This window comes from Nymphaea colorata, chromosome 1 (assembly GCF_008831285.2).
Source record: "Nymphaea colorata isolate Beijing-Zhang1983 chromosome 1, ASM883128v2, whole genome shotgun sequence".
NCBI classification, from domain to species: domain Eukaryota; kingdom Viridiplantae; phylum Streptophyta; class Magnoliopsida; order Nymphaeales; family Nymphaeaceae; genus Nymphaea; species Nymphaea colorata.
Window position 1 is genome coordinate 21,326,773 of NC_045138.2, and position 72,089 is coordinate 21,398,861.

Sequence of the window (72,089 nt, forward strand, 5' to 3'; positions counted from 1 at the left end):
CCAGAGTATAGCTCTTATCCCATCTTTCCACCCATTGTGAGTGTATACGACAGAAAAAATCCGAATTATGAAGTGTAATGTTTTTTTCCCATCATGTTTTAAAACTAAGAAATGAATTTGTTCAATTATCCCACATTTCATAAATTTTATGAAAAATGAGCTTATCTTTATTAACTGTTTCAGCATGCTCCAAATTGGCTTTGCAAAATCCAAAATATATAATAGTCAATCCCATAAGAAATCATCCATAATATAGTTTTCTTCATTGCTTGAGCTTTTATTTCAACTTCAACACATGAAAAATTCAATCTTTAACAATCACCATAAGACCTAATATATTCTTTATTTATTCATTCTTTTCATCATGAAAATGATATAAGCAAACCATATTTCAGCAATTTTTAACAACTTGAAACAAAAAAAAAAACTATAAAGCATATTCACAAAAAAAAACGTTTTTTTTCAAAAAAATGTGAAAAAATGAAATAAATAAAATTTCCGTTTAAACCTTTAAAAAACGTTAAAATTGCATTTCCTTCGCGTTTTTCTCCTTTTTTTCCTTTTATTCATTTTTTATTTTTTTAATGTCAAACAGTTTTTTTTTTTCATTTTCTAATTTTTGTTTGTTGCAAATCTACTTATTTTTTGATGTTTGTGTTATTAGTTTCTTACTTATTTAATTTTCCCCTCATTTTTAGTTTTGTTTAATTTTTACAAAATTATCGTATTTTTCCGTTTTTTTCAAGCTTGCGGTATTATACCTGAGAAAAACCTTGCAATTTAAAACTCGAGAACGTTTTTTTGTGATATATAAAGACAATACATGTTGGTGATTCACAAAAAAAAATTGGTATGTTCTTCACATCTTTTCCTAAATCTTCAATGCATAAGAAAACTCATGCACAACGATCTTCTTTCTACTATAAATCCCATAAGATCTCGAGCGCTAGCTTTAACATATGTGCTATGCATTGAGTCTAAAGAATATAAGGAAAATCACCTCACAAGTTTAATGCAACACTCTTGCATATACGAGCATTGACAGTGATAATATGTACTACTTTATCAAGGCCAACTTCTTTAATAATTTGTTCAAATAGCTGCCTCAAACATTCAACATCCTAATATCCTCCAGAGTCTGGACGCATCAACTATACTCAGAAACACTAGCTCATCACATACAATGATAATAACATTAATCAGCAAACACTTTTGAATGTCGGTCCCACTATCAGAGACAACTGATATACCAATTTGATCTCATGCAAACTTCTTCAAGGGTAAACATTTTTTCAACATCATCATTCTGTTCTTTAAGATATGATTTTCACAGTGTTTCTAAACTTGAAGGCTCATATCTACATAGTTTATGTGAAGTTACTAAAACTGGGAATGCACATTTCCATCACTAGGTGCATCTTATGATGCTACACTTATTATGTATTAGGCTACACTTATTATCTTCCACAATGGTTGTTCTTCAATTGCATAAGCAACACTAGATAGAGAGGCAAGCTTTGAAGCAGTAATATTCAGTTATTCACGCTACAAGTTTACAAGAAGATCCTGCAATAGAGTTTGAAGAGAATGGTTGTGCAATTTCTAAGTTAGCTTGAATCTATTTGTCTATCTCAGATTCTTGCTTAAACCATTTACAAGGTGCTACTATAACATTTTGTTTCATTTCATGGTACCAAAACTGTAGGCGTGATCCTGCTTTCAACTTGTTACTACTTATGTCACATAGGTACGAGTACGGGTGCCAGTGCGGGTACCAATACAGACCATTTTAAAAAAACTTAGGTGCGGGGGTACAGCCACACACACACACACACATATATATATATATATAACTTGATGTAGCTCTCCTAGTCTGTGGCTGCCACATGAAAACAGTGCAACAGTTGGAGCTACATCACATAAATGCACACTCACTTATGTGATGTAACTCCAATGATGCATTTTGCCTTTCATTAATATCAATAGGCACAGCCATACAATTCAACTAAATCAGGCGACTGAAAGCTTGCGGTGACTGACAAACACACAAATTAGGCGAATGAAAGCTTACGGTGAACTTGCAAAATGCACAAATCAAACGACTGAAAAACACAGAAATCAGGCGACCAGAAAAACACAAAAGTTAAATTATCTCTCAGCAAACCAGCAAAAAGCACTAACGTTGGACAGAAGGAAGAGGGTGAAAAAAGTCGACGAAGGATGAAACTACCTGCCGCTGGTTGATGGGAGGTTGTCGGACGAGGGGTGAGGCTGCCGGAGAAATAAGATGCTTAAACGTTGGTCAGAGAAAAAAAGGTGTTGCCCTTCGCCGAAGAAGTCGCCGTTCACTGGAGAAGTCGTCGTTTGCCAGAGTTGCCTTGCTAAAAGCACCGTTGGTCGATCGAAATGCAAAGCCCTCGATGGGCTCTACTGCGTTTTCTCTTTAACGTTAAAAAAAATGTAAACCCTAACCTGTGGACGGTTTTGAACTTGGTCAACTTTGGCCGAGTCCAAAAATAAACGAATATACTCGGGTACGTTGACCATACCCAATATGGTCAACACAGTACCCAAGGCATACCCGAGTGCATACTGGTACCCATACAGGAAAGTCTTTGTTTCAAGGGTTGCTTTGTTGAACTAGCATCATTCTTCATTTTCTTCTTCAAGAAAGGTCTTTGGATAAAAATTCAAAAGCTTTGACCAAAGTTGAGTGCAAGTTCTGTCATAAATATTCTTCTAAGGTTTTTATTGGTTTTCCTCAGACATTAGTTGAAAAGATAGTTTTTCTTAAGAAAATTTCACGAATTCAAAAACATTTTAAAAAATATATAAAAAATACGAAATTCTTGGGTTTTTTAGTAATTTTTGAAAACATTGATAAATATTCGAAATAGCTGTTCAAATGTTAAAAGAAATCTCAAAAAAATAAAATGAAAAAGAAAATTCTCAAAAACCTGGAAAACAAAGAAAAGGATATTTATTATTTAATGTTTGTTTGCAAAATATTGTGATTTTCATTTTTTTCCTCATTTTTCATTACTTAATGCAAGACTTTGAAAAGAAAAAACAGTGACATCTATGAGATGGTAGAAGTCAATTCTTCTCTTTGTATCATGGAAGATGAAGAATTACGTATCATCTAATTTCCTAAGCTTACACAACCACTAATTATGTAGCATGAGCCTCTACTGTAAAAGTTCAAACACCATTTTGGCAAAAAGTCTTTGGGGGTTTAAATATGAAAGCCAAAACAGAACCTACGCTTGTGTTATCTAAAGAAGCTGACTGGTGGAAAGCTACCAAACTAACTGGCAATTTATGAAGAAAGTCATTGCCAGATATGAAATGAAAGGCTTTGAAAATTAGTCATCAAATACAAAGACATGCCATGCTTTGAGCAAAGTAGATAATAAGTACTATTATTGTGAAACTTAAATCAACATATAAAGCATGGCCTTTATCATAAAAAAATCCACTATATGAAAAATGTCACTGACAAGTGTAATCTGCAAAATAGAATTATGAATATGCAACAAGGAACATAGAACTGTTCAAGAATATTGTGTATCCTGTAGCTCTTAATCCACCTCAGGATGGAGCCAAAATGGCATGGCCGACAAGATATAGCTCTTTGTTATCCACAATTAGAAGAAGATATAATTTCAATTTGCTGTTGTCCTTGGACCCATGTATGGGGTTATAATGTCTCTACTTCATAAAGAGCATGGTCCTTCAATTCGACAGGCCACTGCCAGACAAAACATGAAAGAGGACAGCCTACGGATGTATGTGGACTGCACCTTCCATTTTGTGTGCCGACATGCCTACCCCTTTAAATCTTCTTTGGGGCCCCAACGCCACCTACACCCCCCCCCCCCCACCGACCAAAAAAATAAACGTTAAAGAGAAGGGTAGGCATGGTAGGTACAAAAATTGGAAAGCACAATTCACTGTTCTCATATATATATAGACTCTGAAATATTAGAAATTGAGGACCGCTTGACCTTAAGGAATTTAATTGGTTTAGCAGCCAGCAGGAAAAAGTGAACTTGTATATGACTTAAGGGAACATATAAGACTAATTGGTGCACATATCACCAATGATAAAAATTGTGAAAAATAAGAGGAATCAGCAACAACCATGAGGACTTTACATAGTGGCATTAGGCAAACAAACAGAAGCCAGTTAAAATTGGGAAAACATTGAATGAAGTACAGTTGTTACTAAAGGATATAAGCATAACTATATGCAATGCTTGATATTCAGAACAGGAACAGCCTGAACTTGAACTAAGTTATCTTAAGAAAGGAATGTCAAACTATCGGCAATAATATACTGTAAGTCTGTAACATCAAAATTAGCAGATAATAAGAAAAAGTGAAGAGATAATGATGCTAAAAGAACCTTGTATTGACTGATTCTACGCTTCAGTTTCTGTTGGTTGACATCTTTATCTTTGATATCAGTGACATCCTCTTGCACGAGTTCAAAATCGTCAATGATTTCTGGGCCATCAACTTGGTCCACAAAAATCTCATCTTCCACAGTACTGGAAAACCAATGTTAGGGCTCTGCGAGCTGGAAAATGACATGCAAGCTCAATGGAACACTAACAGTGATCATGCAGCCCAAAAAGAAAGAATTCTGTTACGGTAGGTCTTTGACCATAAAAATAGATCTCCTATATGTGTAATAGCTATCTACGTAACTCCCTACTATGTAATAGCTTTCTCTCTCTCTCTCTCTCTCTCTCTCTCTCTCTCTTTCTCTCTCGCCTTCAGAAGGAATCCTCCTGGCACACCGCCTTGCTCTCTAACATTGTTAGTATCAAAGAGACGAAGATGACCAATTGCAATTGCCCTCTCACAATCTCCCCACACTGATGACCTGCAGGCCAACTGCCTGAGCATATTTATCTAGTACAGGTGAAGTGAATGAGAAAAGCATGAGCCATTAGCAAGGGCTTTATATATGTATATATGGTCAGAAACATTGTTTGTGTTCTCCAAATTTTACCTTGCCCTGTACGCAAGGCTAGATGCACTGACCTTGCATAAGAGACTCAGCACGATTTTCTTATTAAAAGAAAAACCATGCTTTCAATTATCTTCTTGAGAAATAAAATCAAGATTCCCAAAACCATCAAGTCTTTAATATCATCAGCTGTTGACCTTCTATGCCTTTGGGTTTCCTTCTTACAAATTGAAATGATGTGATTCAAAACTTTTTATCGGTTACATAAACTATATAGATCACAACAATCTCTGATCATCCAATCATTAATCTGATGGTATTAAGAAAGGGAACATAGGCACAGATGATACCTAGGCACACACAATACAATCTGTTGTCTGTGCGTATACAAAAAGTAAGCCTTATTCATATGTAAGATTCAGAAATCTGACGTTAATTAGAACCTGACTCCTTTTGCATTCCTTTGGAATCGTCTCAGTTATCATAACAATTAATCAGTCTGACCATCCACCTAGTTGTGCTAGTTGCCAGTCCCTTCACTAGTCCCTACCTCCAAGTCCTGGGGCCATTTGAGGGTCTAGTTGGCCAACTTGGTCAACTAGACAAAGACTAGCAGTGCCAAGTCATTGACAAGGGCCCTTCTAGAAAAGAAAGATGTCACTTATATATATATATATATATATATATATATATATATATATATATATATATATATATATATATATATATAGATAGAGAGAGAGAGAGAGAGAGAGAGAATTGTGGATTTCTCCATCCAGGTTTGGATGGAGAAATCCTCCGGCTTCTCACAGCACGCATTGGACAGTGTAATCTTATCTGTATCGTATAATACTCACGTGTATCGTGCGATACATACCGTATAGGTTTAGAAACTTATATGGTATGCTTACGATACACGATACGCTCGTGTATTGTAACAATATCCCCCGTATCATATGATATGGTAAAGGCGATATTCCTCCATATTGTACAATATGAGGCAAAAATGCAAAAAAGGGGCCTGAGGCCCTCTTTTGCATGTATTTTTAAATGTTCCTCTCCCTCCCTCCCTCCCTCTTTCTAATCACTCTAAGGAGTTGTGGAAGGGAGAGGTTTTGCCAGTTTTCACAAAAAAAAAACACCAAGAAATCATCAATTTGAGAGAACTCGTGGTAGAGAAGGTTTTCTCATGATGGAAATGGTGGGAGGCTTGGAGAAAGAGGGTTTTTGGGTTCTAACACCAAAGAGGTAAAAAATTGCTCATTTTCACTGTTGAATTGTTGAGTTCTTTTATTTCTGACAGTTAATTGGAGGTTTTTACTTGTTTTGTGAAGATAGAATGAAAGGTTCCGCATAACAATGGTGTACAAGGGTGGATCCCAAAGTTCGGTTAAAAGTTGAGTGTAATTTTTGTAAGCAAACAATATCAAGAAGGATCTTTCGCTTTAAACACCATATAGCTGGTATACACCACAATGTGGCTCAGTGCACTGGTACCCTAGAGAACCCAGTGCCACCCTATGTCAAACATTAATGTATGGAACTCATTAATGTTGTGAAAGCAAAGAGGAATGAGAAGGAAATGAATGAGGCTGAGGCAGTATATGAGGAGCCTTATGAACAGGAAGGAAGCGAAGGTGAAGATGTTGAGCTCGAAGAAAAGGATGTTGGTGCCAGTTTGGGAACAAATACAAAGAAAGACATCATGTATAGAGATACTTCTTCAACTTTAGTTGGAAAGAGAAGACGTGCAGGTGCAAGTACAAGTACAGCTTCACGAGGACGTGGCAAGAACTGTGGCCGTACTAGCGGAACTGATGGTAGAGTACCTACTAGGAGGTCGAGTATTGGATCTGGCTCGATCAAGAATTTTTTTTCCCACTTATACTGCTATAAGTGCTCAGCCTAAGATTCAAGCAACCATGTGTTCAAAGGACATTGTCGACACAACAGACAATACCATAGGAAGGTGGTTCTATGATGCATGCATTCCTTTTAATGCAGCAAACTCTTTTCATTTTCAACTTATAGTAGATGTAATCGCTTTTGTAGGCCAGTGGCATAAAATGCCACTTGTATCATAAATTGCAAGGTAAAATTTTTAATAATGTAGTCAAAGATGTCAATGCATATTGTGATGAACTAAAAAGGAACTGAAAAGATACAGGATGCAGTGCGATGGTAGATGGGTGGACAGACATAAAGAACAGAACATAAAATTCCTCGTGTATTGTCCCTTAGGGATAATGTTCTTAAAATCTATTGATTTGTCTAATACTCACAAGACTCCTGATGTTTTGTGTGATAGTTTGATAAACTTGTACAGAAAGTTGAGCCAGAGAATGTCGTGCAATTTATTACAGATAATGCAGGAAATTATAAAGTTGCATATGCAATGTTAGCAGCATAATATAGGACATTCTATTGGAGCTCATGTGTTGCTCACTATGTAAATCTAATGCTTTAAGATCGTGGTGAAAGAGATGATATGAAGTGGACAGTTTAAAGATGCCAAGAAATAACAAAGTCTATCTATAATCATGCTTACATTTTGAACTTGAGAAAATTTATAAATGAGGTCGAATTAAATTAACCTACACAAACTCGGTTTGCAACAAATGTTTTGACTATGCAAAAGTATAGTCAAGTAGAGAAATCCTCTCAAGCAGATGTTTTCTAGTGACAATTGGGTTGCATTCCACATGCCTATGAAAGAAAGGCCATGGCAGTTGTAAATACTATATTCAGCACTGAATTTTGGGAATCATGTGTAAACTTATTCAATATTTGTATACCTCTAGTGAACCTTATAATTATGAGAACCTAATAATTATGGGATAAGTTGCAGTTTTTTCTTTTCTAATCATGTTAATATATAATGAGCACCACCTCATATAGTTTGTCCTACAAACTAATATGCAGGGTATCCTGATAAGCAACCACATGAAAAGTAGGCCAATCAAGTGATCAGATAGCTAAACAAATTTTATGAATGTAAACTACATAATGTGTTAAGTTTGAATTAGAACATCTCAGTGTATGAGAAGCAAAACTGATAGCATTTAAAACCAATGACTCAAAATGCATCAAAACTTCGACGATAAAATATTATTAAATGTTATATCCAAAAGAAGATCCAGAGCAAGACTTTAAACAAAAAATAGTTTTGAGTTTGTCTATAATATCATATCAAGTCCATTAACTACATTTCTGCCTAAAGAACATGAAGCCATACCGAAACTTATAAAACACCACTACATTGTACGTCGCATGGGCGTAGACACAGGTGCGCCACAATTTAAAAAACCGGGGTGCAGCATCTTTACCAACAGCTCGTACTATATCGAAACTTGATTGGTTAGAAATCATGATTTTATGTTTGAAAATATAAAGTAAATCATGAATTCTAGCAAAAGACGTGTTGAATCTATTTAATTAACCATCATATTATGTAATGAATATTATTTTAGGTTGAGCCAAACCAAGGTATACCGAAACGTAGAGAACAATGGTGAAGCCACATATAAGCTAGTGTGGGCAGTTGCCCACACCAGCCCTCAGTTTTCCTTTATTTTCACATGAAGGTCTTCAAACATTTACTTTGTTACATATGTGAGTGCCCCTTCAGGTATGCACATTTATGAATCAATGCCCCTCCAAAAAAAAAATTTTGGCTTCGCCACTGGTAAAGAATGCTGTTATATATATATATATACACACACACACACATGCGCGCGATGCTTCTAACGCACCTGCTCCTCTTTTAAGGTAATAAATCAAAATTAATGGGCACGCAAAATTAAATGAGCCATTGATTTAATCAACAGATGGCATTTATGGATGAGTATCACAAAGTAAATGAGCATGGGAACTAGATTTAAGTCTCCGACTCTCCAAGAAAGAGATTAGTGAGATAAAGTACCAACTAAGCAAAATGTGTGGTCTTTATCTTGTTTTTTTAAGTGAAAAAAAATTGAAACTGTGCCTGAGGCATTTGCCTCATGCACAATGCACTTTCCGCAATGAGGCAGGCCATGCACTTCACCGGCGTGAAGCATAAGGCTTGGGATAAGATGTACCTCAAGCACACAATAAGGTGTATTTATGGTCTAAAGAAGAACCTGTCGCCATATTTGATGAAGATTTTAAGTGGTACAATATTGGAGAAGAAGAGGATGCTGATGAAGGAGAGTTTGAATATAGTGGCGAGGATATTCAATATGAAGAAGATGATACAAATGACAATGAGAATGAAGATGGAAATGATGATGATAAATAATAACATTCTCATTTGTTATTTGCACTAAACAAATAAGACTTTAAACTTATTTTTTAAGGTATTTCATTTATGACTTATTAATTATGAACATATTATGTTAAATTGATCAACGTTCATCCTTATAAGCATATATTTATACATGACAGGTTTTCATAAAGAACATATTTTACTTGAGTTTTTTTTTACAGGAAATTTCCCTTTACTACATAATGTGGAAATGGCATATCGTGGATATCCATGATTCTGTCTGAAAAGGGGTCCCTTTTTGGTACCAACGGAAAAGGCTGACGAGTTCCAAAATCCAAATCAAAAGAGGAATAACCTCATCCTATACTTGTAGGAATTATGAGAACAGATGAGTACTTTCACCTTTTATCAAAGCCATGAACGACCACAAGCAACTAGAATAGCAGACTAAGGGTTACAGTGTTGTAAATGATAGAAAAAGAGATAATGGCCGAAATTGAATGATTTTGTGCAAAGAGATCTCAGAGGAAAAGAGAAATATGAACAAGGGGAGAGATAGCATACCCGATCATGGTCATCTTCAAGGTGGGCTTAAGTTGGAGAGTAGAGAGGATGGTGGCGTCGTCGGAGAGCTGCTTAGGGCCGACTTTCGGGTAGAGCAGCTTCTGGCGCTTGGGGAGGACGGTGGTGGCCTCGCAGATGCGTCGCTTCAGCTCTCCCACGGTGTCATCGGCGCACACTCTCACCGTGTATTCCTTGCCGTTCCACTTTACGCACAGCGTCATCTCTTCCCAGCCTTCTCCTCCTGAGGACGACGCCGACGCCGACGCCATGGACGTCGATTATCGTCGTCTGCCTGCTTCCCTCTCAGTTTTTGCTTTTGCCGCTCGCCGCAGTGGCTCACTCCTCTCAGTTTCACCTCGCAGTCTCTCCCTGTTCGTCCCCAGTCCCCCCGCAAAGATACTTTGTTTTCGAGGTCAGCCACCCCTACACTTTTTCATATTCGCAGTGCTCGTCCTTCCTTAATTGGGGAAACCACAGTTATGTTATCTATTTTGTTAAAAGGTGCCCCATTTTCATTTTAGTCACCTCCAAATTCCAACCAACTTCTTGTTAGATTTTTGTTTCCCAACACCGTTGGAGATTTTTTCTTTTTTTCCTTTTGCAGTGTTCTTTTTTTCCTTTTGCAGTGTTCTTTTTTTCTTGGTCTTTTTTATATGCGGAACAAGGGATTCAAAACAAGTTTTCATGCCACGCTCAACAATTTAATCTGTTTCGTAGTCAGTGTTGCTAGGCGAGAACCTTGGCCAACTCTCTCTGTACATAAGTAACCGCAAAGGGGCAATTAGAAGAGTGCCGTTAAGTCTGGCCGCCGGCCCGCCGGCTGTTTTTTCCCCGGTGGTCCGCCGCATGATTTTTCTTATCTGGGTATCTTCCAAATGAAAAGATTATTCTATGTTGGGGTCATTTTTCTGGTTGACGTAGAAAAGAAGAGTATGATTTTTTTCTTTTGGACCAAACAACCTATACGCGTGCCTTTCTTTTTTCTCTCCCTCTCATCGTTTTCTTTTTCCCCTTTCCATGCGATTCTCTTTATCTATTTTTTCAATATCATACCTGATCGTATGATTTCAGCCTGCATTATTAATGAACTAGTTTCTGTTCGAGCATGTGATTGCTTTATGTTTGTAAGGTGAGGGATGGTGTTAAAAATCCACAGAGAAGGGAAGGGAATAGGGATTGTATTAAGTTGAAGTACTCTGCTGAACCCTCGGTAATTTGATGGTACGTTTTATTAGTAAATAATGTTTTTTTCTCTCTGTTCTTAAAATTAAGGTATTTAATGCACAAAGGTTTGTACTGAGGTTCTTTTCAATTTCGCACAAGAGTATTTAATTCTGTTTGAAGATTTCTGGTACTGATTTTTTTTTATTGGGGTGTAAAAATACTTCATGGCACCCACTTTTTAGATGCCCAGATATGGATGAAGCAGAAAATCCGAGCACCAATTACTTCCAAGTCGCTTCAGAGTATGACTGTATTCAAGTATTCATCCTGATCACAGGACAAAATTATCTGAAACCTACATCCCAAGCCAACTAAGAGAATATTCAACCTGATTACAAACGTAAATCGAACACAGGGCCTACATACTACAACCATAACATATTCAGTAAACTTGTCCATCTGTGCTGACTGGAAATTCTATTATGTTACCTGACAACTACAGTTAACGATCTTTGCTATTTCTCCCTGTCCGCTTCACTCCAACCGTGTGAAATTGTTCAGGCTGCTCACAGTTTACTCATATTCTCAAAGGTAACATAACATTTCCGTGTAATAAAAGCAATAATGTTCAAAAAACCAATTTGTTCATGATGGTTCACAGCAAGTGCATGGACCATAACGCTGAGCCAACTAATCTTGGCTGACAAGTATGTTGTACAAGCAAAGAACCAACGTGATAACGATGCAGACAGCATCAAATGCTCCTGATTCAGACAGACTACCTTAAGCTGGTACCCAGTTGCCAGGAGCAAGGAGAAAAGCTAGGCGTTTTTCTTCAAATGAGTATTCTATCTCCGGCTCTGTTTCTGGTGCCGCTCTCTGGGTTTCTTGGCTTGCAAGTGAAGCAGCAGTAGCAGTAGGGGCAGGCGTTGCAGCAGTCTGCATTGGGACTGTTACCGATTGTGGGGTACAAGGGATAGGGATCGGCATGGCTTTCGGGGTCCTGTTCTCCTCATCAGTGAAAGAACTGCTTTTATTTGGTGTAGTGTACAGATTGCTTTTAACTGAAGCATTCTGCAGCTTATTATGATTGAGTTCATCCAAAGGATTTGCGGAATTGGACCTTGAAGAGAATGAAGATACAGGAGAGAATGGCATTCTCTGTGCGGGCACTGGAACTTCATTTTCATCAGTATTTGAAGAGATGGAATATTTCCTTACTGGAAGGCCAGCAACATCCAATCCTCGCCGTCCTGCTCGAAGGGAAAAATGCATGGTACCCAAATTCAGTTTCTCATTAGAACCCGTGTTTCACATTATTATCAGAAAATAATGCAAAAGCGAAACATGAAAAACGAAGAAGTATGATTAAGTAGACAATGTGTATATGCTTAAATATCATTTCCTGTATTCTGATATCTTTACTTAAATGATAACAACAGAACAGTTTCAGATGTTGTGACTTCATCCATTTCAGAAGAGCAACCAAAATATCATGTGTATATCAAAATTACCTGCTGATAGTGCGGCTTGACCATCTCCAGTTTTCTGATTATGAAAGGAGTCAATTTTCCGTGTTTGCCTTGATAAACTAGTATTTCCGTGGAGTCCTGACTTCGACTCTACTAAGGGTGACTGCATCTGCATCATAGCACCTCCAAGTGAAAGCCTTCTGTTGGCGGCTCCCATTGAAGTCCTGGGCATTTTCCTGGCACTTTGCTGTTTTGAAGGGCTTGGTTTTGAGCCAAAGAGTGCTTCTTGTTCTGCTATGAGCTGCCCCTGCAGTCTTTTTTGGTCCTGTTTTCAGGAATATGTTAGTTTATCTGTTACCTAATAATTTAGCTATGTAATTTGATGGTAGTAACTTTTCCTACCCGTTGCCTCCGACGTTCTTGCTCTTTCTCCTGTCTTAGTATAGTATACTCTTCCAATAAAGAGAGAAGACGCACCTGTGGATCACATAAATAATGAATCAAACCATTAAAACTGAAATAACGGAATTAGTGTTAGCACCAACTTAAGGAACTTAGCCAAGCTGAACTATGATGCTAGTACTTACACCGTCAAAGGTAAATTCTATGCCCCTTTCTCTCTCCCAAGATGTAGTCTTAGCTGCCAAATTTTCCACCATTGCTGGAAGAGCCATGACACGAGAAACAAGACAACCATGAGCTTTGGGTTAGACTCAGAAGAATGACATGATGCAGAAAAGCCAGCTGACTGAAAAACCAAGGATATCATTTTTTTCATTCTATCATCCACTACCGAAAACATCTATTGTTTCTGGTTCATATTAATATAAAAAAGCTGCATTTGTAAGATTTACCTGGTAGCTTGTTGACTGCTGCACGAGCTTTTTCAGCCCTCTTTAGTGTCAAGTGTGCACCTCTGCCAGCATTGTACCTGTTCTCATCCTGCAAAAAGAACAAGTATAAATTTTGGGACGATTAAAGCATTCTTAGTTAGTCAGCTTTCCCAGTATATTGAAAATAAATGACCTCACCCTGTTGTATTCCTCAAGCCAATTTTCTTCCTCACATGCAGCCAACCACTTATCGACTTTCTCCAGAATTTCTTTCCTGCTAAATGCTTCCTCTTTAGCTTTAGCTATCTGGGCCTCCAGTTGCTCCAGTACAAACCCAAGATCAATCACCCCTACAAATAGGTTTTTGCTTATAGTTAGCAGATTATCAAGACTGGAAGTTCCACAACTCATGAGTGAAATGTGCAGAGTAGAGTTAACAATACAATCACACCTGATTCAATTGCAGTCACTGTATACTCAATAGAAGCTTCAGGTTCTGCTACCATGTGTGCCTTCCTACATACATCTTCAAGCTCCGTTCTCTTCTTCAGAACAAGATCCTTCATCTTGCTTTCCTTCATCTCTTCCAGTCTTAGAACCTCCGCTTCAACCTATACCAAAGCTTAAAATCAACATCTACAGCAATTTTCATTTGAAAACGAAGGTAAAAACAAAACGGAGCTTCTACGTGACTGTCGGATGGTTCTTACATAATTGATGAAATCTTCAGAGAGAATATTAGGCTCATTTATTTCATCTTCTGAGGCAGCAATATTGCAGGTAACATTCTGAAACATTTGCTGCTCGTCGACTGGTGTATCCATGAGGTTCCATAGCTCCAACATCGTAGTAGCAAGATCTTGAAGCTGTCACAGCTTAAAAGAAGTTAGACATAAAGAAGCACAACAAACCGCATCAGGGTGGGGATGTGAAGTTCCCACCTTTTGCATTCTCTGCTTCTTAATCTCTCTTAATTTATCCACCGCATTGGAAAGTCTCTGAATTGCACCATCATCAATGGCTTTTGGCACTTCGCAATCATCCACACTAGGTTGAACATCTTTCAGCACATGCTGGAAGTCTAAACCAAGCACTGAACAGAAGGAATTCAGAGCTTCGGTGTATTCCATAACCTGATTGAGCCTATCATTCTGGAGAAGGCGAAGAAATTCACTGATACACTCCAGAAAAAATCTTAAAGTATACAACAAATCCAGAACCATATAAAAGAGTATGTGTAGCGCATCTCTGCTGAATAATTGGTGGATCAAATAGCAGCGAAAATTTTCGGCAATCATAGCAATGTTGCTAGGACATGACTCTAAGATGAGATCTTATGTCATTACTTTAGAACCTCGAGTTTGGTGTGTCTTAAAAATATTACTTACCTTTTCTTTTTGAAGCATCTGAAGATGCTTATGGAATTCTTCAAGCTTTCTGAGGGACAAATCAGTTTCATCCAAACCGCCACTAGAAACATCATTTGGTCTTGCGATCTCGTTGGAAATTTTCTCTAACTTTTCTAAAACGTCAAGAAATTGGCTAACTCTCTCATCTTTTCTCCTCTGCATCTCTTCGAGTTGAGGCTGAATGGCTCTAAGCTCTTCCTTCAAGCTCCTAATGTTCTGATCTTGCTGGAAAGTTCAGACAAACACCAGACATGCATATTAACGACAATAACCATACTCTGTTCAAACTAGTAAATGTTCCTTGTTCTTCAATCTCAAGCATCAACTAGCATCAGAAATCTATGAGGTCACCTGTCTCAGAAGCACAGGTCGCTCTGCCATGGAAGCACATATTGAAGCTAGCTTGGCCTCAGAATCTGCAATAGCCTGACGCAATTGAGCTCGAGAACGGTTTGCTTGATCAACCTTTCTTCTGTACACCTCCAAGCACTCCTTTTCAAGCTCAAGTAACAATTTATCCCTCTCATCGTCTGGTTCTCCCACTTCATCCCATATTGTCTACACTCGAAAAGCAATAAACATGTCAAGTAATGTTGCTAGCAGGACACAAATCCTGAGCACCGGCAAACGTGTAATACCTGGAGTTCATATAGAAGTGACCCACAAGTTGTTTCAACTTGCAGAAGCTGATCGTTTTGAAAGTTCGTCATATTGCAATTTCTCAAACAAAGTTGAGGTGAAAACTCCCTGTAAAGATCAACTGCTGCTTGTCATAAAAAAAATAATGCACCGTAAGCCTCACCGTGGTACATTTCGCATTGTTGCAAGAATTTATTTGTGAACCAACATTTTAACGCAAATTTTGAAGAAAAGAAAACTAAGGATCTGATATTTTACTTCACCATTTTCTTATTCAAGAACATTTGTATCTTAATTTAGATCCCCCCTTATTTTGTTAATTAAACAAGATATTAAAGCATAAAAAAAATTATTGGAGACTTGCGCTTAATTTTATTCTTTTAGCACACAATTCAGAACTTTCAAACTTGTGCATATACATGTTTTACTTATAACTCTAAATTTTTATTTTAACTTGGATAACTTTTGACAAACAAAGGATTATGCATGTGTCTAAAACATCAAAACCTACATCAATTCTCCAGAAATAAGGCATCATACTATACTACCATAGGATTCACAGAAAAAGAAAAGGTAGAGGGCTGAGGGGGGAGGGGGCGAGGAACGGATGTTACTATTTTTCTAGAGTTTCCATTCTTGAATTGAAAATAAAGGATAGAAACAAAAGGAATAGACCTTACCAACAAAAATGGCCGAGTCGGAAAATGAATACAAAGGGAACAACCGTATATCTGTTAATTAAAAAAAATCCCAATTGATCGCCAGTTCTTGGATAGAAAGGGGAAGGCATGAAAACCCATCTTTATTTTTTTCATAAATGCAAAGAAAAATTAAAAAGTGCAACACCCTGTTTTAACATATGCAGCTTATTGTATGGAGGAAAAAGGTTAAGAGAAATCTCCCAAATATAAGAGAAACATCAAAGAGATAGAAAGACGTCGCGAGAGAGAGATAGAGAGAGAGTTTGTAAAACAGAAGTCCTACCTGTTACTCTGGAGTGAGGATTAGTTTGTGCGCTATTCCGATTTGTTCAGATGAATCGTTCTCTTTCCTGGAAGAGCAAAACAGCGTGAGGACCATATCGCAGAAAGAGAGAGGGAGAGAGCAGTGAATCGTCCTACCTTCTTCCGCTTTCTCGCCGGAGTAGAGAAAACTCGTCTCTGTGGTTGTAATTCAAATCTTCAAGACGAAGAAGACGAGCGAATGAATCTCTGGAATGAGCGGACACAACTTTCAAATTTTTTTGACGTGGTCGGGGAAGGGGGCCCACTAACGGTCATCTCCGCTCTCCGCTCGGAAATCAATATCCGTCGTTACCGTTGATGACCTTTTTTTTTTCGAAAAATCTTGTAGTCATTGGCGGAAATACCCCGACGCCTGCCACTGACCGGACGAGTAGAGCGTCCGATCTGACCACCGAAATCCCAAGTTCGAAAACGGAGACAAAGTCAACTCAGCCAAGTAAACGGTTCGGATCAGGGATTTACGGTTTCCGATCCATAGGCTCCGGTTCATAATCAGAGGCCAATAAATTTGAATCCGGATCCTGTTAAGGCCTTAAGCCCCAACGCTTTTTCAGTGCGTTCCTTGTAGAAAATGTAAGAATTTGGATCATATCAGCTGGCTAAGAACCAAATTGAATTCCATTCAAGACTGTCAGTTTCACTAATCCAATCTGATGTATTGCAATCCGCTTCTTAACAGCTTTGATTACTTCTTCAAAAAGATGAGAACCCCAAAAAACCAAGACTTAACAATCTATTTTATAAGTTTTTCAAGATTATTCATAATTTTACATAGGAAACTAAACTTTTCGAAGTGGAGTGTTATAGAATTAACAGTAATGGAACAAAGTACTTGGATATGAATAAGTTAATGTTTGAATTATTTAAATGTGAATCCAAATTAGTTTAGATAAGATATATATGTTCTTTTAGCGTTTGGGTTCTGGTGTACAGTAATATCTTATTCCGTGTAAAGCTTACAAGAACCGAATCTGATAGCTTTTATTATAAAATATTCGGCCGTTCACTTTCTCGGATCAATTACAATTTATAACAAGTTGGTCTTTAAAAAAAGGCGCGTACCAAGTTGATTTTCAAATAGTTTCCTCCTTGGTTTCTTTTAAAAAATTGAATAAGAATGTAAGTTACATCAACGGGCTTCTATGATCCAGCCCTCTAATAAAAAAGCCGAAAAAAGCGCATGAGTATGCCTTGAAAAAACAAACGGTTCTAAGTAGACTTTCAAAAATCATGTCATAACAAGCTTTTATTCAACACCTAAGTTTTTTTAGACAAATGAACTATATAAATCCCCAAAGGGTTAGCGCATCAGGATGGGGTGGCAGGCGACCAATTTCTGTCCCGAATGCTCGGGACACCAATTGTCTTTGCTGCAAATGGAGGGTTACCGTCGCACAAGTTGAAGCACAACAAGGGCAACATCTCAAGATACCAAAAATAGACCTTGTATTATAGAAAGATAAAGAATTGAATAGAAGCTTCAGCCTTCTTTGAACAAGAGGTAACATGCTCACATGAGCCACAAGCATCCGGAGATTTGGTATACCTATAGCTACCAGTTTAGTGCATTAAATTGAATAATTTCAAATTAAGTTGAATGATTTCAACAGTACTAGAAGTACGCTGTACATCTACATTATTCTATCCACCATTGAACACTCAATTATGGGGTTTTTAATATTCACCCGCTATGGTAGATATTGTTTTTTTCTCAGTCCATAAACACAGTATATCCCGTTTACCGTGAATGAGCGAAAAATTACCTTTAGACTTATGATCTTTGAAATTATAGTTAATTTTGTTCAGTAAACTTTTCACTAGTACAAAACCATAAACACATATGTACATGCAGTTTATAGCATCACGCTGCGAGGGGCATAACATAACTGGTTGACATGAATGTTACGCTGACAAATTGTCCTGAGTGCTACTCATCTAAACAGCAAATAATAACACATACACTAGGGGCAAAGAAAACATGAACTTATTCAAGTAGGACCAAACTAAACCTGAATCCAAAAAATATATTACACAACTAAAAATTTTCAAATAGAAACAACCTTGTATCTAAGGAGACCCTTGAGGGAAGAAGGATGACTTCACCTCTTCACAAAAGCGTTGGCTTTCCCCTATACTAAACCTCATGTTAGATTTTATGTTGCATACTTGGTCATCTCTTCACCTTTCTTTATGTGGACACAGTCGACCTTGAACAGCTGATTCAAGTTGGTGGCAAATCGATTTGATTGATCAAATGACACAAAGGGTTGGATGTATTATAGGTAATCCATTTTTATTTTTAAAAATTTTAAAAACTTTTATTATTATACTTTTTACATTTTCAAAATGTGTATAATAATAATAATTTAGTTTATTCATTAGCGATTGAGTTGACTGCTCAATCAACCACGCGATTCACTCGATCAACAACCTGGCTGGTCCGATTCAAGTTTCAAATTTACAACACTGCATGGAGGATCAACTCAACGCCAACCGTTCTTGCACCATTGCTAGTGCATTCAATGGCGATACTGTCATTGGTAGATCCCAAAGCTTAGCATCATTATAAGATTGGGAACTTAGAAATGAGCCTATTGCACCGAAGGGAAGCTTCTCGTCTTTCATGGAGCACTGGGCTAATAATGTTCTTTATCAGGCCAAGTTTGCTATCTTGAATTCTTTATCCAGGGTAAAGAAATCCTAGAAGCACTTCACCTGTAATCTGCTATGCATCCGTTTTTATTACATGGATCATATTATCCACGGTTTCTTTTTTAATGTTAGATTTCCTGTTTGAAACTGAAAATGGATCTGTCTTATGCTTTTCCCATGCCTACCTCGATATCAAGAAAGGGGTTCGATTTTATGGAACACCCATTGTAGTGTTTCTTTGTCATATCCATTGTTGTGTTTCTCCACAATTTCTTCTTCATTACGTTTCCAACAATCCATTTGATAGATCCAACAAACAATTTAAGTGACTTCAATTCAAAAAGAAAAAATATTCTTACTTGAACCACCATGTGATCTTCAACCAATTATGTGCTTCAAAACTTGTACCTTACAAGTTACAATACGTACTTAAGAGTTTCCTGCCTCATGTGGCTCAGCTGTCAACTGCTTTTGACATTGCATCTTTCTTAATCTACCACATCTAGCCGAATGAATTTTTTCAAAGATCCATTAGTTCTTGGATTAGCCAAATCAAATAACTTAAAGACGTCAAGTTAATTACATGAGTTTCAAACTCTGATTTGGATCAATAACAAGTTCTATTTCTTATCCCACTCTCGAGGCATTCTTTCTAAATTCCAAAATGCTTATATTTCATGAATCAAATGAGACAATGTGGAAAAAAGAACAAAGATTTGTGAAGCCGAAAACATAGCTTTTGTGATGAAAAAATCACATCTGGGTGAGATTAAAGATATACCCTTATGAAAGATTTTTCTTAAAGCATTCTAGATTATTATCATTTATGGGTGTTTGGGGCACGATGCTAACTGTATCTACATGACTATACTTATATAAGCACAAGCTCAAGCACATTCCTCACATATTTTTGGGGCTATAGTGACATCTATAAGGACCCGTTTGATGCACAAGAAGAATTTAACGTGATAAATTTACCATGGTAAATTTTTCTGAAAAAATTTACAAGATGAAATTTCTCCCTCTTCCAATCTGAGACCCTGTTTGATGCACAGGAAGAATTTAACGTGGTAAATTTAACCTTGTTTGATGCACATGAAGAATTTAACGTGGTAAGTTTAACCTTGTTTGATGCACAGGAAGAAATTTACGTGCTTCTTGTGCATGAGAATGTCTTGTAGTCGTCAGAAGTATTCTATTAAAATGCTTAATTGTTAGTAAGTGATGCCACTGCATGAGAATGTCTTGTAGTCGCCAGAAACATGATGAATATGTCTTATTCTTGCACTGTGGATAGCAAGATGAGGCTTTGTGCATACTAACGGTTTTGTAGCAGTTTCTAATCCAATTCACAACAAGGGTATTCCCTCAAGCAGTACAAGTTTGACTTTGCCTTGTGTGGCAGAACTGCTTCCTTTGCAATATTACATAGTAAGATCAAAATCATCCTCCTGCTTTTGTTATACAGATGGGCATGAAAACGGGTCAGATAAATGCTTGGAAATGCCATTTTAAGGTCACACCCCCAAATCCCCTTGCATTTAGCTATGCTGAAACTGACCCTTTGGTACCCTTGTCTACCCGTGGAAACATAAACCAACTTTAATTTGCAGTTGATTCTGCTATATCATGAAATAAAGAGATGATAAAGCATAAAAAACAAATCCCTAATATCCATCCTTGTACGACCTCTTCAATTACTGCTACTACTGTACTATCTTGGTTACAACTTGCAAACTCATAATAACACTGAAAACATTGCACAAGTGAAAAAAACAAGAAGCTAGAGAAAAGAATAATTCAACAGTCCCATAAATCATCCATAAAAATACTCACTGTTTTATTATTGGCTTTAGAAAATGAACGAGGGCATTCATTCTAAACAGCAGTAGCCAAATCAAATTCATTCTTGATTACATAAGCAAGAAGCTCTTTTACCACCTTTAATGAAACTTCATCAGAAGAAATCTGCAAAAGAGCAGTAATTGTAAATTGATCTGGCTTAAGTCCAAGCAAAAATGTCCTTTTCAGGCATTTCGTCAAACAAGTGTTCTGCACTTCGTCGGACTTCGTCACAAACGGCATAAAACCTGACCAACTTCATCTTCAAACGCGAGTTTCTTCTTCACAACTCCCACCCGCCATTGAGGCCGCGTTCAACAACTCCCCGCTCCCTCCTCATCCTGTTTTCTCTCCACAACTTCCCCAACCAACTGCTCCCCACATCCTGTCCTCTGCCTCGCCTGCTCCGAATCCGGGTGCCAGGCTTATGGCGCTCCTCAGCACCCAAACATCTGGAGGCGATCCTCTCGCTAGTGGCCCTAGGAATATTGAACTGCCTCATCCCCCAATCTCATCAGAAGCTTATTCTCAGAGCGTGCCGGTTCCACCGATGATGCCGACTGTGGGGAGGGAATTAGTCGGGGGTGAAATGAAGGGAGTTGGTCGTCGAGCGGGTGAAATTTCACCCGCTCGTTTTAACATCAAACGGGAAGAATTTAATGCTGTTTGATACGTCTCACGTTTTTCTCTTTTCAACCGGGCAATCAAACGGGCCCTAAGGTGTCTCCGTGAAAATAACTTGCCATTTCAAAAATCAACGTGAAACTAGCGCCTGCACTGATTGACATTTGATTGAATATGCGTGGGAATTGACAGACAACCTTGAGAAAGAATTGAATATGCGTGGGAATTGACAGATAACCTTGAGAAAGAATTGAATATGCGTGGGAATTGACAGATAACCTTGAGAAATAAACCGCATCTGCATTCGGTGGCAGAGCCAAAAATTTCTGGTTGATAGACAACACCAAGAGGCACTCCATAATTAAAAAAAAAAAACTGAACAATTAATGACATTTTTATATGTAAATAAAGTAAATGTTGTGGGCTGGTGTGGGCAATTGCCCACACCAACTGCAATGTAGCTCCGCTACTGTCTGCACTTGTATGTCAGGCCAATTTTCCGACTTTTTCACATTTAGGCGCATGCATGCAAGCAAAACAGACGTGTATGAAAGTGCCAAAACCTATTCAAAGCCAAAGTCAGCTTCTTAATTATTTAGAACTGCAATCAATTTTACATTAAAAAAGGTGAGAACTCTGTTCCAACTTTGACTGCTGTTTGCTCAGTACTCAGCAATAAGATTACCAACATTACAGAATTCTGTGCAAACTTACGAGTATTGCTGTTTACTACTCAGCGATAAGATTACTAACATTACAGAATTCTGTACAAACTTTAGAGTACTGCTGTCAACAAAACGGTTAGCACCAACATGAAACAACGTTACTTTTATCATAATTAATTTTCCTTTCTTCTTTACTATTTTTAACTCTAAAATAGTAATAATTAAGAATTGCAGGCCGTGAGGAGGAAAACAACAGTTGCAGTGGGTTTTAAGAGATGACAACAGCAACATCTTAACAATAAGAAATAATAATGACCATAACGAACAGGATGAGGAGGAAAATGGTGCTGTTGAACAGTACGTGTTGATTCTTATAAGGCTATTAGTGAGGTTTACAAACCCAACCTGGTGGTTGGCCACAGCTTTCATTCAAACGAAGCTCTACATTTAGAAATAGTGACCTCACACAACACTTAACATTCAGAGAAAGGGTTGCATCATAAAGGTAGGAATTCAAACCATTTGATCTCTGATAAGGTCCATGCTCTGCAGAGTCTGACTTGACCTCATCTGTCCGGTTAACTCGAACCCATGCTTGAACCTGATCTGAACCTATATGTGACCTAATGATGTCAGGGTTCCCGTTTCAAAGCGGTATATGAATCCAATTTGTCATTTAAGGGGGCCTTTGATGGGGCTGGCAAAAAAAAAAGAATTTTTTCATATTGTCCTGTGATTGAAAAAATTCGTGAACAGAATTGGAGGTTCTTGTGGAAACACCGAAACTAAAAGAACACTACGAATTTCATGGTAAAACAGAAGAATATTTCAGGAAAAAAATTTTCAGCGTCTGATTCCCAGATATATGGTGGCGATAAATTTCTCCCAACCACGTACACTGGGATTTTTTCCTGCTTTTCAATTACCTATTAAGTACATCAGTGGTAAAACCAATCTTATCAATATCATTGTGTGATACCTTTGTCTGCCCTGATCAGAACAACACAGGACCGACACATGGTTTACAAGCATCTGCCAATTCAGATACATATAGGCTGATTTGAATAAAGTAATATTTTTTATTTTTAAAAATTGCCGACACAAGTGGATACAGGCATATCACCGAAGCTCCTGAACTGAGATGAAAACCAATATTTACAACAGTGGGTAAAACTCCTTGAAAGTGAGTAACAGATTACCATGCCTTAAGGCAGAGTTTCACATGTATTCAAGGATGGTATGCTCGCAAGTAATACTAAGGTTAAGTTGGAAACTATGAAATTGGAAAGAGAAAGCAAACTAGAAGTTTCTTGCCTTCGTAACAAACTTCTGACGTTTGGAATTGGAAATGAGCAGTGTACGAAAAGGGAATACATATTCTTAAACCAGTTTTCGATTCTTCCTGGTTTCAAAAAGACCACAAAACTAACAAGAACCCACACGAGAAAAAGAACAAATTAACAAAAGAGCTCAAAAGCTCGAAGACATATAAAAGACATTAGTTTTGATTTTGTCATTTAAGAACCATAGTTTTTCATGCAAATGTCTAGATAGATGAAAGCATAAAGTACAAGGAATTAATATGAGCTAGTGTGATTAGACAGATACCACACAAGAAAGATGAAACTAAAGGCAAAAAAGAATACTGGCATTAAGGTGTTGCAGCGGATAAATTCAAAACAATCTAACCCTTGGATCTATTAAGCAAAAAGAATAGGCATAAGAAACTTGAATCAGCAAAGAAAAAGGGAGTGCAGAAGGCCTCAACCAAAGGCTTTGGATTCAGAACATTGGTTACAGTTGGACACGTGTGCAACTGTGCATAGCAATACCATATCATAATAATGCCAGCTACAGCAACATAGCGCACACAAACCAGCATGTGATGGGCTTTGCAGAAATGCTTAAAAATATTTAACACCATTTGGGAAGATACGTCAAATGCCAACTAGAAGTCAAATAATATCAGCACTTAACATTCATGGAGAAGAGTAGGTGATAATGTGCAAACTCTAATTCATCTTGACCTTTCAAATTTCATCTTCTTCAAATGGATCCCGTTCAGGATAATCACCAACCTGGACGGAAAATAAAAGAATATTAAGGTAGCTGATCTAGACAAGGATAAATTCAGTTAGCAAAACAATAGGCCCCTACACATCTTGGTTAACAGACTAACACAGCGCTCCAAATAACTAGTAATGTTGCATGGAAAGTAGATTTGACTATTAAAGTAATATTTGAATAGAAAAAACAGTAGCTTACTTTCGAAACTCATTTTTGAGGCACTAGTCTAGTAATGGAAGGCCTAGTAAAGCTACTCCCAAACCATTATTTTCGAGTGTATTCTAGAATTAGTGGAGTTGCATTCAATGCCAGCACAAAATCAAAGCACGGTCCACAGTGTCTTGTGCATGAGAATAGCAGAAGTTGCATTTACATAAAACAGAACAACAACATAGATGTAAAATAGATTAATACAGCCATAAATTGCATTTAAATCACCCAGCACTGGAGTTCCCTAGCTAAACTGAGAGGTTCAACTTTAAATATTCAAAGTTTTAGTTGATTGGAAACTTGTCCACGAATATTTTTCTTTTACATTTAACTGCACCCCCAATTTCTTCTTCTCAAATTCGTGACCAATGGAAGTTTTCAGAACTCTAATTATATTGAGCGTAGCAGAGTAAATTTTGCTACTTGACCCACATTTTGTTGCTAAGAGCATCAACAATTTCATGAGTTGTATAAAGGCTGATTTTAGTATAGGTGATTTGACATATTTTCAGAACTAAAGAGCAAGTTGCAATGTAGTTGAAGGTACTTCAAACTTTTAATTTCAGCTCCAGCCGAATCATGATCCAGTATGCAAAGATGCATCCAGTCATCAAGATTTTGAACATTGATTCTGTTAACAGAAACTTTGTTTTGTTAAGTTGTCATATGATATCAAATAGCACAAAACATTACAGTGCGAACAAAATAAACAAAATGTTATTCCATGTGATACCTTGACTTTATCGGGCCTAACCATTGCACCATGAAGTGGAGGACAATCGAAGTATCGCTTCCCTTTGACACTGAAAATGACAAAAAATACCAAATGCAATCAAAAGAAAAGGAAATTGAAAGCACAACAAACATGTTTTTATGATTATAATATAATGTAATTTTGTCAAAATATCAAGGATAATGAGCTGAAATATGCTGTCAAAGACAGACATCCACTATAATTCATACCTTAAAAGTTTCCAGTGTAATATGATTTACTGCAAGAACAAGCATTGATTTTGAGCTTTTCACATACTGCCATTTGTACTCCTAAGGAAGTTAACACAACAAACAGAGGACCCAGACAAGACAAAGGAGGAATGGAGTTGCTTGATTATGAAAGTCAGGCATAAAATGTCAAAAAATGTATTTGTATTGTCGAGTGTTATTGTACAGTAAGTCAGTTATGGTGAAAAGAATATATTTGCCAAGGAGTCCATCCAAAATGGATAAGTTGTAAAGAATATATTCTCAAGTAGTACAATTACTACTTGAGAATGTTCCTAGTTATTGTGGAGCTCATGAACTAAACCCATATTACAAATTTGTAGCAGTCCACCAGAAGTCAGAAAATGACACTGTACTAAACCTTAATGGCTCTAAACCAGCCGATGATACCAACATGAAATCTTTAAGAGCCGGTCAAGGAATGAGAAGGTAAGGGCTATCTAATCCATGAAACCACCTCGTGGGAAGAATTCTTTAGAGTTGTGTATGGACCTACATTTTTTTGCCTAAAACATAGTACCCCATCCAACCAAAATGGAGCAAATTCAGTGACAACAAATTCTTGAAACAGCAGAACAACAAGACAAATAGATCTATGTTGGTTGGATGGGTATTGTATGTTTTAAGATGTAAAAGACAGGTACTAATCGATGCTGAAGATCCTCCCTAAAAGGTGATTTTGTAGATTAGATATGCCTCACTTTCCCCTTCCTCGACCGACTCTAGGAGGCTTCATGTTAGTAGAATTGGCTGGTTTAGGGACATTAATGTTTGGTACAATGTGACATTTTCTTACTTGCACTGAACTTTTACAAATTTGTAATATGGGTTTACTTCAGGGACACCACTAGCGTAGTGCAACTTTAGGGAGAAAAACTCGACTTAACATATAACCTCTTTTCTGTTTTTTGACAACTCTATTGTAAGTGGATCTCTGACCAGATTTGATAGGACTACAGATTGTACACTCATTATATCTCCTAACGTACTGTGATGTCTCTGGCTCAGATAAGGACGGGATTTGGAATTTCTCGGTGGACATTTGTTCACTACGCAACTAGCACTCGACATGTTGTCCATTGAATTCCTCACATAAATGTCTAGTAGCTGAGTTGGTAGCACCTGATGTTTCACTGGTAAGCGTCAGATAACAGAAAATTTGTACTCCTAGTGAAGTTAACACAACAATCAGCTCCACCAACAATGTGGAACAAAAAAATGCAAGCACGGGAACACATGACAGTCAGCTCTCTAATTCCTCCCTCATTAAAGACTATGTTTAGGAATTATGGAGAAGATCAAACCATGTTGTTGAGAAGTATAGAGAAACAATGCAGTGAGATGTTAGTACAAAAATAACCCTGTTAAAATATGCATATACTATTCCCAATGTGCATTACGTTTAGGTACTAGAGAAGATTACAACACCCCAGGCACCACAACAGAAGAAAATAGCATATACACCACAACAAAGCAACACTGTTATAAGCTAAACAAACATAATCCTCAAGCTTACTGCCTTGTGAATAGGGCTGGGCATCGGGCCGGGCCGGGCCGGCCCGATAAGAACGTCAAAATCAATGCCCGGAAACCGTATCAGGCGGGCCAATGTAATTTCGGGCCTCGGGCTTCGGTTAATGCCCGAAGCCCGGCCCGATTGATAATGTGCCGGGCGGGCCAATGTAATTTCGGGCCTCGGGCTTCGGTTAATGCCCGAAGCCCGGCCCGATTGATAATGGGCCGGGCCGGCTTAGTCGGGCTTTTGGGCGGGGCAGGCCGGGCCTGTTTCTCATTTCTTCTTTCTTCTCCTCCTTCTCGCAAGAGAAATCGACCGAGTGGTTGTGGTGGACAGTCCATTGGAATGCAAAATCTGGCGATGAAATGAAAAAATGATCGACTGGTTGCGATGATAACGAGAAGCGAGGGAGAGCGTGATGAAGAGGCGGTAGCGAGGGAGAGGAGCGCGATGGAAGAAGCCTAACGGGCAGAAAAAAAAAATCGTTGAAAAAAAGTCGGACCTTTACGGTGATGGCGACGGGTAGGACCGAAGGCTGACGGGGAGGACCGATGGCTGTGCAACGGCGACGGGAAGGACCAAAGGAGGCAGCCGAGGGCCGACGAGGAGGATGGGAGGAGGCAGTCTCGACGACGGAGATGAAACTTTAACAACAAAAAAGTCCAAAACCCTAGGCTACCTAAGTTCATTTTTGTAAAAAAAAAAAAAATACTATAATAGTAATGTCTGGCTTCTTGGGCCGCCGACGATCATAGCGGCAAGCCCGAGCCCGGCCCGTTATTTACCGGGCCGGGCCAAGCCCGATAAAAAAAACCCGAAACTCAATTTTTCAAGGCCCGGGCCCGGGCCCGTGGCGGGCCGGGTACCGGCCCGATGCCCAAGCTTACTTGTGAAGTTTATAGGGAAAGAAGAGAAAGCAAAAATAAAGAAAAAGGGTTGTTCTTCTCAGTCAAGTCTTTCATTTAAGAAGAATTTAGTTGGCCAGAGGAGTTGTTGCAGGAAAAAGGAAATCTAGTGAGAGAAAAAAATCAGGAAAATTGATTAGAATATAGACATTAACAATTGAACTAGCTTAAAGAAATCCTTATCCCACACTATCACGGTTCCTTGTTAACACTAGAAATGCACACATGGACGAAGATTTATTCCTTTGACAGGTGACAAGTAGTCATCCTGGACCTACATTTACAAAATAGAGCATGAAAACGCCCACTTATATGAACTCCCAGTTTGCAGGTTTTCATTCAACTTTTCCTTCTTCTTTTTTTATTTGTTCTGCAATATGTCCAGTCAAAAAATTAATTTTTCTAGTTCCTGTTTTCCAGATCAGATTTACATTTTTAATATAGTATTTCATTCTCTTCAGCAATATCACTACCACTTCCTCCTATTGAGACATCTTTCTGGTTTCACACATGTGATGGAGAAGTCCTTACAAGTCACATATCCATACAGTAATATAGCTATCAACTTTTGATGTCTTGTTTGACATGCATATTTGCCTCAACGACTCATTCCATAAAATTTCTCCCATACAAGTTTCCACTACTGTGGCAAAGCCAATTTTCAAATTCAATATTTCTTGGTAGTTTAATTGACTATAAACCACATTGATTAATTATTTTCAGCATGTGATGCGCTGCTTAACATATTATTAGATGCTTCTTTTGACATCAAAAGGGCAAGCATAAATTTCTCACTGATGCCCATCTCTCAGTGGCTGCTTAGCAGAAGCAGCCAAAACATTAGGTTCTATCAAAGTCTCCTGTCGTGGAAATCAAGATTTCAGTTTCATAGTAAGAAGATCAAAATGCACATGGACGCATGGAAACCTTCTTAAAACACATGCATATCTATGCACTTCAAAAGGAAAATAATGAGAAAGCATATGAGATCATACATGCCATCATGCTTCCCAAGTGGCTCGTCATATTGCACGCCAATCCAAAAGCCAGGTGGAAGTGTTTCAGCCCTGCCAACAAATTTCACAACACCTCTTTTCTCCCCAGGCTCAACTTGACATCTGTCTCCTACCTGGAAAAGTGTGAATTACTTTCAAATAATATCTAACATAATTTAGAAAGGGGAAATCAATCATTCATGGCAAAAAGACAAATTTGCTTGGAGAAACTTAATTTTTTTGAAGTATGCAATTTATTGAATGCAGAAGACACAATTGCAAACCTTGATAGCCACAGCAAGGTCCTCATAGTCATCCTTTACCTGTCAGCAAGTCATGTATGAAATACTGGTGTCAATCACATACACAAACTGATAGAAGCACCAATAGCCCATGTAGTGAAAAAAAATTTGTATGAAACAATAGCATATGTTATGCAAAAGGGCATGATTACAGAATAAAAAATTATTGATAGTCACAAGCATACATTGTCTTCATTGGCTGTGGACATTTGTGGTGCCATTTTCTCCTTAAATTTTCTAAAAGTAACTGCAGCAGAGAATTGTTGCAAGTGGATAAGCCATTTTTACAAATTTCACCAACATGGCCAAATTTTCAGGAACAAAGAAAAAGAATATTTAGTGGCAATGCTATTCAAAATTAACAATATCAGAATCTAGTCCTATGATTTATACAACTACCAACAGTTTTCAGTTCACAAGGATGATAGTTTTCCTTTATAGAAAAAATATCATGCATAAAATATCTTCTCAACATATTGTCATAGTGAGGAAGAAATAATATTTTATAATAACCAAATCCAAAATTTTTGCTGATATCAGTAACAAACATACTAAGCCCCTTTCCAAGGAAAGCAAGAAGCAGATACGAAAAGCCTAGAGTAAGAGGATAGCAATTTTTGGTAGTTAAGAGTTGTTTATACTTGTATTCTGAGGATTGCCTAGAGATTTTATCAAATTTGAAGTGATATAATTGTCCTTTTGACCATTCCACATGACTCAGAATGTATTGAAACATCATCTTATGCCCACAAAAAATGGGGATGCAGGCTTATTTTGTAAGTATTAGAAACAGAAAATGAGAGCAGATAGGGTGTAGGAGGAAAGGGGAATTATCCATATGAGGTTGATACTAGAAAAAAAAGAGACCCTTCTGTGCCACCCATAGCTTAAGCATATCCTATGTGTAGTCAAAATTAACAAGAATGAAGTTGGCCCAGTAGTCACTAATCTGTTGTTCTGCACAAGATTTTCCACACAACTTTTTTAAGATGTGATTTTTCTCGGAAGTTTTAGGAGAATTTCAAAGTTCTAAAATTTGAAAAGATATAAATAAGAAGGAAACGAGCTACAAGAAAATAAGTTTTTTTGCAATCTCTCATGCAAGAAAAAAAAAAGTACAAGTAGAAAATTTTATAAACATAAAAGAAACAAAAAGGAACATTCATAAATATAAAAATATAAAAGAGATTTTTTGAAAATCAAAGAGAATATAAAGAATATCATGGGAAAACATCTTGCAATAATACCACAAAATCTCATTATCTGCAAATCTTAAAATACTGTGACTAATTTGCTGATATTATCAGATGTCTTCAAAGTGGTAAAAATTTTGTAACATTTCAATATGAATAATGTCATGACTATGCTTAGCTCCATTAAGGCTAATACATTTGTCTTGATCTTTCCTAAACGTGTTACTGCCCAACCTTTTCTAAAAGAAACCTTGTTATACAACAGGGATTGCATCCACGATATTAACTCTAAAGATGGGACATGTTACTGAAGCTCCAGTAGAATTGACAATGAACACAGGACATGTTACTGTAGCTCTACTTAAAGTGTGCTAATTTAGGCCCAAGTACAGCTGCAGGACAGCCAAATCAGAGTCCAAAACCTCATCAAACAGCGGAATGGATGTGGAAACGCCTGACTGAGACTGTGCATATTAATAGGTCGTGCCATAGAAAACCTCAAGGCAATCCCATTTTCATACTTGCTGTCAGCCAAGCAACTGAACTCAAGGCCATGAGTGCAAGCTGTGTTTCAAGGAGAAAGTAATGCCACAAGCTTTGTGGACCATAATTAACCACAATTACCAATATCTCCAACAATTGAGAATACCCTGATATTTCAAAACATTGTTAAAAACAAAAATACCACAGGTCCACAATATGATTGCAATATTAGATATTCCTAATATTTTCCTGAGACATTGAAAGTTCTTTTCTGTAAATTTCAAGTACGCAACTTTTTTCCTTGTTCTTCTTTATGTTTTCAAAAGGTTTTTCTACTTGTTTTCTTTATATTTTTGCAAGAAAAAAAACCCAAAAAATATACCTTCCCATAATCTTTTTGTTTGTTTTTTCATTTCCCAAGTTTTAAAATTTCTGAAATTTTCCTGATAATTTCCTAACAAAAACCATGTCTCAAAAAATTTGAGAAACTCGAGGTTGGGTTATCCGGAAAAATCTGGTTTAACCCAACCTCGAGTTCCGTTATACCTTATAGTGTGTTTTTTCAATGCTTTAACCATGTCCTGGGTTCCAAATAAGTATACTCCCACTATAATGAAACTCGAGGTTGGGTTAAGATGAATATGTGTCATGGCCTGATAGGGATAGGTCAATACTTGGTGGGATGCAGTAGCTCTAAATAAAAATTAGATGACATACAAAGGAGTATTTGAACTAATGAAAATTTTCCTTGTTTCTTGGTTTCTTATTTTTCTTCCCCACTCTCTCATTCTCAAGCAACTGCACTTGGACATGTGTGTGAGAGATGCAAAAGGCTTCTATGACAATGACAATGATCACAATTATGAAAGACAGGAAAGTATTAGAAGGAAATCCAAGAAAACAAAAGTAACATAAACATGAGTTATACGCCAAGCTTCCTGGGCGGCAGGAGATAAGTTCTCCAATCTGGAACAAAAGAAAAAAAAAAAGGTGAAAGAACTCCAAATAGATGTGATGTTCAAACAATCAGCCCTCTTAACATGTATTTGAGAATTAATGATACCATTTGCAGTGTGCCATTTATCATACTAAAACACTGGCTGTAAGTTCCGCTGGCAGTTTACGTTCCATAGAAAGCTCATAATACACTGAAGGTGAAATTATCTTAGCAGGTTTGTGCTGTTAAAATAGAAAGAATATGCCTCTCCAACAAGCATATAACCAAATAAAATCCTTAAAATAGGCAAGCCAAAAAGGGAGCATACAGCCGAGTTTGTCATAAGCTTCTTCCGAAATTGTGTATTTTTCCACCGCTGAAGTATCCTCCAACCAGCCTCCAGCTGTCACTGAAGAAGGGTCAAGGTCTATGATATGCAACCTATACCTGTAAATTTTTGTCAGAAAATAATCATCAGATGGCTGAACTTTGAAGTGGCATACACATGTAATAGTACCAGTTTCAAAGTAATGGAAGCATAGTCATTAGTCACACATATCTCCGATGATTTGAATAGATCCTATTATTATTGTCATCTTTGGCAAAGTATCCAGATAGTTTCAAAATATTAACAAAAGAAAAAAAGGATGTCACAATATTATCATGATATTATCCCAAGAAATTCTCGATATTTTTCCAGTCTTTCATGAACTCCCTTTTTTCATATTTTCAAGCATGTAATTTTTTGTTTTTGAAAAGCTTTTCTGCTTTTTTATATTTTGAGTTCTATTCAAACTTTTTATTTTTTCTTTATATTTTCTAATTTTAAAACTTCTGAAATTTTCTCAATATTTTCCCGAGAAAATAAAAAAGGACCAAAAAAAAGTTTGCAGAGAGCAATATTGGCAACTAGGTATGAAGGAAAAAGGAAAATCTTCAGATACACAAATCCGAGGGAAGGAAACTCAAACAACAACAGGGTATCCATGAAAGCTATACTACAAAAGAGGAGACACTATAGTGTAAAGTGAAAAATTAGAATGCCAGTCACGTGCCTGATTTTATTAAGAGAAGCTTAGCAATAAAATTATGGCCTTCCTACGTAAAAATGGTAGATAAAACCAACAATTGAACAGAAAAAAACATCATCAAAAGCATAATTCATTGCAAAATACATTATTCCTATTAGTATAAGATGTAGAAAGAAAAATGCAACATCAAAAGGTAAGAAGACCAAGGACAATTCAAGAAAAAGAAACATTTCATCGTTCAAAATTAGCAGAAGCATTGTGATACTTGTGAAACAAAAACAGATAGCAGTTTCAAGTTCAGAGGCGGGGAGGAGATCAAGTTAGACTGATTTAAATGGCAGAGAGCCAGTACCATTTATAAGGCCACAACCGGTGTTGACCAAATTTCCTAGTACCACTATTATTACTTCAATGGAGCATAACATGGATTATGCTATACTACATTCCCTGCAATAACATCCTTTTTACCACCTCTACTATTTGGAGTCCAGGGAAAACATCGGTTCACAGGGTTGAGCTGTAGTCAATATTCACAACTGCATTATTAAATTTAGGAAATAAAAAGAATCAGCTGAATATTAGGCAAGAAAGTAGAACTATAAAGAATTAAAAAAGGATGCACTCAGACAGGATATGCAGTAAATGATTGTGCCGGTGGGAAAAAAGAAAAAGGATGTTTATAAAGCTAACTAGGCTACCATCACTATTCACATACTTGATTTTAAAGCACACCGTCCAAAAAAGGTGGAAATTTTGAGGCTTAATTGCAAAAGGACAAGCAATGGAAATGGGCTTCCAACTACTAAACAAAAACAACTAAAGAACGATTAGAAAAAGAAAAAAACATGAAAGGATAAGAGGTTACCTAAAACTAATGAAACAAATAACCCCATTCTTATTTCTTACTGTAAAAATTGAAAAGAACATCGATTTTAATCAATCATGGACATCCGCGACGATACGATTCTGAGGAAAAAGGATAAACAAGAACGTCAATGAGGAGATTAAAGTTCAGGAGAATTAGTACGGAATCCCGTCGAATATGCAAGACAAATATCGATCGCGTGGCCGATCAAGTGGCACAGGGGATTAGCATTAGAAACGGCAGTCCATAATCAATGCTCATCAGAGTAGGAGCAATAAAAAAGACAAACAAAAAAGACGCGGCCTATTCAGTACTACATTCAAAGCTTAAAGACAGCTGACACGATCAGGGGATCGAAAGAAAACTAGAAGAAAAACTAGTCGAGGAAGAGAAAACCACCCACCCATCACGGGGAGAGTAGAAACCAAGGGGCCTCTGATTGTCAGAAAGGTCGCAGACTTTCTGGCCGGCGTCGTCGTAGAGTTGGAGGGACATGGAGTCAACGGAAGTGCCGGTCTTCCTCCAAAGCTTCTCCTTGACGGATTCGATGGTGCTCTGCAGGGAGAAGCGGACGTCGGCTGCGAAATGAGAGAGGTTGGAGTGGGTCACTCGAAGAAAGACGGTCTCGTCCACCTCCACGTGTAGAAGAGAAGCCATGGCTCCTCCTTCCTTTCTCCTCGCTGTTGCTTCCACCGCCGCCGCTGGTTCCGTTCTCCTCCTCTCAACAAGGCTCAGAGCAAAAGGATCTCTGTGCGTCCGTCACGGTCTGCTTGTCCCTTACTTTTCGAAGCATTTTCATGGTCTCTGGTGATTTTCATTTTAGATCCTATGTTTTTAAAGCAAATCGAAAGTTTTAGATACATAAAAGGCAGTGGTTCCTTGTTCCGAACAGTTGCGGATGGCAAAGAAGTCGTCATTAACAAAAAAACACGATAAATCGCTCAAAAGGTTGCTATTAACCGTTGCCATACTATAACCCATCCCTAATGTGAAATTAAGAACTACTTTTTAATGTCAAATTTCATTCCTAATGTCAACTTAAGAAATTTTTTTCACGATAAATTCAAACTTTAACCATCCAGGAAAAGCATTGATCTTCCTACACACACATATGTATATATAGTAATTGGTAAATAGTAAACCATTTGGGTAACCGATAAAATCCAACCATCTTAAATTTGTCTTAAAAGTATTTTAAATAAAATGTGAACCTTTTAATATATTCATAAAAACTAATTTTATACAAATAACGTTTTAGTTTAAGGTATTTTTGAAAAAAAAAATCTTTCCTACTATCAAAAACATTGGTAATATAAAAATTGACTAACTTAATATATGTTTATCACCAAATCACTCTTAATATTATATCTATAAGATTAGAATCTAGAAGAAATATTTTAATGATTAACTTTAATGAGTATGTTTTTTGTTCCTTAAGTGGTTTGGTAGAGAGAGTAAATGATGATTCTAGTTATCTATACTCTCCTACCCATCTAACCAAGGCAATTTATCTAAAGGGTTGAAGAAAAACAATGAGAAAAAGTGTAAATTAATACTAGAGTTGAAAACAACCATCACATTTTTCCTATATGGTGCAAACTATATGGTTGGGTGACTTTAAAAAGCTAGTCACCATTCAATTTTCCTATATATATATATATATATATATATATAACTGAAGTTGTTGGTTTATCTACACATGATTTGAAAAAATAATTTTTGGACAATAGCCATTGAGTTTATAAAAGATAAAAAAAAGTTGCTTATTTCAAGTTGTTCGACGGCAAATATTAGTGGTGCTACTTACGGCAAAAATTTGCATTGCAATGAAGCTGAACCAAGTCCAGCTACAATTGGTGCATATACCAGATCAGGTTGGTGATTCAAGTATCCCTTCAGCCAAAAAGTTTCATCTCTGGCACTATCCACAAGCTTTATCTTCCAAATTAATTCTAAATTTACAATGCAAAACATATTAAAATAATACCTCAAAGTTCACATGGGATTTTGCATCTTAATCTACAAGAAATCTGGTATTGTTTTGAAAATTCTTAAAAAGTACTTTTGATTCTTAGATTGAAGCCAAATAAGATGTGGACATTCAAGATGAAAGTCATTGGCACAAGTGTTTCATATTTTTCAATTACAAAAAAACAAAAGAGTCGGTTATCTTACCCGTATGTCCTACAAAATACCAAATAGTGGGGGAAAAGCACTTGTCATTTAGGCATGATTATTCTTCTACTAATAAATTTTTATCCACTTTTACCTTCAACGTTGATTTGATAAACACTTTGTCACCGTCAAGTTTGGAAAACCAATCTGCTTTTGAGTTTCTATTTAACAGAAATCCAGATCGATGATGAATTTATTTGAGAATCTTTGTATACACATGCTATCTTTTGGTCCCTTGCAACTCCAAGCCAGTCCCCAAACCATGTGCTTTCATGGGTTGTAGGTCTTCTTATAAAAGGTATTATGGGTTGTAAACTGAACTCAACAAGAGTTCATCTATATTTTGAGACACATAATGTTTGATTAACAGTTGTTTCGTATTAGCTAGAATAAAAGAACTGGTTACCTACCAACACATGGACTCAACACATGGACTCAGTCTGAGTCGGAAGAGCTCTACGCAAAGGGGGCATTCAGCAATAGGAACACATATTTAAGCCTGGGCATCGGGCTGGCCCGGCCTGACTCAAAAAAACACGAGCCCGAAAAAAAAATCATTATTGGCATCGGGCCGGCCCGTATGTGCTAGCCCGATAACAAGCCCGGCCAGCCCGGATCATGTTTTCCCGGGCCCAGGCTTACACATAATGTTCTATAGATGTCAATTGGCATTAGGAACATTCACATGTTCTTCTTAATGTGAAATAGCCCCAATTGAACTGTTTTGAAACAATAACATGCTGTTTCTGTTGCCTATTGCTTCATGAATCTGACCCAAACAACGAGGCCGATTTGTAGAACATTACAACAAGTGTTCCATGAGTTTGCCATGTGATTTAACGGTGATTCATGAAACAGTAATAGTGTGCTACTGTTGCCAAACTACCCTATTAATAGGAGGTATAACTTTTCTGTTATAATTCTAAGCACGATCGAGCCTTAATATTTTTTTTTATTTTATAGAGACTTTCCTATTGCCAGTGGCCAAAAGAACATCTAGCTAGACCGTTTAGACAACATGCTTTTCTATCTGTTGCTTAGAGTCTTCCTTCTTGGATTATTTAATTAGGTGAGGAAAGAGTTGCAGGTTTCAAGGGTGGCTACTTCATTGGAAGGATTAGAGATTGTGAAATTTAAACACAAAACAGCAATGTCAAACACTTTTATTTAGGAGGAAGACAAACAGTACACTGACATCGCCACCACTGAAGGGGAAGGGTATTGCTGTTGCCTCACAGTCAGAGTAGCAGGAAGATAGACTGACATTAACTGGCCTCCAATTGACGCCTCAGTTGAAGATGCATGGAGTAATAGTACTATTAGCTACTTCTGTTAATTGGAGCTCCTGAACTCTGTGAGTAAAAGGAATGCCCAACGTAAATTGACATGAAATAAGACAAATAAAGAAATTTTATGTCAGTTACAGACGTTGTAAATTGTGCCAATATTTTTATTTATTGTTTAATTTGAAACCAAAATAGGTAATAGTGATTGAATTATTTTCTTGATGCAGAATTATGAAGCATCACTGACGAGAAACTCATGTAAGCGGCACCAAAAAGCCTGTATTTTACTGACATGAACTGTGTGTCATGTCACTCTTACTCAGTTTGCGCTAATATAATGTTAATAAAACTGTGCTTGCTAACTTTTGAGCGTGGATATTGTGGATGAGTGTTGACGCCTGGGTGGCGTCACAAAGGTTATGGTTATAGATGGATGCAGGATTCGTTTGGTGAAGCCTTCAGTGTCGCTAGTTTCAATTGAGTGATATTACTCGAATGTCAATGAATGTTAATTTTCCTCTATGGACTTGTCAACTTGAAAGGGTAATGTTGAGAAGCATAAATTTTCATGTGTTTCCAGATGAATGATTTTAACTCTAGCTAGATGCTCTTTTGGCCACTGGCAATAGGAAAGTCTCTATAAAATAAAAAAAAATATTAAGGCTCGATCGTGCTTAGAATTTTAGGTCACCATAAGCAGTTTACGTGTGCGATAAAGGAACTTGAAGTTGCAAATTTAGGAACTTCATAGCAGACCACTGTAAATTAATCTGTTCACATAGTATTAGAATGCGATAGAGTTGCAAGATTGAGCGGATCACTAGTTGTCAAATTGAACAACAGCTCAAAGTTTAGATTCACTTGGTCCTAAGTTCAAGGTTCACAAGCTAAAATACCAAGTACCTTGCATATGCAAACCTAACTGGAACATATTTCACCTGTAGATATGTTTTGCAAAGCACAAATATGACAAAAATTTATCTATAGTAACTAACTCTTTAGTCATATACTTGGTATAATCCATTCATGTGGATTGGGAAGCATGTTATGCCTACATTCTGACATTGTAGTCCAAGAAACAAAACATTAAATCTCCATATACAATTGGCATTGAAATCATGTTCTTCATTTGATAAACTTTCCACAAGAATTATCCCAAAAGTTTTGCGTATCCTTTACCTCATGCCTGTACAGTCTACGGAATTAAGTAGCAGAACCCTTGAAGTAGACAAAATAGAAAACATTGAAAGAATACAGAATACAAGCCATGAAGAGAAGAAACTAAAGTTAACTTCAAAAACTTATTGCTATATTTACATGGTAGACCAGACGCGAACAACTATAACAATCACAAAGAGCAATCATAGCAGTTAGAAGATTTGATAGGTGAAATAAAGCAAGTGTTTCCTAATTGACACACCTGAGTTCATCCAAGAGCATCAAACTAACTTCAAGTTTTGTTCTCAGGGACGCACCTTCTTCCAAAGTAGGGTTAAGCTTCGAGTCAGTCTCATTGTATTCATTTTTCATGTCTATTCAAAGCCTACTTCTCCGTTCTGTAATTAGTGTCTTTGCCACTTTGGAAGCGCCATTGAATTTTTCAGTAGCATCAACTTACTGTGAAACTACTTCAGGGTTATCATCTAATTTATCACTTGTGCCAATTGCTATTTTCCCTCCAAATTGCTTTGATGTTACATAAAATCTACGTATACACAAGTACAGAAGAATACTTATGCAACTATGGAATGTATTGATCTCATCTCAACCGTCACCTGCTGGCCATCAGACAAACCCACATAAGCGTCGTTCTTCAACATATCTCTAACAGCCAGATGCATGGCCTTGCTTGTGAATCTAGTAAATCATTTAACTCCAGTTCAAATTACAAGCAAGATTTTGGATCGAATATGGAGTTCAATGAAAGGAATCATCTCTAGAAACACTTGTTAATGATAAGTACTGTCAAAGAACAAGACTGTAGCATACACCATCTCCATTGCTGCACTTGATTCTAAAAGTTGGATTCATGTTCCTTTTAGTGTGGTATAATAGCTTCATAAACAGCATATGAATGAAGAAAGTAATTACTACTCAGTCTTCATGGTCACATGCTGAGTTGATGGCAGCTGAAGTCATTTTAGAGTGGTTGCTACTTGATAAGCTTGAGGATTTGCTAAGGAGAAATCATTCTTGAAGTCATTCCATAGCTGCTGTGAAGAATTCTTCTGCCTCCTGGGGCTGCATCAAGGATATTGCTGATCAAAAAGCAGCCATCGTTGACATTATTTTTCCTTTCACCACTGAATGCATCTTATCAATAACTTTCCTTGGCTACATAAAATTGGGTATTCATTGTGGTACCTTTTCCACTGTTACACTGAGAAAAAGAACAAGAATGTCGCTTCCTTCATTTTACACTGATAAATATGAAAGTTTCTTTAAATGAATTGATAGGACATTTTTACTGATGTGAATGGGTTCATAATTTTATATGTTGCAGACTGTGGTTCCTATGGAATTGTGAACACGCCCACTGCATATATAGATTACGTTGTAGAAGCCTCATGTTGTTTGGTGTTGTCAAATGTCAATTACGGGCGAAATCCTGTCAGATCCAGGACGGCTAGATGTAGTGAAAATCAGGTTGTATTCAGATCTAGAACACCCAAAAATGACAAGGCATGATTAGAAGATCATATAGGCACATTGATGTCATTCCCTGTCTGCAACCTGATCGAGGCTTTCTTCAACACCTGTAATCTGCCAGTAGTATGAAATTTACTGATTCATGATAATTCTTTGATGTTCGTAATGGAATTCTAATTGCTGATTTCTGCACATGTAAGAACTTCTGTGGATATTTTTCCTATCATGGCTTAGGTTCTTTTTTCTATATGGAAGAGATTCTATGGTTTAATAATTTAATGTATTGATGTGGTTCCTGTTACAGCGTCACTCTATTTCCCTACCACGAGCAGGAGCAACATACAAGCTCAGACAAATTTTGGATACTAAATGATGTTGATGAGTACATTTTACACGACCATAGTGCTAAACAAGAGCGAATAATGTGTCGACTGAGTCTCTGTAGATGTTGCTAAACACGAAATTAAAGTCATATTATCGAATCCATATCAGTAAATCACTTGAAACAGTACTAGGTAGGAAGAAAAATAAAGAAACTGGGTTTTATTTCGAAAAAATCAATTGAATTTTGTATATATTGAAAGAATAGCAGGTTTCTATTATTGCTTCAAAGGTTGAACATGCTTTTTTGTGAAATATTCATCTACAAGCATATGAAAAGACCTATTTCTCATGAAAGTTGTTAAATAAAGAATTGCCGTTTAAACTAAAAACACAAAAAAAATGTAGCTAAAACAATGAGAACTTTTTTTTTCTGTTGTTTGGGTTCGGCAACTTTCGGAGTGTCCAGAAGATTTTTTTTCTTTTCAAATTAAGAACCAAAAAAAAAAATGAAGTTGAACTTTCTCCAATTTCTTTAGGTACTAAAGACCAAAAACAAACACGTTGTTTATTATGGCATTTTACCTACGACAGTGAAATACTATAATGAATAAGATTACGGTCGTCCTATAGTCACAAATGGAATGCCGTAACACCTCAGTTGCCTACTTACGACAATGAAATACTATAATGAATAAGATTACGATCGTTTTACAGTCACAAATGGAATGCCGTAACACCTCAGTCTCCAATATATAAAGAAAATAGAAAAAAAAAAGTTCATATTTTCTCAAATTTTTGTGATCACAAGGACATTGACAGACTTGGTCCATATTTTTGAGAGGAAGTTCTTCTAATCGGGGCTTAAATTTTTTTCCAGCAACCAACTAATGTCGGCAAAATGGTTGTCATTGTTCAAGTAACTGATCATGATGAGTGGAACAATTTATGTGGTATTCTTTAATTTGGCTAACAAAACCACCTTCCACCGCGTATTGTGTGAGGCGAATTTTATTGTTTTTTAAAAATGCTTTTTCTTCATTTTTTCATTTTTGTATCTATAAGAGTTGCTTTTTTTCTTTTCCCATGGGTATATATTATGCTTCTTGGAAAAAAAAAATTGATTTTAGTGGAATATGTATTTCAAGAACGCTACGTTCTTCTCAAAGAGTCTGCTCAATGCTTGATTCATTAAATGATGATAGGCCCTTTCTAATAGGGTTCCTCTTTATTTTGAAGAAGAAATGCTAGCAAATAAGGTGGGTTTAGATCGGTTACTGGATCTGCGCCATATGTGAAGTAAAATTTCCTCCTAATTGGCTTCCAATATGGTACTCCAAAGCAAGTGGGTGCATTTTATGACTTAAATTTGGTTGCAAATTGGATCATTATTTTTGGTTTAGCAAGTCCAACTTGGGTGCAGTTCTGGAAATTAAACTGATCTACACTTGCAGTTAGGGTGGAGAGAGAATTTTTTTCAGGGGCGGGTCAAACAGTCCAACAAACTTATTCGGGTAAAGTCAACATGCATATCAGTGACTTGCATATCAAACCAACTTATTCGTTGGTCAACTTGCATATCAGTGACTCCCTTGTGTCAACTTCTCATGCGACTTGCATATCAGTGACTCCCTTTTGCAGCATGGGAAGTTGATGTCCTTGATACTCGAAATAGAGACATGCTATCTACTAGCCCTCAACCCAAGTCATTGTGCCAACCCCCTCGGGGACATTTAACGAAATTTAGTCACTTTTTATTGATTCATTGAGAATGGCTCTGATCTAGTTCATTGGCCTCTAAAATACATTAGCTCTGAAGGGATACTCACGAAGAAATGCAGTTAGTTTGATGATGGTTCATGCATGTGAGATTGTTTCAACCAAGGAATCAATTAGATATGATGCAAAATGGATTTTGTACTATTGTAAGTCAGATATTCGATTTATGAAATCAAACCCAAAGGTCACAAGAACCAAATTTCTAAGCCACTTGAACCGTGACTCTTAATATGACTTTGACTTGATTTTTCAACTTGTGCATCTTTATCCAATGTTAGGAATGCACATTGATGCTGGATATAAGTGTAAAGACATACAGACTGCTTAAAAGGGAGTCCAGATATGAGGGTAGAGACTGACCAAAAGTAGGGATGTGAATGGATCAGATTTGAATCAAATATACTCTTAATGGTATCTATTTTCTTGGATGTTCATCTACTTGGATTCGAATACGAATGAAGAAAAGCGATATCTGAATCTGTATCCAAGATCCAATTTTTACATTCATATCTTAATCCAAATCTTGAATTGAACCTGGCTAATTTTCAAAATATAAGAGTATTGGATATAGTATATCTATTTAAAACAAATATTATCTGTCAGACATTTATGTATGTCTGAATATGAATCCAATGGGATGTCATCTCTTAAATCAGAATCTGATCTGATTTTGTTAATCAGATATTAATATTTTTTCATATCCGATTATGATTTGAATGAACGGATAAGATGTCCGATTGTAATCCAATAAATTGACATCCCTAATAAATGGTCAATAAGTAGCCGCACAAGGCATGTTGAGGCGGCACGGTTCATTAATTTGTTTGAGCCATTTGAACTTGGCTTGGCTTACCTTCTTCACGAGACGAGCGTGAGTTACTTAACAACAGGCGCGTGCAAACTCTTTTGGAACTTCACTCTTAAAAGTTCTAGTAATATAACATGCCGAGCCTAGTTTAAATTGGCATAAATTTTTCTAGTTTAGGACATTTCTCCCTTATTGATAACATAACAGCAAGCCTACTCTGATTTTCTTTACACATCTCAATTTTTTCTTTCCATAATATTCAAACTGAATGAATTAAATGGTTAAGTCTATTAGATATGTATTTAATTTGAATATAATCCATCGACATCCTTACAGCCAAGGGGCCACACCATTATAACAAACCCCCTGAGTTTGAACGCCCACATACTTACCTGAGCTGTCCTTGTCATTGAACTGACTAATTAGGGGCCGTTTGGCTAATGGAAAAGTAACATTGTTTCATGAATCTACCTCAAAAAAATTGATCAGGGCATGTTCATTGAACCGTGTGTTATAGTTCCATTACCCAAATGTCCCCTCATGGACCATAAATACTATGCTATATTCTCTTTTGGATCTTATGAAGCAAGAGGGAGATCATATACATTAGACATTCTCTTCTTTTAATAACATTTGTCTGGTAGATGCTCATTTCAATGCTTTCTAGATGGACAAGTAACAACTTTTTAAAATTTAAAGTTGTCAAACGCAAGGGTGGAGATAGGAATTTTTCATTGCAGGACTCAAACTATAGTTTCAAAATTTTAACATGTGCCGAAATATAACTTTATGATTTTTTTTTTATATATGTTAAACGAAAATTTTTAAAATTTACAAGCAAAAATTTGATTTTTTTTTTTTTTAAACTCAAGTGGGGATCATGGCCCTTGCCGCCCCTGCCTCTGCTCCTGGTCAAATCGTCTCTTGGGTTAACTTACTATAGATCTGGCCTATTACATGGCTCAGTCGCTATGAGAGGTGTTTGGTAGGAAGAACATTATGTTGTTAGTACACATATATTTCAAGAACACCATGATCTTGTTCTAGGAAACCGATGCGATGCAATTATGTCCAGTGTTTGATTGTTGAACTTAGAAACTGATAGACAAAGAAAGGTGATGTGAATGATGGGGGGTATTCTGAAGCCTGTGATTCAATGCATACTGCATGGAGCATTAGTATGTCCAAGAAAAAAAGAGGGCCCATGGCATTGAATGGTCCTTTTCTTGAATGAGAAGTTAAGGGTCTAATGTGGACATGAACAATGGTACATGTCCTGCTAAAAAGGACCAAGAGTGAAGTAATCTCTTACCTCTGTCTCTTGCATGTTTACACCTGCATGTCAAACCACTATATAAATATGAAGTGAAATCAGTTTATAGTTTTTTTTTTTAATTTTATGCTGCTTAAAACCAGAGCAAAAAGTGTTTTTTGTGACGGCCAGTTGTTTTGCCACAGTTTTTAGTGACATAATGCACTTTTTACAATAGTTTTTAGTGATCAAAATGAAAAAATAACTATCTTGCTACCAAGGGAGCCGACTGATTTCAATTATGTAATTATGTAATTATATAAATATACCAGATAATTATGTTTTCAGTCTTTCGCTGCTTAAAACCATAGCAAAAAGTGTTTTAGTGACGGCCAGTTGCCTTGCCACAGTTTTTAGTGACATAATGCACTTTTTGCAATAGTTTTTAGTGATCAAAATGAAAAAATATCTATCTTGCTAGGAAGGGAGCCGACTGATTTCAATTATGTAATTATATATACATATATATATATATATATATATATATATATATATACCAGATAATTATTTTTTTCATTTTACGCTGCTTAAAACCATAGCAAAAAGTGTTTTAGTGACCTCCAGTTGCTTTGCCACAACTTTTAGTGACATAATGCACTTTTTCCAACAGGTTTTAGTGATCAAAATGAAAAGATAACTATCTTGCTACGGAAGGAGACGGCTGATTTCAATTATGTAATTATATATACATATATGTATATATATATATATAACCAATCACATGGCTGCATTTGAAGGGATTCATCTCCCAAATCAAGTGCAGTCTATTCAATCGTGTCACGTGATTGATCGATAATACGCTGTCGGTGATGAATTAATAGATCATTGGATGCTCGACTGGAGGCTTCAGTTCTAGGTTTCCCTTTGAACTCGACAAGGAAATAAAAATGGAGGCAGCTCATAAAGTTAAATTGAATTTGTTATATTTTTGGGACTCTCCACACCAGCCTACATGATTTTTTTTTGTTATTTCATATATGAATTTCTTCTGCTGTTTAATTATTTAAATATCTGTTGGACCAAGTGCTCTTTAGCCGGGAATTTCTAGCTCTGCCAATGCAAGTGATTAATTAAGTTAATCTTATAAGTAAGAATGGTTATGCTTATGGAGTCTTAAGTGTGGCATTATGGACACAGTGTCCTTGAAGATAAATTTCAGTAAGAACTGAAGTTTGGTTTCAAATGCAGCATCAGATCTGGAGGGATCAAACCCAGATCCCTAGTTTGACGATTAAAATTAAATATATGTACTTCTATCTACACATAGTTGCTACCATTTGTTAATTAGATAGGTTTCTTGAAGAGTTGTTTTAATTTTGGAACTATATGAGAGCAGCTTGAACTATTTATATCAAATTAAGTAGACTATCTAAATGCTTAGGAAATTTGAAAAAATCAGGGGAGTAAAAATCCAAAAAGTCTGCAGTGCAGGTAGTGAAGTTTTTTTTATAGAGAGAGAGAGAGAGAGAGTTTATGTGCATTTAGGGAGATGCTGGTCCATTTATCCTCAAGAATCTTTGCAGCTATTTAATTTGAAAGGGGCTCTACCTGCAAAGAATGTCAAATTTTCTACACTGAAATTGAAAAAGAAGATCAACCCAATGCCAATGGATATTTTTTTTACAGTTCATTCATTGTCAAATTTCCATTTCAGTCTACCTAGAAAACGATATGCTTGCTATGATGTTGAGTTCTTTATTGCCATCTCAGATTTGAAAACTTGATGGCAAACATTCTCCATCCCTTGTTGGTCCCATCGAGCACAACTCCAGACATACTGAAGGTAAATTTTTTTTTCACATTCATCTCTACCATTCAAACAATTGCTAAATTCATATTTACCCGTATATGCATGTCCACACGTGTGTGTGTGTGTGCGTGCGTTGAACTTAAGAAAACCTCTAGTACCAATATTGTCGTTGTTCTCCTGTTGGGAGTGGTTTGATGAATATGTCTTAATCTTTGGGTAGATTCCTGAGACACTTACAGAGTGTTCGATGAATATGTCTTAATCTTTGGGTAGATTCCTGAGACACTCACAGAATGTCTTCACTGCCAAACAACCCTTTAAAGTACAAATTTAGACACTTTCTATTTGGGTTATAATTTCATCAACATTGGGTTGGATGCGGATCTTACGAACCAAAGCTTGCTTAGAAAACAATTCTATGTTGTTCGATGAATATGTCTTAATCTTTGGGTACATTCGTGAGACACTCGCAGAATGTCTTCACTGCCAAACAACCCCTTGAAGTACAAATTTAGACACTTTCTATTTGGGTTATAATTTCATCAACATTGGGTTGGGTGCGGATCTTACGAACCAAAGCTTGCTTAGAAAACAATTCCAATCAAACATATGCTTAGTTAATAATTGCAAACCTACAAACATATGCACGCAAAAGCCATGAGAAGATTCATTGGATGGATCCACGGCATTAAATTCGGAGATCATGTCCAAATTTTATTAATTTGGTACTGAATTACCAGGGAGGTGCTTCTCTGTCCAATATGTTGAGTAAATGGTCATACCAACTTCTTTATTAATGCCACAACCATTTCAATCTGCATCTACCAAGGTGGTGAATTCTGATTATTGAACTGAGAAAATTAATTGATTGTGGGGCATAGACCTCATTAAACCCCTTGTAAGGGCTGGTCTGCAGTTAGGGTTTCTTCCATTGGTTGTTGCATATTGAACTTCCCTATGCTTCCATTTTTTTTTATGAAAAGATGAAAGAAATGAAAGCGGACCCCAACTATTATATGACTATAGGAAACTTGAAATTAATGGCCAATATCCACAGTACTCTCCGGTGAGCCGAAGGCTATTCCCACTGCATGAGTGAAGGCCGCAGCTCCTCCCTTCCTTTCATTCCCCTATGGGTTTAGGGTTGCTTTTGGTACCTTAGAGTGATGTTCAAACTACGCATCAACTTGTATATCGGTGCACTCCTTTTGTAGTGCAGATGATTTATACTATGGAAATTTAAAACTAGCCACCTACCGATCCCGCCCCGACCGTCTCCGGGAACGTTCAAATAAAGTCAATCACACTCAAAAAAAAAAAAAACTAAAGGAAAAAAATGAATTATCAACCTTTCTTCGTCTTTTTTTGCCACATTTTTACTAGCATTAACCTCTGATACAGATTAATTTTTCTGACTGCTTGCAGTTAAATTGTTTACCATGGGGAAAAGTTCCGTTAGAACGTAAGATTAAAGTACATGATGTAGTTGTCTGCGTTGCAAATGAGACTGGATTCACAATCAAGAGACTGCTTCATGGGGTGAAATACTTGGAACAGCCACTCACATAACATGTTTCAAGTCTGTAAAAAGAAATCATAAAAATCAGATTATCATGAAATATATTTCAGATATGATCTGCTGCTACTCTTTGTAATTAATCTAGGTTAAATTGCAGAAGTGAAAGGAAAAAGATTGACGAATGAAGTTGAAGGAATAACATGAACGTCGAGTCTTAAATATTATTCTTCGGTTTTTGGAGTTTTAAATCCAACAATGTATTTATAAAAAAAAAAAAAAAAGACTGATGATAATGCAGATTCAGGAATTCAAATTTCACACAGATTAAGCTTCCAAATAGCCACATAAAAAACGTATTATTAAAACAAAGTATTTAAAACGTTAAAAACTGGCCACCTGAATAAAACGAGGAAAAAATGTGTTTTTTTATTTAAAACATAAAAAAGGAGAAAAACGTGGTCTATTTGCATTTTTTCATGCTTTTCACATTTTTTCATGTTCTTTGCAGTTTTTAGTTGCCAGATTTTTATTTTCACATTTTTTTACATTTTGCTTTTAAGATTTTGGCCATCTTTCCTTTTTTGGCTGAATGATCGATTGTTTTAAAATTTAAGAAAATTTTTCCATTTTTTATCAAAAACAACTTTGCCGTTTTATACCCATAGAGAAGCTTACCGTTTAAAACCTGAAAGCAATATTTGTAGCTATGTTTCTAACATATCCAACCAGATCTAACTATAAAATGGGATCATTCTTACATGGGCATGTCTTGATGAAAATTTGCATTTTTTCATACTTTTCTTTGTCTCCTAAAAGAAAAAAAAAAAAGAAAAAAACCTTCATGTTCTTGTTTTTCTCTCTAAACTGTAGACTAGTGATCCACTCTTTTTTCTCCTACTTTCCTTTTGTTTTAACCACACTTGCTTAACCCCATAAAATCTCTCTCTCTCTCTCTCTCTCTCTCTCTCTCTCGTGGGGATGCTGTTGATTAATTTCTTAGTTTGCAAGGGAACATTGACGCGAAGCATATTGTTGTCGGAGAAATTTAAAGCTCCTAATTTATTAGGAACGTGATATCTCCAAAAACAAGCAAAATGAATGCATGCTTGTCTTCTAAGCACCAAGCAGCGTCCCCTCCATCCTCTTAAAACAGATCCACCAAGCACATCATCTTTATGATGATTTATTCTAAGTGTGGTCCTTTCCAGAGGGAAGAAGACAGCACAAGCAGCAGTTTCCTTGTTGGCTGACCCCTCGCTTCAGACCTCTTTATTGTAGGGGACAAACTGATTCCTCCATTAACTCCACAATAAAAAGCGGGCAGAAGCACATTTAAAAGCTACATAGTGCTCCAGCGTCCCTGTACACTTTGATCATGCCATCAACCCCATTACCAGGACTTTATTCTAGTGGTCCATCTTCTCTTGCTTCCAATTTATTTCGATTCCGTGAACCGTTTGCGTCGTCCCGCCGTGCTGATTTTCAAAGTTGATGGAGGACACATGATGGTTCCGCATGTCGCCGGCCGGAGACCGCTTAAACCAGTGAAGATCTGCCAATCAGGATGAGCTAGCAATTTGTTCTTCACCTTCCAGAGTGCTGTTTAACTTATGATTAGCTGCTTAGGATGATGAGTTTTTTTTTCTTATAGACTGATCTGCATGATCTTTTGATGATTTTCTCTTGTGGTGGACATAAACAGTTTATTGCCATGTTACATTGAGTGTGATCTCCTTGTGAAGGGCAGTGCTTGGGGATGTCAATATGTTCCAAATACATCAGACATGGAAAAAATTTTAATGTCCGATTAGAAAATCGGATTAGATTTTGATCAGATTCAGATATAAATAAATATCAGATCAGATTCAAACTCAGATTTAGCTTTCAATAAATATCTAATAACCAATGCTAAATCGGTCGGATTCGTTTCAAAAGTCAGCTTCGGATTGGATATGAATGTAAAAATCGCATTGAGATCGGATTCAAATTATGAAATCAGATTTTGGCTTTGGTTTTGAATATGACTTTTTTTATTTTTATTCGAGCCTCAGTATATAATTATCCAAAAGAATGGATACAATTAAGAGTATATTTGATTTGAATTTGATCTGTTGACATCTCTCTTAATGCTCTATTGACCAGTGTAATTAGTAATGGTTATAATTAATAATGTTATTCATGCAAAATAGAGTTAATGTGTCAAGTCAATCAGTTGTTAAATGTATTGGCCCGATCATTAATTTGAGCACGGTATTAATATGATGTTTCTTAATTTGGTTGTTGAATAAGCTCACAGCATACTAATAAATACAGTTGCTAATTTTCGCAGTGGAAATCTTCAGCCTTCTCGTGGACTAAGCAAGAATTAACTCCACGTGAGTTGGAAAGATGTGACGGGTCGCTTATTCTTCATAAAAATGTCGTTTCATTTCAAAAAGATGTCCTCAAGGGATGAACCAATTTATGTAGCAGTGAGAAAAATCATTTGAAGATTCAACAAGATCGTAGTGCATGTCATTGTCTTTCTATGTCATGGTCTCATCATTAGTTTTGTACAATGAGTCAAGCCAGCTTGAGCTCGACTCGAACCCAACTCATTTATAAACAAGTCGAGCTCAAGTTAAAATGTACGTTTGAAATGTTAAATGAATCGAGTTCGAGTTGTAAGAACTCAACTCGTTCAAGATCGACTCAGCACGACTAGCTAGTAAATGCTAAAATATATCGAGAGAATAGTTAAACAAGTAGCAACTAAACGAGTTGCAAGAGTTAACAAGTTAAGAGAAACTAGACAGACTTAACAAAAATGAGTAAAACGAGTTGTACAAGTCGAGTTTGAGTAGATGTTGTATTGTTGAATCGAGTTCGAGCATGTTCTATGCAGCTCGACTCTGTATGCAGCCATACTTATCATTTTACTAATTGTGAAAGATATATGCGTGCATTTGTAGAAATTTAATAGTAGTTATGCCAATTTTTTCATGATTACATTTGTTGGTATGCTAATCACACTTAAAATCTTCCAGCCTCTTACAGCACATGGCAATCACACTTGCCCGATTCTCATGGAGTTTTCGAAGGCCGAAGGTGAATGAATAAAAAAATTAATTTGATCGTTTATGAAAAAATGAACACTTTTCTAAGTGGGTTTAAGCTTTCTGATGATGTTTTTCAAGTGAGTAGGGAGAGTATTTCATCTTACCACTTATCTTACTACTTAGGAAGAGTGTCGAACCTCTCATCCAACTTATTATCTCCATAAATACAGCTTTTAGTATCTCGAGTGTTGTTTCATGTCTTGTCGTACTCTTTTTTAAGCTCTCACCCTAAGAGTTGCATCAACTCACACTAAACAACACGATGTTTTCGTAAGATAACATATGACATGCACGGCCATGTCCTACAGAAGTTGCCGGTTAGCTCTGTCGTTGAGTTCAAGAACGTACCCACAGCATTTACTGCTACAAAGTACCACAACGAATTTCTCTAAGAGCACCGAAGAAATGAGGAAACATGAAATATCTGCTACCATGTCCCGATAAATTGCAAATGACTGCCATCTATGGCAACCATGGGTTAGTCGAGGTGCGAGAGGCTTCTTTCCGCATTCTTCGTCAGACAGAGGCGGAGCTATATTGTAGCTTGTGTGGGCAATTGTCCGCACCAGTCCACAAAAGTTACTTTATTCATATATATAAACTTCAACAATTTTTAGTTTTTTATATATGAGCGCCCCTTATACTTTGAAATTTAAACTTACAGTGCCCCTCAACCAAAATTTTTTAGCTCCGCCACTGTGTTTAGAACGAAATAAATTGATTTAGCTTGGATAATTATGTCTTAGTCTGTTCCTCATGCCGATATCGTTGATTAATTGCTCAGTCAATAATAACATTTACTTGTTTTGTTAAATATCACATATATGTGGTTGTCATCTTACATAATAATCTGTTGACCCCAAACATGAAAGCTCTAAGATGAATTATTTGAAAAAACATTTATGAGAAAAAAGCAATGTGTGTTTAAAGAATTCAAAAGCTTTTTTGCACTGATTCAAAAAATTTGGGAAAAATAAGATAGCCTCTGATATTTTCATAGATCAATGCTTTTCAATTTTTTTGGTACACCAAATTGCTAAATTCTCAATCAGTCAGTTGTAGTTTATATTGAATATGGTTGATGCATGGTTGACGGCCAAACACAGGCTGCTGGACAAAATAATGCCCCACTTACGTAAGAGAGGCATGCTCCTTATTATAAAGTAGCAACCTTTAATAATTCGCTCACATGGCAGATTACAAAAAGCTACACACACACATAATTTGTCCACACATGCTCATAATTTATGAAGATGCAGATGTTAGATGATAACATTTGAAAAATTATGGCTAAAAAAATCTTTTTATTAACAACAGCTACACACACACACATATAATCTTTTTATGGTGGATTTAACGACTATATATATATATATATATATATATATATATAAGCATCTAACTAGGGCCGTCCATCCAAAGCATTTCATGATTGAGAAAAAAATGAACAGAAAAATGTGTAAACTAATACTAGATGACAAAAATACGTATCATTTTTTTTTCTTGGTTTTTCTCTCAACTATTCATTGGATTGAATGGTCCTAACTAGATGGCGAGGTGACTCTAATAAACCAATACATGTACTGAAAAGAACATGTTCTTAAATGTACAAATCTTATTTTATAAAGATTCAAAATCATGATTGGAACTTTTCAGTTTATAAAATCTTATCTACATGCATAAAAAGTATCAGTTTTTCATTCGGAGGTTTATAAGTGTGGTTCTACAAAAAAAATGTGCTCACAACTGGTGTACTTCAATATGAAACAATGCTTCTCTCTCTCTCTCTTTTCTCTTTTCAAAATTGGTAGGTATCAAACCCTTAGGTGTAAAACAGTCATGAGCGTGATTGAGAGAAAAAGCTATTGATTGATGCTCGATAACTAAAATATATCATATCTCTTTTGTTTTTGTTGATTTTCTCTTAGTCATCAATCTTAAAATGATCAATGGTTAAGATAATTATGAATTTAACTCCTAAGATTCTGATAGCTACCAATTTCTCATATATACAATCACTTGCTTTTGAACAAAACTATATAATACAAAAACAAATAAAATCGTTAAGTTCATAAATATATTAATAATAATAATGTTGAATTCAAATCCGGCCTACAAAGGTAGCAAAAATGAAACTTGGCTTCGGAGTGCTGCCGAAAGACATACTTGTCTTTATTGAATCGAGGGAAGGGAGGACGATGTTAACAACAACAGCAACTCTCTTTACTTGTGTAACTTGCATAACTTTTTCTATAAGAATATAAATATCACTGACGGCAAATGATAACCATCATATCTTACTTGACGTATTGCGTTTGTCATTTTCTACCCCTCCATGATCCTTCCCCATCCTTGCAAAAGCAAAAAGTTTTTATTACCATTTACGCCGTCCCATTCTGACTTACTTTCTCAGCCTTTTTGCTTTTTCCCATGCTATATATATATATATATTCTCTCTCTTTCAACAAGTGATTAAAACGAAAGCAAAGAAGATTGGCTACAATAAATTATAACATTAGCGACACACAATTTGCGTCAAGGCTCACTAGCTCAAAGAGTGTCACCAATGTCGTCGGTGAAGATCGCTTCGCTGCTTTGCCATCGACGATTTCAATTACGTCCCTAATACTAGCGACATTTTTACATCACTGTCGCAAATAGTTTGCAACACCACTACATTGTGTGGAGCTTAACAAACTTAAAAGAAGTTTGAGCACATACATAAACTCTAAATCATGTACTTGGATTATAAGACTAAAGTCTAAACCAGCTGCTAATATGATTAGCTGGTATACAAACTTTTTTCTCATTACTTGCAATGTAAGACGCCTAGTATATAAGTTGAACTTGGCTCTCATACCAACTACTATTGTGCAAGTCAAACTAGTGTATATATATATATATATATATATATATATATATATATATATATATATATATATATATATATATATATATATATATATACTTTAAGAAATATGTGAAAATGTCTGATGTAGGGGGCAAGGTACCTTATTGTACTTTCCTGCACCTAACGTAGGTTGACTTGGGCTTGTGAGTACATGGAGCAAGTGAGAGGGCATCCAATGGAAACTGGGCCCGGCCAGATTAGTCGATGATGAACATTGTCCACAAGCCAGAACCACCTGGCAGAGCCTATTCTGGCCTAATAAGATCCGGACAGTCACGAGAAGTGGCTTAATAGAGAGCATAAATATCATGCAACTTGAAGTATAGTGGGTGCATCATTTCCAGGCACAAAAAGTAAGTCTGGTACTTGATTTCGGCCTTTTTGTTGGGTGGTAAGATGAAATATTCCTCCTCTTCACCCAGTATAAGACATGCCTTGACCATGACAATAGCACTTTGGTTGGGCGCCCAAACATTTTTTTAATTTTTTTTTTTGGGTTTCATTCAATTCATCGACTAGGTGATGTTGTAAAAACATGTTCATGCGTATAACCATAGATTGGGGATACATTCATGGAATACTTTATCTGATAGGAAGTAGTGTTTCTATTACCGAACACCATATTAATTTTAATTTAGTCTTGGCACTGTGAGGTTAGTATAGGATTTACAACTAAGGTGATAGAATATCGAGGTCCAAACTCTTCTAGATTCATTCTTGAGTTTTTTTTTTTTTTTTTTTGAGCACTTACAAAATGCAATATTTTGGTGACATAAAGATTTCACTAGATCTTGCTAATCCTTCCAAATGTTTGGAACAGAATTTTGCTAGACAGTAGGCATAACATGCATGGACATCATGTTATTCATAGCTATAGCACTAGGGCTCATAATATTCCACACAGTTACTTTCAATGCTTTGTTGCAGATTTCACATGGTTGGTAGCCATTGATTGCACTGAAATTGGCTTCTCTACAAAGGAACCTTTCTAGCAGCAACTTAGCATGCTTGGCTACAATTAGATTTTAAGAGCATGTGTTCCACAGGGCGGCCGCGGATCATGGGTTATGTTCAACAAGTAATTATGCCTATGGTAATCAAAATTTCGTACTAAATTTTACGAGGGAAGCCGGCAGGGGCCATGTCCTTCAATTTTTTTTTTAATTGTATAGGTAATATTCAATAATTTTGAAAAAATGTATTTCGACCCCTGTCAAAATTTTAAAACTATAGTTTGACCTCCTTAATGAAAAATTTTCTTGTTCCAAGCCTGGTCTAATCTAACTTTGTGCTCATGTTAAATGAATGTTTCTAACAAACTAGAAATGTGAGAACTATGGATTTAAAAGGGCCAACTGACATCCAAATCTATGGATCTCTAGTTAAAGAGAAAAAGTGTGACTTGAGATCCCTGACTTCAAAATGCAAGGATTGTGATGCATCTTTCAATTTATAAAATATTGAAGATCTTTGTTGAATTCAATTATTATAACTAATAGAATCTAAAGATCCTAAGATCTCACATCACACTAAATCAAAGATCCAAGATAATACGTCTTATCACCCCTTAACTCATGGCAATGTACTGAATGAGAAGGGTCCACTCTAAGAAATTATTGGTACTCTTTTCAAAATATAGCACATCAAGGCCTGACTGGGTATCATACCTTTTGTCATCTTTCAAGTGCACTTCTCTCTCTCTCTTTCTCTTTTTCTCTCTCTCTCTCTCTCTCTCTCTCTCTCTCCCTCTCTCTCTCTCTCTCTCTCTTTCTTTTATAGATGCATACATAGAAGGATTTGTTCTTCTTGCCTTTGTACCCATAATCTTCTCCAGTGCAGAACTCCTTTTTGTTTATTATTTTGATAAAAATATTCAACCCAAAGTTTATTTAGTAAAGGCTAGTGGTCAACAAATGTCAATAGTAAATTCACCTATTTGTTGCAAATAAAATGTGCAATGTTGAGTTTTGAAATAGAAAGTATGACAAAGAGAGAAAGGTCCAGCCTCCAGGCAGAGATGCATTTCCACTTTTCCCTACAAGTTCCTAAACAAAAGGCTTCTAGTCCTTTCTTTTTCGCTTTTCACACGTGAAAACTGCATACAAGTCGAGAGACTTAGTCGCACACCTAAGGTGGTAAAAACCCAGTTGATGAACTTTTAGTTAATCATTTATAGTCTAAAAGTAGATTCTATTGGGTTGGTGCATGGCAGCTATCAAGCAGTCTGTCACAGTTTGATTGTGATAAACGCGCTTTTACTATGTTTGGATGGAGGGAAAGGGAAGATTATTAAAGCATAGAATGTGATGAACAAAAAAAGAAGAAAACACCAAGTTGTTCTCTTTCATGTGATAGGAGCGTTGCTGTGAAAAATCATTTTGTGAAGTGAATCGGTTGGGCAGCCGATTAACTGAATTAGCTAATTTGTCGATTCATTTGGATCAATTATGACTAGACCTGAGCATCGGGCAGGCCCGGCCCGAGACTTACCAAAAGGTTAAAAAATGGCACCTTCTTGTGGCTTGAGGTTGAGGTAAGGTTGGTAGGCCAGTTTTCATATGTCAAAAACATTAATCAACCCATAGATAAGTTGAAGTACAATGGGAGCGGCACAGAAAGCAGGTTTTGTATCTTACGAAAACAATAAGTTGCGTGAAAGCTTCATCTCTTTGAGGCGTGAGTCTTCCTCCTTCTCACCTGAATAACACGCCATGCTTGGGACAACGAGTAATTTTTTGTACAATTTAAAACTGCATTTATTTTTTCTATTTTTTTAAAAAAATTAAGAACCTTTAAAGAGTTTTCCTTCATTAAAATCAAGTCACAGAAAAAGCATTTTTTCGAAAAAATGCAATAAATTAAATGGTCGTTTAAAACTTAAAAAATATTTTTTTGAAAAAAATGTTAAAAACGAAAAAAACGCAAACCGCGATTGTGTTTTTAAGAATTTTTTGCACTTTTTTATTTTTTTTAGTTTTTTTAATGTCAAACAATTTTTTCGTTTTTTATTTTTTATTTATTACAAATCTACTTATCTTTTGATGTCTGTGTTATTAGTTTTTCACTTATTTTATTTTTTTAATTGTTAGTTTTTTAAAATTTTTAAAAAAATTATTCATTTTTTTCAAGCTCGCTATGTTATACTTTAAAAAACCTAGCCACTTAAAATTCTAAAATGTTATTTGTAACTACGATTAAAATTCATTGAAAAGAAATATGAATTAATCAGCCGTTTTTTAAAATTTTTGTAGCCCCGACCAGTTTCGACGTGGATCGCATGAAAGGTGTAAAGGGCATTCAACAAAAACAAACGAGCCGTGAAAAACTCACAGCTCCAAGTTTCTACGGCAATTAAATGTGCCGCCATTAATGGCGGTGGAGCGGTGGTGCTCTTCTTCTGCCACACCCACGCGCCAGCCATTGATGTGAAGACGGTGGGTGAGTGTGCATGTGCTAATTAATGATGCGGAAGCAGGCAGGCATTCGATCGGACGCAGAATCAGAGAGAAGCGTTGTTCATCTTCCAAATCGCTTCCCAAAGTAAAGTAATCTTGGATGGTGTTCCTCGTGAAAGAAGAAAACAAAAAGGGTCATCATTTATGCTCAAACGGCGACCGTCCATCAAGCAATAAACGGCAGGGATTTTAGAAGAAGTGATTGGCCTCCGAGTTTCTTGCACGAGGGAATCATGAAACGGAGAAACAGTAGCATGTTTCTTTAAAAGTAAGAAATCTTTGGGTGAATGGGATTGTTCATTAGTGAAATCATCGTCGTTGGAATTTTAACAACAGGTTTCTAATTTAATTCATGTGGATGTTAAGCTCGTTCGCCTCGCCTTAAAGTGGTAGGGCGCGAAATTGAAGTTGACAAATACAAAACTAACTACTATAGCTAATGTCGATGCAGCCATAAACACGGGAGGCAAAAGAGGAATGAGGTCTAAGGATGAACCTGCTCACCCCAAAAAAAAGTTGGTTTATTGATCAGGTGATATTTAATTACTTCAAATCTAAGGGTGGGCATCGGACCGGTCTATCGGACCCGGCCCAGGTTTTTCCTGGCCTAGGCCCATTCAAATATGAAACTGATGAGTAGGGGTGAACAACGAGTTGAGTTACTCGAGCTCGACTCTTTAAAGCTTGGTTTGTGAACGAGTTCGAGTCGAGTCATTTGCTTAACAAGTCGAGCTCGAGTTTATGGGTCGACTCGTTCAAATAATCGAGCTGAGTTCGAGCTCAATGTGTAATTGCTGAGTCGAGCTCGAGCCTTAATCGAGTTTGTCGAGCCTTAATCAAGTCGATATGTTCAAATGAGTTTACGAGTTTGCCGAACCTTAATCGAGTCGAGCTCAAGTTCAACATGCAACGATGAATAACAATTTTATTCAAACGAGTTTGTCGACCCTTAATCGAGTCGACCTCAAGCTCAACATGTAACTGCCATCGAGCTGCTTCCGTCGAGCTATTCTTAAGCTCAAATTAAATAGAGCTCAAGGTTTCATTAGTCGAGCGGAGCTCGAGCTGATTGAACTCGGGCTCCCCGACTCGGCTCGTGTTCACCGCTACTGACGAGGCATTTAATCACTTCAAATCTAAAATTGAGGGTAAGGATCCAACAAGCTTTGGTTTTAACTTTATTAACTTCAAAAATGCTGGAAACAAGTATTATCAATCACTTAACAACTCTTTTATTTTTTTTTTTTATAAGTCTTCCAAAATTATCCATAGTTTTAAATACAATAATAAACTTTTGTGGTGTTCCATTGATCGAAACACGGGGCTTGCCTTAAACTCATGGTCTTTGCCAGCTGCAAATTTTGGAAACCACGATCTTCATAATTCACGGAGCGATTAACTTCCAAATCCATGAATCACGGGTTAGCAGAGGCGATCATTACAGATGCCAACGTCGTGACCTTGCGTCCTTTAAAGATTCAAGATACTCGCTAGAGATTTCGGAGTGGAAATTTCCAGATCTGAGATGAAATTTTTCATCTTCGATCAGAATTCAAAACTAAAAAAAGGTGAGGATTTCGCAGGCCGCGGTCACTTCCAGCGATTCGCCGCTTTCACCCCCATTAAGCAAACAAGTCAATTCCGGAATCTCCTTTCGGCACCCAGAGTCTCCTGGCCGTCAATTTGGATCATCACCCCAATAAAAGGAGGAACGAAATCCCGAAGCCAAAAAGATGGAGAAGATGTTTAATTTGCGCACGAAACATGTTTTCCTTTCTAATGCCTTCGATCATATGCTTCACACAGTGTGTTTGAGATATGTGGATTGATGTAAAAGAGAAAGGAATAGGAGAGAAGGATAGAAAAAAAGAAGGCCATTGTTGCAGAAACGAATAAGTCCAGAAGAATCGAGCAATGAAAGGTAGAGAGAGAGAGAGAGAAAGGCCGTCCCCTTTTCTTGATGGTCGGTGGGAGCATCCGGTGGAGTGGGACCAAATGGCGCCTCCTTCCTCCTCCTCCTCCTCCTCTCTCCTTTTTGTTCTTTGGAGATTGGAACAGATCTTCACTGATAAGGAGAGGTCTTCGTTCCCGCTCCACTCGCTCAGCCTCCTTTAATTATTGTTAATCCATTATTGAGAGAGGGACAGAGAGACAGAGAGAGAGAGAGAGAGACGTCCATTCCCATCTAAGCTTTAAGCATTATGTTAGAGATGATGTCCCCTTGGTTGGGCCAGCTGGTAAGAGTTGGTTGGGCCGGCGCGCCTCGTAGGAGGTGAGCGCTAGCCTCACTTCTCGTGGATGTTTTTGAGTGAGCGCGAGGTTGACAACCCACTACCGAGAAAAATACGCTCCAAAGCCTCCCCAGGTTCCAGGCCGTGTTTGGACCTGGTTGGGATACGACATGCATGTCGACTAAAGTATTAGGTCGACTAAAATGTCGAGATCCAATTGTTTATAGTTCAGACGAGTAGCACTCACGAGAATCAAACCAACAACATGTCTTATATGTGACCATCTGTTCTATCAGCTATGCTACGACCATCGAAGTAGCTTTGATGGATGTTGATTATTTTTCCAAGTCAAAGCAAATAGTCGTAGCACAGCTGGTCGAACACTGAGAAAAAAAAACTGCTCATACCAACTTCTCTGGTTTTTAAAGAAGAGTAGGGCTTATGGGAATCGAACAGGAGATGTGCCACTTTATGGGCCTCGGGCTGTATGAGGATCGCTTTGTAGGTGTGGGTACAATTTGTTATTTTAATTGGGTTCTTTGAGTTTGGATAAGGTTTTATAAAGTTTAATACATACTATATGGTTAAACTATGACATTGACCTAAAAGGGCTGGGCTTGCCAAGGTGATTTATTGATCCTCTTATCATGTTATTGGGATGTTCTCATTTTAAAATAGTGAAGAGAGTTTTCCAATGTGCTTACCTACCTCTTTTTATAAGCAAAGAGTAGGCAAACATACTTTTCCATACATAGCCAATCATTGTATCATATATATATATATTCAATTAAGTATGAATATACCAACATGTTTGTTTAAGCATAAAACATGGTTTAATTGTTTTCATGGAAAAGATTGATTTTTATATTAGAAAATCACAAAAAATATTGTACAAAAGAAAATGGTCAATATCAAACAGACATAGCAATCTGGCCCAGAATCATAAAGCTGTCTGACCTGTTACCTTACCTAGAGGGTTGAAGTTTCCTGTAGGTTGTGTGAAGAGTTGAGGTCTTGAATTCCAGAATTTTACATGGGGCCTGACATTAGCATGCCAACACCACCTTGGGACTAGAGCTTTGTTTCTATTCACCTTGTCCCATTACAGGGAAGGAAAAAAGAAAAATAAACTTATGAAGAGATGGACTTAGTTTCTAATTGTTTATTTAACAAACTAAGTGTTTCATTTCGCATCAAAGCGTGTGGTAATCTCACAAAAAGTAGATCGGATATCAAACAAAGCAAGTCAATATCAACTATTTAAGACTTCGTCACGATAATAAAGAGTAATTGTTTGCCATTAGTAAACTTTTCATAAAGTAAATCTCTCTCTCTTTCTCTTTCTCTCTCCAAAAAATTAGTAAGCACCTTGGATGCTAGGCTGATGAAGAACCATCTTAGTCCTTCATATTTTTTACATAGAAAAAAAATGTGTAAACTAATACTAAATAAAAGAAAAAAAGTCTTATAGTCTTTTTCTCTTTGTTTTTCTCTCAATCTTTGATATGAAAAATATCAATAATTGAAATTGTTCTTTATTCATATGTTGTTTAATTAATGATTTTTTTTAAAAAAAAAACCTCCTTTACTTCTTCCACTGCTGCCAGTAGCTGCCTCGGCTCAACCCATCACAGCGGAAGGGTGAGAGCAATTAGGGCTCCCCCATTGTCCTTCCGCCACATTCCCTCCACTCAATGTTGGTGGAGAGAAGTCCGAGTAAGAAGCCAAGTGGGAAGAAGAAAGAGTGAGAGAGTGAGAGCTGATCAAATGGGAATGCATAACAAAATTTGAGGACAAGAAGTCCCTTATATACAAGAACAAACTACTGCAAAAACAAAATAAAAGAACAAAATATACAAGACAACAACACAATAAAACATAATAACAGGGATGAGAAGAGACTGGATAGACGAAGGGATAAAGTTACCCAATAGCAAATGAAAGACAGTGTCGTAGCCAAATAACAAAGTGAACATCCCTCAAAACAAAACGTGCCATAAAATCCAGCGATGAGGAGGTGCCCCTAAAGAGAAAGAGATGGATATGAATCATCTGATACAAATTAGAGATGACACAAGGTTTGATGTTACTCAGTGCCCACTAAGTATGGAGTCACTATTCAATATATATATATATATATATATATATATATATATATATATATATATATATATATATATATATATATATATATATAGACACCTAGATGTCACTATTCAATATATAGACACCTAGATACATGCGGGACAATTTCAACCCTAACTCTTTTTCAAATTAGTAGCATAAATAATACAAGGAGGACAATATCCAAAGTAATACTAGATGACAACAATGCTCTATCATCCTTTTTTTCTCCTTGTTTATTTTTATAGAAAAAATCTAGGGCTAAAATTGTGACGTGTTTGCCTAGAATATATGTTTGGGTGGGACACGATTGCGTGAGGATAAGCAATAACGATAATGGCTTGATGTGTCCGCTTCTCCTCTTAATCATGCTTCTAACAAGTTGCGCACTTTTCCCAACCTATGCTCATTTATATCAAATTGTTTTCTAGTCTGAAGTGGCGCCTCCGAAGTTGAACTACATCACATAAATGGCTAATAATTCAAACGATTTGAATCTTATTCGAATTTGGCAATTTGCGGTGCACTTTTGAATGTCTGGTGGAGTTGGATAAGACTTTGAATCCTGAATTTTTTTTTCTTCAAGGTTGCCTTTTCCCTCGAGATGTTAGTTGAGAGTTTTATAAGACCAAGAACACAAGATATAAAAGTCGTGTACCAATTTCATATATATAGAAAAGAGAATTATTTCTAGCATTTCTTTTCCGATGTTTGACGCATTGTGTACATCTTGACTTGTTTTTTTTTTTTTTTTTGTTTCTCACTCGTTCATCATATGCCGCGTTATTTCACCCTTCAACTTGAGTATCCGAATCACTTAGTAGCTGAGGTTCGATGCGCCACCAGCCGGCCTCGGTAGGGCTTAGTCCCCTAAGACCTATAATTTCACCTACCTTTCAACGACCGTGTTACATTGCAGACCTTCGATTCAAACACGGCCTAATGGAACAAACACATGTAATTGAAGTTGAGAGTTGTAAATGCGGGAAACAAGTCACTCGATTTCAAATCCATTTAGTCCCATCTCATAAAAAAAAAATACGGATCCAATTACTAATGGGACCCAGCCATGACATGCAGCTCCAAGTCCAAATCAAATCTGAGTTCGAATTTGGCATCTCTTGATTGGATCGAGATTCAGGTCCGACAATATAAAGGTACGGGGTTAGGTCGGATCCGGTGAAAGCTGGATCGGGTCGGAGTTCGGGCCACAAAACGAGGGCCTGCCGCGCCGGATGCACGTCCGGACACCGAAAATTAATAAATCCCGACAAAAAAGATGGCGCCCTTATTTATGGCCTTTATTTATTTATTTACTATTATTATTATTTAAGTGAATATTTAGGAGCGGTTCGACTTCAACGTCTGGGAGAGAGGTGTGGCTGACGTCATCCAATCTAAGGTGGTCCCCACGCTGTTTGTTCTGGAAAGATCGTTTCGGGGGACGCGATCTGTCATTTCCCTTTTAATCATTGTTTATGATTAATTAAGTGGAAATCGAGAAACAATTAAAGTGTCTCTGACTCGTTAAGGAAGGAATGTCAAAAGTTCCCAGTTCTTTTTAATTACAAAATTAAGCGCCACCCCATAATTGGACGGTCAGAGCCTCGCGTTGACCGAGTCTTCCCGTTGACCTCTTTCTAAATATGTGGACCTTTTTTCTTTTTAAATTTACTTATTTATTTCTGCCGATTTATGTTGCTGGAATTTAAAAAAAAAAAAAACGTTTTTCGTAAATAATTTTTAATCCACTTTTTTGAAAAATGATGAGCACGTTTTCTGGAAAGAACCGTTGGAAGGAGGTCCCTTTGTGGGAAAAAAGGAAAATTTTAGCCTCTAATCAAAGTGAATCGGCCTTCCGTCGCTCGCTTTAGGTTTTTCGCCGGGAGCGCGGGCCCCACCTCCAGGACGCGGAGAGCGTGACGTGTGAGGTACTCCGGGGCCCCACTCGCTGGGCGGCCGTCCGATGGCCGCATCGGACGGCTGTCCGCATCCTCTCCACTGCACTGCCCATCACGTGGTGGGGCCCGGCGGTACTGATACTGAGACGTAGACCTTTCACGAGCGGAGAGTGCGAGACCCAATGACGGGGGGACACGTGGAAAATCGTGCTCGATTAGTCCAAATCAGGTCGCCACGTGGTAATTAATAATCTTGGTAAAATCTGCTCAGTGGATGGAGCAACCAGATCGCGCCACGTGTACGGTTGCACGTGAAGCGCCCTGCCGCCGGATCGCCCAGCCCTTCCGCCCCGATGTCATGCGTATGGTTCACGCAGTCGGAGCCCCTTTCCGACCTTATATTTTTTTTTGCTAATTCCTTTTTTTTAATAAAAAAAATAAATTTTTAATAACCGAATCGGGCGTCATAAAATTTTAAACTTCGACAATTATTTTCTTTTATTGTCTTCCTATGAAAATAAAAAACCTCCAGAAATTTAAGATAAAAAAATAAGCATTTAAACTAAAATTTGTGAACGGTTTATCAGGGACCGCTACCTTTAGCAGAAGCTACTGGCTGTCTTCTTCTATTCACTAATAAGCAATGAGAGGTGACAATAACTAGTTTAAAATAAAATTCAAACACAAGTGTTTAAAAAAGGTACACTCTTTTTAGTTTGAAGCTGGTTAGAATCAATTGAAAATTCTTGAACTTTGTTCTTTAATTTCGGCTTAGTTAAAGGTCTGATACCAATTGAAATTGAACCAGGATTTAGCCATATACTAGTCACTTGCCCCCGCCAATTAGCCTTCAATTCAATTGTTAGTATGTGGTTTTTAGGGTTTTTATTTTTCAATATTATCATATATATATATATATATTAATGGTAAAAATTTGTGGTTGATTTTTCTTTACCAACAAAAATACATCCAACTTTTCCTTTTGACAAAGGGAAGAGTGCCCATAGAAATCAAGCCGTAGTTACTCATACAAATCAAACGATAACCACCTCTGACAGGCAAGACTTTTGTCATCTTCGTATCTTGATTAATATTTTTCCAAACCGAGGCATGTACACCTAAGTTTTCCTTTTATTTTTATTTTTCCTTGCGCGAAAGGTTAACAAATAAAGCTGGGAAAGATTGCTTAGTTCTGTGCGGACGAGCAGAAAACGAAGAAGGATTTTCTTAAGAAAATCCGGTGGAGCCCACGTTTGGTGGACGCAAATGCGGGTTGCTTTTTCCCACAGGAAGCGGTGCCGGTGCATCTTTTTTTCGCTCCCAATTCCCAAGGAACATCTTTCTCAGGAAACGCCTGCTCCATCTGCAGACTGTTGTCTTCGAGAGACGCAGGCCGTGACAAACACTCCGTTAAAAAGCCTTAAGCACGGACAAGCGAAAAAGCAACAGTAACGTTTTAGGTAACCCTGTTCTTTCTCCGCTCACCCACTTGTTCCGCCCGTCCACTCTCTTTCTACCTCTAACTCTAAGTTTTTTAGGTTTTTGAAATCTAGCTATGAATGTTAAATTGCTAATTAATTGAAAGCAAAATACATTTATTTGATTCGTATCAACGCTAAATTACTAATTATTTGAAAGCAAATGACAAAATGTGTGACACTCTAGTTGACGACTGTCATGCTTTTCACGTATAGATCCGATCAAAAAATTAAAGGAAAAGAAATTCATCATCTTCGAGCATTCATCTCAATGTGTGTGAAAGATCTATATATATAAGGGCAGAGCTAGGGGCCGACATGGGCCTTGACCCTTCCTTCAAACAAAAAATTACATGTAAATTTTAAAAAAATTATCTTATACGAAAATTTGAAATTTTATATCTCGGTCCTTATTAAAATTTTGAAATTGTAAAAAATTCATCGCTTTGTCCTTGTAGATATACGTATATTTATATTTGAAAATTAAAAAAAGTAAGGAAATATTACAAAAACATTTGCATCATGCCCTTGTTCACCGAAAGGAGAAAGAATTAAGATTGTTGGGAATAGGTTTTTGCTTGAAGGTGAATAAAGAATATAGCATGCATAATATCCAGAACAAAACGTGTTTTGGAGTAGAAGTGAAGGAAATATAATTTATATTAAACGTGTTCCTCACAAGTGAACGATATGAACCCGTCTAAAAGGATAACATTATCTTCAAAACATTATATTAAAAAAAAGGTGCATGACTTGACGTTTAAAACAAATGATTAAAAAAAAAATCCAGCTGTTTTTTGCTGGTTAATATCCTCAGTTGTTTAAATAGTTCTTCGTTTTCTTAACATTTTTAGAATCTCATTTTTTGGTGATAGGAAGGTCATCCTACCAAAGAAGAGTCCAAGCCACCTTTCTGTCTCTTCTTCTTAGGGTTCAAAGCTATTTCTACATGTTTCAATTTGTCCTTTTTTTCTTCAACTTTTTTGAACATTTATATTCTCTAATTTTTTTTTTGGCATGCTAATTTGTTTGTGCCAATTATACCACCAAAATTAGAAAAAAAATAAGCAAACTGGTATTTAGTCACTCAATAAACACAATGTGCTGCTTATTATAAAATGTTCAGAAAATGTATAAAATTTCTATTACAAAGTATGTCCATGTTCACTAGACAATTTGTAGATAGTTTAAATAAATTATATATATATATATATATATATATATATATATATATATATATATATATATATGGCTAAAAGGTGAAAATATCTTAAAGGCAATAACATGCGGACTAGTACTATTAATATTCTCGACCGAACTCACTTTTAGTAACATTCATCAACTTACTTTTTTTTTATATTATCCCTCTTTGTTTTATATCTGAAAAATTGAGATCAGCTGCCAACGATGTTTTCGGGTAGCCAAATATCGAAAATTTATATTGAAACTACAATAAAAATATAACTAAAAACAACACAAAAACTGAAAATTTCCCACAGATTGTAAATATTTGTCAATCCGGCAACATTCAGCCGGCTGATTTGATTCACCTTATATATATATATATGACAACTGGAAAAATGGCGTCGGAAAGGTGCTTGAACGTTATCTTTTAACATAAGGTTCCAGTTAATCCACGATCCCAGTTTTGACCTTTATCCTGTTAGATCCCATCACCGAACCATACCTGGTGCAGAAACTGTGGGTGCCAGTCCAATGATTTTTTTTTATTTTATTTTAAATAAATATCAAATCTTTCAAAAATAGTAAAATCGCATGTTATATAAAACTAATTAAAGTTTAAAATAACAAAAGCGCGAGAAACAACTGTCCGTTATTCGGCAGAACACCAATAAATTCCTTTAAAAAATCAAAATAAATCTTTTAAAAATGGTAAAACCGCTTATTCTATATAACTTAATAAAATTAATTAAATAAGGAACGACTCTCTTTCCTTCCCTGAGAAACGGGGAACCGTATTCCGAGTCTCTTTCGAGTCGGATCGGCTCACGAGGGGAACCGTTTTCGGGTCGCTGACTCGTCCCGAGCCGTGTAAGCTGTGGGCAAACTGACAGATTTAGTTGGTACTCCTGCTGAATTAGTGGGAGTTACAGTCTCAGAGTCTCCTCGTTTCTCTCTCTTGCTTTCCTCTGTGATTTTTTTTGCTTGCGTAAAAAGAGAAGAACCATTTTACAGTGAGGAGGAAGAAGAAGGCGGAGGTTGATTTTTAATGGCATTTTTTTGCGCTTGCCATGATAATCATCAATAGAATATTATTTTATGATTACAGTCTTGACCCCCACTCTCCTCCCCCTTTCACCGCCATCTTTCTCCTCATTTATTATGTTGGACCAGAGGAGTAAGGACGGCCCCTCCTCGCCCTCTTCTACCTCCTTTCTCTCACTAGACTCATCCCCTCCGCTTCCTCGCTCAGGCTCCACCATAAAAGAGGAATAACCATGGGGCTTGGCTTAATTCCTCTCTGAGAGTCCACCATCATCTTCATCAAAACTCAAAAGCAACAGGAGGGGGGGAAAAACGGAGCTTTCTCCTCTTTGGTTGGTCTAAGTTCGGCATCATCACCCCTTCATTCTTTGCTTTGTCTCTGCAAACCCCAACATCATCCCCACCCACCCACCAGAGGAAAAAGGCTGAAAAAAAAAGGAGGAGGGGAGAAAAAAGAAAAAGGGGGTGGGGGGGAGACAGAGAGCCATGGACTTAAGCGTGGTGCCGTACGGGCAGATCTCACCGGAGGCGGAATGCGGGAAGGCGGAGCAGAACGGGGGGCTGGAATCGCCTCCACCGCGGCCGGCGCTGCCGCAGCAGCAGCTGGGGTTGAAGGGGAAGGTGCGGTACAGGGAGTGCTTGAAGAACCACGCGGCGTCGATCGGGGGGCACGCCAACGACGGGTGCGGGGAGTTCATGCCGGATGGGGAAGAGGGCAGCATCGAGGCGCTGAGGTGCGCGGCCTGCGGGTGCCACCGGAACTTCCACCGGAAGGAGGTGGCTGGGCGGGACTGGTACGCGGACGGGGTGATGGGGTGGGACCTAGGGGGGTCGAGGAAGAAGGTGGTGGCGCTGGGGCCGCATCTGCCTGCGCTGATGCCGCCACCTCCCACGGCGGCCGCCGCCCCGGCAGGCGCGACGGGGCCGGGCGCGGATCCGTTGGGGGGATGGCGACGACGACGGCGGCGACGATGATGATGATGAGGGCGTCGCCGGAGGGAGGGGAGCAGTACTACTCGGCGGGGAGGAAGAGGTTCAGGACGAAGTTCACGCAGGAGCAGAAGGACAAGATGCTGGCCTTCGCGGACAAGCTGGGGTGGCGCATCCAGAAGCACGACGACATGGAGCTGCAGCGGTTCTGCATGGAGGTCGGAGTGAAGCGGCACGTCCTCAAGGTCTGGATGCACAACAACAAGAACACCTTGGGCAAGAAGCCCGAGCCCCTCACCGTCTGATCTCCTCCATCTCTGCAACGGCTTCCTGCCTCTGATCATCAGCATCTTCGTGGCGGCCTTGCTGCTGATGGTGGTGGTGATCAATGGATGGACATTGAATCGATGGATGCGGCCCTCTCCCGCAGACTCAACCGAGACTCGGTTGAGGGTCGCGTGGTTTCGACTGTTATATACTGAATGCATCATCATCTGCATCCATCATCTCTTTTCTTTCATTCCTTCGTTTACTTTTCTTGTTTCGTCTTCTTCTTCTTCTTAGTTTTCTTGGACGAAAACAAAAGAGAACCATGAAAGATGAGGAACAAAAACGCAGATGGGAGGGGGAAGGGGAATTTGGAGTGTGTCATGTCGTCTGGTTTCTCTTGCCATGTATCTATAATATGGAGGAGCTGCTGGTGGTGTGAATTATCTGTGTCCGGTTTTCCTTGATTTGCATCGATCGGGTGTGTAGAAACTTGCATTTTGTTCTCTTGGTATGTTTGTCTGTGCCGGAGTTTCATGGATCTCCCGCATCTCACTCTCTCCCTCTCCCTCTGGTTATCTATCAGAAGCAAAGCAGTGGATGGCTCTCTCTCTCTCTCTCTCTCGCTCTCTCTGTGGTTATTTATCAGAATGATACCAGTGGATCGGTCTCTCTCTCGCTCTCTGTGTGTTGTGTGATTATCAAGCCGGACAGAAGCAGTGAATGTAATATGTGTGCATGTTTGTCTCTCTCTCTCTTTCCTGATTATTGATCAGAACGGCAGTGAAACTATTATGTGTTGCTTCCATCTCCTCTCTTTCTCTTGCCATTCTGTAGTGATGGCAGACTGACAGCATTCAACAGCGACTTGATTGGATGGTAAGGTGGGAGAGGGCATGCTCCTCTCATGCTTCCTTTGTGTGTATATATATATTTATATATATTTCTTCTTGTCTTTCGCTCTTTCTTTTTCTTGGTTGAATGATGTCTGGTTAACATCATAGACGGTAGTTGGTAGAGAATGCCGTTTTGTCACAAACCCGTTCCGTTCCATCCCGTTGCCATGAAGGGTGATGTTGCTTGCCTCTTTCAAAAGCAACAGAAAAGTCCCTTATCGTCTTCTTCGCAATGTGGTTGGCTACAGCTGCAACAGAAGCAGCAGCCGCCATAGGTAGCGCCCCTCACAGAGACACGATGCATGGCCGGAAGGAAAGGGAAGGACGACCGGGACCTCTCATTTGGGAGGGACCAAGAATCATATGCTCATATCCTGTCATCGTTGAAAACAAAGTCTCCCTTCCGTGCACCAAAACCTACACATAATTTGTCGGTTATATATATATATATATTATGTTGGTGGTGTATAAGCTTTCTACTGTATAAATGCGAGTTCGAAAACCTAAAGATCAATGATGAAAAGATTATGTTTGCAATTTATTGATTTTGAAACTTATCGTCTATATGCATAAAAAGTATGCGACCCGATTCTATATAAATGTGTTGGAGTTTATGTCTATTCATGGCTGCTGCATTCGAGAAGACACCTTGGAGTGTGATGCATTGCAGTACTATGCATTGGTAATTTTCTTTTAAGCATTTAAGACCATGAAACCTTATGGTGGTACATCTGTTGGTGGTTGGACTTTAACTTCGAGGAAGGGAGCACAGCAAATATGTTTTACTCTTTATGTTTCAGGGGCTACTCCTCCCGTTCAAAGGTCGAATTTATGGGACCATAATGGTGCCACAGTACAGTCTTTGATCTGTTTATTGCGTTTATGGAAAGAGATTTAGGTTTCAATGTGTTCTTAAACCAAGAAACATGTAGCGACTGTCATAACACTAAATTTCTCGTATAAGAACAAAAGTTCTTTTCATAAGATCAATCTGAATCCGCACATGCCTTGTACTCAATTAGCAGTGATTACCTGTTGAGATTATATCTAAAAGATGACCAACTTGAATTAGAGCATGCCATGTATTAAATTGGCAATATTAGCATGTTGAGATTAGGTTTAGAATATATTTTAACATGAATGTTTAAGTAGTCTAGTTTTCCTCACTTACGTGGCTTGAGATGTGCCTATTCTCTCTCCCTCACTGTATGTATGTTGAACATAGATTTCTCCGCCGTCTTTCATCGGGCTGCGCGTATAAGAGGCTGGAGGATTTCATCTACTATACACATATGGATGCATGAAAAATGTAAAATGTTTTGGTTAAACTGAAAGCATGTTATTCCAACTTCGTATAATTAGGTGGACGATTAAAAGAAACAGTGACTCGTGATTGAGAACAGAGAGAGAGAGAGGTACAGTATGTTCTACGATTCGATTGGTTGTTTGGTGGATTTTGCTTCCGTTCTTTTTTATCCAAATCGCCAGAAAATACAAATTATGCAGGCAGAAGGGGAAGCAAAATACTGGAGATAAAATAATCTTCTGTATGGTTGATGGCAGGGTTGAGCCATTGACTGCTGCAGTGTATCCGTATATCCGGTAATCATCGTGTCCCTTTGCGTCATGATCATCGAGAACTGAATTCTGTCTTCTTTCCCGATAAAAGCTTTGAAATTCGAAAACTAACAACCGGCAAAAAAAAGCAAAAGAAGGATCAAGTTTTGTCGTTTTAAAAGACTGGCAGAGAAGGGTTCTTCCTTCTGAGATGGAAGATTTACACTATGATCGTGAATGGTCCTTCTCGAAAGGATATCATCTTACAATTAGTTGAACTAATTTAAGAAACGACGCACGATGGATTACAAGTAACGCAAAATTAAGCCTGTTAGCATCGTTGGCAAAAATTTTTTTGTTTTAATGGCTGCCTTCTTCTTCCAGTCTGGTCGAACTGCAAGCCTTTCTGTCATGCTCAAGCAATTTCTTGTTGCTTTACCTGCTAATAGCAACAGCACAGTCACTGTCTCAAAGGCTTTGCTTCGAAGACTGATGGTGCACTCAGCTTGCCTTCGAAGAGAAGAACATGCCCTTTCTTTCTTCACCTTCACCAATGAATGCCTATGCACCTTGGTCTTCTTCTCTGCTCCTTTACCTGTGCCCCTTTAAACGAAACAGTCAAAGCATGAATTTACAGGAGAGAGAGAGAGAGAGAGAGAGAGAGAGATTCTGCACTCTACTCCTATCATATATGTGCAATATTTTCCGCTTACCCTTTAGCAGAAAATTTCACTAATCTCTCGATCTTCACAGTGATAATGCATAGATGGGTTGATCATGTACGAGACATTAATTGCAAATGAAGTCTGAGGTACGGTAGAAATTGCAGGCCGATTCACATTCAAAGCTTAAATGTTTCTGATTTCTGTCTCTAAGGACAGATAAAGTTAGATTGCATGCCTGAGTTTTTTCAGGAAATGTTTATATAAATGCAAGTGTTTCCCATTAATCTAAACTTTCTTTTAAAGCACCACCCAAGTTTTTGGAAAAGATCACAAATTTTCTCAATTGAATCGGTCCATTCAAATTGATTTGGACTTTTTCCGATTCAGTACAGTATCGGCCGATTCAAGGAACACCTGTCTGGCTTATTTTCATGAATTTAATACTATTTTTTACGTTTTCCTTTTTGTTTTTTTTCTCTAAAACTTCATTCTATCTATGATATTTCGCATAAAAAGTACATATATTTAAGTTTTGCTTCCATTCACAATCTAGTTCACTTCCAATTAATTGATTGAGCTGATTAATTCTCTGAATCCTTTTGCTGCAAGATTCATTTCAAAAACATTATTTGCAACACTATAAGAGCTCACTTCACATCTATGATTATTCAAAAGATTTTATGTCAAAAAGCAGCTACTTCTTCTCCCTCGTAATCTTCATCTGCCATTCTGCATATATATTATAAAAGGTCCAGCAACTGGACCACTTTGAATGGACATCATTTTATTACATGCCCCAAGAAGTTCATGTAGCTTATTGAACCCATGGCTAGTGCGGCGCCAATCGTCAGTTTGATTTTCATAGGTATCAACCAGATCGATTCAATGGCTAGTACGGCGCCAATAGTCAGTTCAATTTCCATAGGTATCAACCAGATCGATACAAGACAAAGTAGACATAAAACCCTAGCGCAAGGACACTAAACATTAGGGTTCTACACTGCCAGGTGCGCGACAAAGTCTCGAAATCTAGAGGAATTGAAACCCATGAGCCTTTGATCAATGCATGGGCGCGGGCACCAACCTCAAGATCCATTCTGCAAAAAATAATTCATGAGGTGAAGCTTTTGAT

General features: G+C 37.4%; 3 protein-coding genes and 1 pseudogene across 8 annotated transcripts in view; 1 reads left to right on the plus strand and 3 right to left on the minus strand.

Annotated features, from left to right (window-relative positions):
• Positions 1–10,200, minus strand: part of LOC116256309 (ubiquitin-like domain-containing CTD phosphatase) — an 18,483-nt gene extending 8,283 nt beyond the window's left edge. The window contains exons 1-2 of one of the 2 annotated variants that reach the window (XM_031632647.2): positions 9,789–10,200; positions 4,409–4,553 (exon numbers count right to left, since the gene is read on the minus strand). In XM_031632647.2, coding sequence (XP_031488507.1) covers positions 4,409–4,553; positions 9,789–10,057 — 414 coding nt within the window. In that variant the 5' untranslated portion in view covers positions 10,058–10,200. The remainder of the gene's footprint in view (positions 1–4,408; positions 4,554–9,788) is intronic. The other variant, XM_031632655.2, reaches the window with a different exon arrangement.
• A 1,332-nt stretch (positions 10,201–11,532) lies between these two features.
• On the minus strand, positions 11,533–16,562 carry LOC116250080 (65-kDa microtubule-associated protein 3). Of its 5 annotated transcripts, none has more exons than XM_050075739.1 (15): positions 16,427–16,562; positions 16,290–16,356; positions 15,986–16,036; positions 15,305–15,413; positions 15,018–15,224; positions 14,646–14,891; positions 14,199–14,408; positions 13,968–14,123; positions 13,709–13,868; positions 13,456–13,607; positions 13,279–13,366; positions 13,012–13,085; positions 12,827–12,901; positions 12,467–12,749; positions 11,533–12,205 (listed from the first exon to the last, which is right to left on the minus strand). In XM_050075739.1, exons 4-15 carry the CDS (start codon positions 15,374–15,376, stop codon positions 11,736–11,738), a joined length of 2,193 nt encoding a protein of 730 aa, XP_049931696.1. In that variant the 5' UTR covers positions 15,377–15,413; positions 15,986–16,036; positions 16,290–16,356; positions 16,427–16,562; the 3' UTR covers positions 11,533–11,735. The 5 variants fall into 5 exon arrangements, with proteins under 5 accessions (XP_049931696.1, XP_049931692.1, XP_031479326.1 ...); XM_050075735.1 differs by having other exon boundaries at positions 15,305–15,429; positions 16,427–16,561; XM_031623466.2 differs by lacking the exon at positions 15,986–16,036 and having other exon boundaries at positions 16,427–16,561.
• A 7,300-nt stretch (positions 16,563–23,862) lies between these two features.
• On the minus strand, positions 23,863–34,436 carry LOC116246149 (tubulin-folding cofactor B). The gene is made up of 7 exons (XM_031617871.2): positions 34,023–34,436; positions 32,052–32,170; positions 29,296–29,357; positions 29,093–29,131; positions 28,809–28,942; positions 25,124–25,193; positions 23,863–24,191 (listed from the first exon to the last, which is right to left on the minus strand). The coding sequence occupies exons 1-7, from the start codon at positions 34,274–34,276 to the stop codon at positions 24,144–24,146; spliced, it is 726 nt and encodes a 241-aa protein (XP_031473731.1). The 5' UTR covers positions 34,277–34,436; the 3' UTR covers positions 23,863–24,143.
• A 32,124-nt stretch (positions 34,437–66,560) lies between these two features.
• Positions 66,561–68,380, plus strand: LOC116251708 (zinc-finger homeodomain protein 2-like; annotated as a pseudogene).
• The last annotated feature ends 3,709 nt before the right edge of the window (positions 68,381–72,089 follow it).

Bases quoted from the DNA above. Each gene is read 5' to 3' on its own strand.
- LOC116246149 (XM_031617871.2), bottom strand. From the start codon at position 34,276: ATGGCTTCTCTTCTACACGTGGAGGTGGACGAGACCGTCTTTCTTCGA. The intron at 29,132-29,295 runs GTATGCTTGTGA...ACTTGCTGACAG, and splicing joins CCACAGCCAATGAAGACAAT to GTAAAGGATGACTATGAGGA. The intron at 25,194-28,808 runs GTATGATCTCAT...TGTCATTTTCAG, and splicing joins CTTGGGAAGCATGATGGCAT to TGTCAAAGGGAAGCGATACT.
- LOC116250080 (XM_050075739.1), bottom strand. From the start codon at position 15,376: ATGACGAACTTTCAAAACGATCAGCTTCTGCAAGTTGAAACAACTTGT. The intron at 14,124-14,198 runs GTGGGAACTTCA...AAGCTGTGACAG, and splicing joins AGAAGCAGAGAATGCAAAAG to CTTCAAGATCTTGCTACTAC. The intron at 13,869-13,967 runs GTAAGAACCATC...GCTTTGGTATAG, and splicing joins CTGAAGATTTCATCAATTAT to GTTGAAGCGGAGGTTCTAAG.